Source organism: Helianthus annuus, chromosome 3 (genome assembly GCF_002127325.2).
Source record: "Helianthus annuus cultivar XRQ/B chromosome 3, HanXRQr2.0-SUNRISE, whole genome shotgun sequence".
NCBI lineage: Eukaryota > Viridiplantae > Streptophyta > Magnoliopsida > Asterales > Asteraceae > Helianthus > Helianthus annuus.
The window spans coordinates 138,446,435-138,518,523 of NC_035435.2; the positions used below are offsets into that span (position 1 = coordinate 138,446,435).

A 72,089-nucleotide genomic window follows, 5' to 3' on the forward strand; every position below is an offset into this window, starting at 1 on the left:
TTAGGGTGTTTGCTTCCAAAAATATTTGTACATGTACATATATTTTTGAACTTTGAATATCAAAAGCAGCAAACATTCACAAAGATAAATAACTGAATGAGACGACAGTTCATTCTTTAATAAACGTGTGTGTGACCTACCAACAATAGACACGGACAATACAATGTCGTATTGTCTATTCAAATTCATTGTAAGGTAGTGTTAAAACAAAAACAAGTGCCAAACGGAATTTATTTCGAAACAACTATTATTTTTTTTTTGAACGTCCAACATAAGAATCGCCGGGTACTCCGTACGCGGCACCCATTGGCCGAAAGGTAGCCCGCGGCAGCCCAACCTGCACGCACGGAGCCCCTAGCCCACCATGCCACCAGTTCCGGGGAAAACCCGACCCTACACCCGCCCGAAGACACGACAATGCAAAGCCGGTAAAACCCGGGTGGATCGGGAATCGAACTCAAGACCTTTCGGTCAAGAGTCTTCCTTCATTTCCATAACCACTGAGCCAAAGCCCAGGGTTGAAACAACTATTATTAGTTATTACGAGTAGCTATTTGTGTGACTTTGACCAACTCTTTTACTAAATTACAAGACATTCCATTATATTCAAATGAGGTAATATTAACTATAAGACTTAAGGCTGCTGCTACCAAACAATTACCATCCATAACCATAACAAATTCGGTTAACAATTCTGAAAGTAAAACCAAAGCAGCAATGGGTAACAACTACACATAACCTTTGCTTTTGAGTTTTGATTCATAACATACAAATCACACACAGGAACTCCAAAATCTGTAATATAGACACATTTCATAATCTTCCTTTTCCCATACCCCCATAAACAAGACTCACTCTATAACACACAGAATCAATGTGACGGTCGGGCCGGTACTAGAACACCTGTCCGCTAAACCATGTCAGGATTCCGCAGAAGGTGCTTGCATGCAGCAAAACCATTTCTTCTGCATTTCACAAGGGTGAATAATAAACTTGGTCAAAACTGTGATAATCATTGCTATCATATTTACGTTGTGAATTTAACTCACTTTTGACATACAAAAATTGTAATTTGTTGATAGTTACAAAAGAATTGTGAATCATAAAGTCGTGTACACAATCAAGAACACGAGATTGTTAACCAAAAGCACCGAAATTTGTTCAAAACTATTTCAAAGCAATAGAAAGACATAGCCCTTGTAATTGGAAACGTGTTAGAAAGAGCAAACAAAAAGGATTTGTTTTTCAAAACTATTTCAAAGCAATTCATAGAATTTCTGTCTACTTGAGACGGGTCACACTAAATTTGCAGTAAACCTTGAACCGTCAAATCAAAAACAAGGTTTAGGTCTACATTCAAAAAAGCCCTATTAATACTTAATCCACAGTAGAGAAAAGTTGATGAATAAACCAGTAATGAGTAATGACAGCATAAAAAGTTCAAACGGGAAAAACTTAGGAAAGGCATATGATTATACAACTCCATCTATCAGGACAAAGAACTCTTGGCATGCAATCATAATGTCTGATCATGATTATAATCAAAAAACAAAATCCAGCTATAACAAGTAAAACTAAGGGGCCACTTACAGCTGGAGGTTTCTTTACAGGGGCAGCAGCATGCTTATTACCAGGATCTACATTTGACGGCGAGTCTGCCTTGCCACCTGTCTTCTTCTCATCCCGAGCTTTATTAAAAATCACAGTAAAACCCTCAGCTGAAGCAGGATCATTTACATCCCAATCCCCAAATTTCGGCAACGGCCTACCCTTCTCCTCCTGCCAAAACACAGATAGCATTATAAACCAAACTCAAAACAACAATCAGCAAATTAAATTCGGTATTTTGTCATAAAACAATCTCCCATGCATATTGCACAAACACTTAACAGTACATGTTAATCACTAAAACATATATAATATATATACATCCATGACATCCACAAATATATACTTACTGATACAAAACAAACACATGGTGATCAAAGAGGGCACTTGTCCCCATTGTACCAAACCCTCTCAAGTACCTCGTGTGTGCGTGTCGGTGGGGCGTAGGGGTGACCTGTGTGTTCGAAAGGAATTCCAATCAATAAAATCATTAAAATTTTACATCAAGCATCACACAATTTCCTCAAAATCCACCAATAACCCTACCATACATCCATAATCATTTCAATTCTAATCATGAATGTAAACAAATGAATAAATACAAAAAATTAGCAATCAATTTAAGCATGATAATTCCAAATAAGGTATTAATTTAAATAATCGATACCTAATGCCGATAAAACCCTAAATTACTTAATTGCCTATTTAACTAGTTTTAACAGTACAAACTCATGATCAACAAGCGAAAACGCACAATCCAATCGCAGAATTTACCGTAACAACAACAACAACAGAAACATACAATCGATCGATCTATTTATAGCAATCAGTAACGAATAAATTGAAAAAAAAAATGTGAAAATGAAATCATAAGACTTCGATTACGGAAAAATAGGAAGCAGATTGAATTGATACATACCGACATGAATTTGCAGGTTGTTTTAGAGAGAGAAAGTTGCGATTATGGTGTGTGAGATTGTGAAGTTTGGAGCCCTAATATTAATCGATGATTTTGAGAGATAAAGAAGATATAACAAAAGTTATCTAAATTGTGGTGGACCCTCTTACAAAATAATAAGTGATTTTAAAGTGATAATAAAGAACAATCATTTCATATATTTTTGTATAAAGGTATGTTTGGCAAAACGAGCTGGTGTCTTGGAAAGTTGTAGTTGTAGCTGGTAGTTAGTAGTTGTAGCCTTTTAGATATATTTAGTATTTGGCAGAGTAGCGGAAGCTTTTTATTAAAATATATAAAATTACCAAAATGGACATAACTAAAAATTTAAAAAATTTGTGCATTAAAAAGTATATCATCTTTAGAGGTTAAAATAGTCATTTTTTCCCTAAAAGCTTGTAGCTCCTTCTAAACGCGCTACTAGTAGGAGCGTTCAACCAAAAGCTTCAAGCTTCTAACATAAAAGCTTCAAGCTCCTTCAACCAAACAAGGTTTTTTTTTATTGAGTATGAGTTTTTTTTTAAAGCTTAAAACTATAAGCTCCTAAAAGCCCCTAAAAGCTCCATGTTAAACATACCCTAAATATGATCTTGGCAAATTTATAAAACATATATATCTCAATAATGTAGGCACGAGGTTAAGATGATAAAGATGTTAACTGATTTGATTAAACATATTTATTTGACTGGACATACATCATTTTTGTATATAACTTAGGTACTTTTGCATCTAAGATCATGTGTAGGGATGTGATGTTCTAACTTTAGATTGGTAAATTTTTTACTTCATAAATGTTTAAACATTACACAAATCTTAAAATTAAAAGATTACATCTAATATGTTTTATAACTAGGTTATTCCTCATAAATACTCACGGGTTGGACCATTTAATTTAGATATACAACAAATGTAAAATAAAAAGACTAGAAAAAATTACACCGTTTGTCCTTGTGGTTTCAGCCAAATTTCAATGTCGGGTATTAATAGTTTTTTGTTGCAAATTCAGGTATTAATGCTCTAATTTGTTACAATGTTGAGTATTAAGGCTAAATCTTGTCACAATGTTGAGTACTAAGACCAAAACCTTGTTAACTTTTTTTGTTAAGTCTTACTAAAATGCCCTTTAATATCTAGAGAGTCTATTTTTTAATTACAATTATATTTGACTAAAATAATTTAAAGTTTTATTTAAATTTAAATTTTTATATTTTTCTGTTTTTATTATATTTTTTATAAAATTAAATGGATTTAAAGTTTATTAATTATAAACTTTGAGTTTATATATAATAATATGCTAGTAAAATAAACTTTTTAACTTGATCTAAATAATATTATATATAAATTCAAAGTTTATAAATAATAAACTTCAAATCCATGTAATTTTATAACAAAAATATAAATAAAACAGAAAAATATAAATATATAAATATAAATAAAACTTTAAATTATTTTAGTCAAATATAATTAATTAAAAATAGACTCTCTATTTATTAAAGGGCATTTTAGTCATTTTATTAAGACTTAACAAAAAAAAAAAAGTTAACAATGTTTGGCCTTAGTACTCAACGTTGTGACAAATTAGAAAGTTAATACCTGATTTTGCAACAAAAAACTATTAGTACCCTACATTGAAATTTGACAGAAACCACAAGTACCAACGGTGTAATTTTTTTAAAAGACTACCTATAGCCACCCAAACATAATACAAAAACAACAATTTCCTCTAACCAGCTTTGACTTGTCTGGACCGATTTTCAGACAAATCTGGTTTAGGAAAAAAAGGGTTTTTAGACGTCTGGTTCAGCCTAATAAAAGGTCTTCTACCTCTCTAAAAGGCCTAATGTGCTATTATTTATATAAATATAACATTTAATCTAATCTAATCTAACTTATAATAAAATACTCAAAATAATGTCATATGACATTCTCTCCTTCAAGCTCATAAATTTTATTTATATTTGTTTAATATATTTTCTTTTAATATTAATAATTAATATATAGATATCACTTATATTTATCTAAGATTAATAAATAACTTCAATTAATGTCACATGGTATTTTCTCCTTCAATCTTTTAATAACTAGGGGGAATACCCGTGCGATGCACGACATGCATAATAGTTATTGTTTTTTCCTGGAACGACGACTGATATAGATAGTGCGTGACACGGTACGAAAGTGCGAATATAGTATAGATTTTTAAAACAAAAACCGGGTTTTTTTAAAGTTAGCCGTTTGACCATGGTTATTTTGACCAAAGTCCACTCCTCATTCGGCGCTTTGTGGTAGCATCACCAGTCAAAAAAGGCCCAAAACACCCGAGGGTACAGTGTTCCCCCACGTTTTTAAGACGCTTTGAGAGAGGTTTGCGCCCCACCACATGTGGTCTCACAAAAACTTCAAATCTATGGACGTGTGGTTTCTCAATCCTCTTCAAAAGACGTCACAGTTTTCAAATTTTTTTATTTTTTCTTTTTCATTGTGTTTTAAATGGTGTAAAATAGATGGTATATATATATATATACATATTATACTACATACACATATACATATAAATTTAGTTTTAACATCTAAAAGTCAAATTGCAGGTTTTGTTCCCTTTTGTAGATCAGAAAGCAGTTTATAAACCAACAAAATTAACAAATCCTAACAGTTCTTCAAGTGTTTAGTTATATAATCTATATATTTATTTACTAAAATTTATTACAATTAACCCAATACTTAATAAATAGGGTATGCAGGACTTAAAAAGTGTTATCTGGACACGTATGTCACTCCAGCTTGCCAATCTTGTGTACCGACTCCAGGGTAACATTTTCAGATGCCTGCAACACATCTGGTTATAAAAGTAAAAAATAAACAAAAATGATGTTTTAGATTTTTACCCTGGTCTCAAACTTAATGTAGTTGTTTAGTCCATTTAATTAAATTTTATTTTTAGTTGACGCATAGGTACAATGTAGTCCTCTATTTGTGACAATTGTCATTGTGCTTATAGTCATGTGATGTTGTTTTAATACCCATTAACCAACTCGTTTCGCCTCTATTTCTCAGTTATTTAAAGAAGCAACATATACATCAGAAGTAAATTTCTAAAGATAATGGTGAACCGTCAATGGTACAATAAACTTACCTCAAGACTACCATTTGCTAAACTGGTAGTGTATCTCAGAGTCTAGAAATCCCGTGCTAGAGCTATTTCAATTAATATATGGAGAAAAGGAAGAGCCGCATTGATTAAGCATGGTCATAAAGGCTCGTACTATTTCATTAAAGTTAATTGTAATATTAAGTATTAGTTATCTAATAACCAATCAATCCTTTAAGGTGAATTGTTATGAAAAGTCTATAATCCCTAACTTAAACATTAATATATGGAGAAAAGGAAGAGGCTCATTGATTAAACATGGTCATAAAGGCTGGTACTATTTCATTAAAGTTAATTGTAATGCATTTAAAGCAACCATAAATTTTGATTTTAAATATAAGATATAGCTAAACTTAGAAATTGTTTACTGAAAGTTGAAGTTGAAATAAATCATATTCAGATAATTATTTTTTATATGCAAATTCAAACAGACCTATCAAAATATGTAGGAAAACTCCATGCAAGTCTAACTCCGTCACGCTTAAATTCATGTAACCTGAATGTGGTTCATTACTTATTTAACCCATTTATTTAAATAGACAGGCGAGTAGTAATCGGGTTGGTGGGTTGTAAAACTGTGTTAATTTTACCAGCATGGTGGAAGTCAATATTCTACCAGTATCATTACATCCAACTTTTTAAAAGTAAACAAATGGTTTGATAATATGAAAACTATTTCAAATGAATATTAGTAATGTATAAATTTAAACGAACATTCAAATGAAAATAAAGAATAGTTACAAACGAACGCAAATAAGAGAGAGGACAGACATAAACGAAAGTCAATCATCGAACATAAATGAACGAAAATAAACGAACATAACATTGAACCTCCAATTCGTTTACGGGTTGCACCTACTTCTGTTTAAAGCAAGATGTATAGATTATGCAACGTACCTTAACCACGCGTGTGTGTGTATGTGAATATATGTTTTTAACTTGATCCGCATAAATAGTTTTGAGCCAATAGAAAGCGAACCGGGGACTAAATAAAAAATGGAACCTAACTAAAAGCGAAAACCAAGGAAACTGAAACCAAACCTAAACCAACCAAAAAACAAAACCAGACCGAAATGAACCTATACAAACTGAATAATTTTACCGAAACAAATAAGCTGAGACAAATAATGTTGCTGAAATGAAAACCGAACCTAAACCAAAAATAAATAAAGCGAATCTAACCGGAAAGGAAACTAAATTTACACAAAACTAAAAAAAACTGAAAACGGAACAAAAAACGTAAAAGATCTTACCGAAATGAACTCAAAAAACTTAGATCGAAACAAAACAATTGCTGGGAAAAATCAAAACCAAAACGATGCAAAAAAATAAAACAACCTAAAACCAAACCGAAACCAAAAACTGATAAAAGTAAACAAAATTGATTCAAAATTGACCCGATAATAAAAACGGTCACATTAATAAAGTATTCACCTTCACACCTGGCAGGGGTGATTAGTATGTGGTAGCAAAACAATCAAATAGTTAACGAACAACAAAAATGCAGGTACCTTAACAACGGTAGTGACTCGGTTAGTGACTATCAATTGTTCGGAGATTACTTTGAATCAAGAGTTAGTATGCTAATGGGCTATTAAGCAGTTAGTAATAAATAACCAAGTCACTAACAGCTCTATTAACCAAAAATGTTGCACCAGTTCTACTAAAATTGTTAAATAACAATTGATAGTCCTTATTATTAACTCTAACAACATTAGCATACTAAAATTATTATTGACTATCAGCTAATTATTTATTACTAAAATGTTGTATTAACTTTTTCTGCAACATATTCTTTATAAACTATGCTTACCTTGACATAACCTAATAGCTATATTTCCTTATTAGAAGTCAATGATAATTGAAAATTAGTACATATTATTACCTTGTTGGTGAACACATTTACTCTATGTTTAGGGCACAATTTGATTAGGTTGCTGATACTGAATTGAATATCACACCAAATTACAATAGCAGTTTATATTGCTACTATTCACCCAAATCAAGCACCTTAAATAAGTCAGTGTTTCTCTATATTCAAAAAACGAACTATAACTGACGATCATTAAATTGCAACAGTCAATTCAATCCAAATACTGCAATAGAAACATAAAATCTACCACAATTCGTTGGTTAATCACGTATAGTTCTTAATCGATTAGAATCAGAAAAAGGAAATTGACTCACTGTAACTTAAAATCAGGAAGAAGGCGAACAAAGAGGCGGAGTTTTTCGAAATCAATGACCCCTGTCTTTCATTGTTATTCCTTGAATGAGGTAAGCAAGACCCCATACTACACACTGCATACACATACATAAAAATTGGGTTCAATATTATTTGTATAAACACCGATTGGAAACCCTCACATTGCATTTGATGAAACCATAATCAATATAAACACACACACTAACACTCACGAATCGAATTTATAAAAGGAAAAATTCAGGCTGTTTTTACCTCTTGTTGCTCCAAATCTTCATTACCATACATTATCTTCATCTTAGAAATATATATATTGCACTTAAAGGTTGCTGGAGAGTCGGAGGATGATGTGTAATTAAAGGAGCAAGTAAATGACCCATTTTGATTCCAACTGAAGTTGCCGACTGATGGAGAACCTGATGGAGAGCCTGTGCAGGAGATCAATCGAAGATATATGTCTGAGAATTGTGTCCCAAATCTATGAAGATCTTCAATTGGGGAGAAGTTAATTACGATTCCAATTGAGTTGCCGACTGATGGAGAGCCTGATGGCGAGCCTGTGCAGGAGATCAATCGAAGATATATGTCTGAGAGTTGTGTGCCTAATCGATGAAGATCTTCAATTAGGGTGAAGTTAATTATGGATTGGAGAGCATATATTGAGAGGCGAAGGATGAGTATCACGGACTCCAAAGTCCCCACAAACGCTAGTTAAACAACCCTTTCACTTCCGGAGTCCTCTTCTCGCCGTTGCATCCGTCTCCGGCGACTCCTCCACTACCTCATGTTCTTCCTTTGCACATTCTTCAACTAATGAGATGTCGTACGGAGGCGAAACCGAAACCTCTGGCGGAGGATTTAAAGCTTTTCCGACGAACCTCCGATGACTCGCCTTCTCTTTCTTCTGGTTAGGTTTACGGCCGCGACAGTTAACCTGTTCACTACTGGTAAAGTTTTCTTCAATAGCTTCAATTACTTGATGAATTAGCTCTCGGTTAACAGACGTGTCCCATCGGAACCAGTAGTGCGTGTAATAAACCAAGCAATCGCAGTCGAATACCGGAGATTTGTGTGCGGCCGAAGCTTTCTTCTTATTGTTATTATCAGATGATCTAGGGTTTGTGGAATTATTTTTGTGGAATTATTTTTGACACAAATGATTAAAGTAATGTAATTTGTGATTATTAAACTGGAATTGTTTTTGACCCAAATGATTAAAGTAATGTAACTTGTGATTATTAAGTAAATTAAATGAAATTAATAGGATTCTTATAGGTTGGTGCATTTAAAAGGAATTTTTACATATATCCCCTTATTAAAAGCCCTTATTACATATTTGTCCAATCTTTAAAATCAATTACATATTTCCCCCTTTCTTTATGAAATTACCCTTTTACCCTTTTTCTTAATTTCTTATCTCTTAACTTCAAAATCAATCTAGTCAATACTCTATATGTTGTGATAAAATCTTTAAAATATTTCTTTGAAAAAAAAACGGTCATACCCATTTTATAAAACAAGTGACCTTTTTACATATCTAGTTACTGGTTAAGTTTAAGTTTACATATTTTTTACAACCGACCCATTTTACATTTAAATTTTAGTTAACTACACTAACAATTTACGTTAAAATATTGATTATCTAAAATATCTTATATAGAAAACATATTGTTATACAATATACGTTTGTTTTTTTCAAGTCGTAATCAATTTTTCTTTAGCCTAAATCTTAGTTCGATCATCAACATTTTAATTGTTTTGAAGCAGGAGCTAAATTTCCATTTTTTTTGTGTAATGCTATTTCAGAAATCTAATTGTCATGTTTTAAACATTCAAAATAATATTGAAAAAACTGTTTTACAGCAAAAGTAATTTTTAAACCATGGTCGCATGACTGTTTTCTTTAAAAAAAATAATGCTTAAGAGCTATGACGTATTATATATAAGCAAAATTTTCAATTTTCACATAACAGAGGCAGAAGCTTATAGAAAAATAGACAGGGCTTATAAAAAAATGAATTCATATCATTAGGTTAATATCTTATTTGTAAACAAATATATTACACATTAAATCATAAAATATGTAAGTAATGGTATTAGAAAGGGGAAAAATGTAATAATCATTTAATAAGTTCATTAAGGGTAAAATAGTAATTCAATAGGAGTGATTTTAATAAAATGGGTAAATATGTAATATGTATGGTTTAAAAGGGGGAAATATGTAATTGATTTTATGGGTTGGGTATATATGTAATAAATGATCTTAGAAGGGGGATATATGTAAATGACCTCATTTAAAACAACCATAAATTTTGGTTTTAAAATAGAACATATAACTAAACTTTAGAATATATATAGATATTATTAATATTTAAATCTAATATCTAATGAATTTTTTTTTGAACAGCAAATTTGGATCACTGAAGGACCACTGGAGTATCATCGTGCCACCAGCAGAACCACCCGATCATATCCATCTCCACTAGGCATAATGCCTACACACCAATTCAGGGGGAAACCCAATAAATATGGAAAAACCCCCCTTGTGGGAATCGAACTCAGGACCTATTGGTTCCAAAGTTTTATCTCACCCCCAAGATGCTACTAGGCTATAAAGCCATGGGCTAATATCTAATGAATTATTAATATCTCTTGAACTAATATGAAAAGAATTAATTCATTTCTAACCCAAAACTTTTCTTCTTTTGCAATTTAGACCCTTTTTTTTACTTTTAACACAAGCTTTTCATCTTTTGCAATTTAACCCCTACTATTTTTTATTTTCAATTTTGGTCCACCATACTTTTTATCTTTCCCAAGTTTTTCGTTTCGTTCTAAATTTTGTGAGTTAACGCACCGCAACGCAATGTGCGTGTGCGGTTCAACATTTTTACGTATATTTTTTTCCGTTTGACTGGCCCATCGCAACACATCTATTTTCTCCGTTTGATAAACTTGTCGCAACGCGCGGGTCTTGGATTGACTTAGTTATTTTTTTCTATGTTTTACGTTTCAGTTTAATTTCTCTGCAACGAGCGTGCATGATTCAAAGATTTTACGTCTGTTTTTCACTTGATGTTATTTTTTCCTGTTTTTATTTATTTTGTTTTTACGAGTTTTTCCGGTGTTGGTGTTCGCTAACAATGGAATAGCATTGGTACTACTTGACACAGTTTTACGACAACATGTGCAACGTAACGGCTTAATAATAGTATAATAACTATATTTATGATTAACTAAATAATATAAAATACATTATGTTTAAAAAGCTATATTCATAAAAATAACGATATATGTAAAATAAAATAACTAATAAATAACTAACATGGTGGAAGCCTTTGGCAGTTAGAAAATGAACCAAACATGGTTTCACAATGCTTCAAATACTTGGTAACATGAATCACAAAAGCAAATTGACCAAGAGCTACCAGCCAAAAGAGGGCTAGGATTTACATGAAGCCTTTTTATGTTCTCATATTATTCCGGTTGCATGAAGCGAAATCAACCCGAAAAAAGATCGCATATCCATGCTACAAAATAGAGCCACCCGAAAACCACTGCTCGACTTCATTAGTGACTCTTTTCACGTTTTTCAAATTGCATCGCGATGCATAATCAATGTTCCTTCTTTATCTGAGAAAGCACCAAACTGTCAATATATTTATAGAACTACATTTTTATGTTGGAGAAAAACTGGTATAAAAATAGAGTGAAGGAGTGAAACTAACATCTATACATAACATAGTGATGGCGGATGCTAGGGGTCCCTACTCCCTATCCCTACTCCCTACACCATAGCATCGCTAGCCAAACCCGAAACCTTCACTAGCTTCATGGATAGCAAGTAGTAACCGCTCCTGAAGCTGTTCTTTTGACATGTATTCAGGAAGATCTAATTGGTTGAAGCTGATAAAAGAAATTACAAGTGAGTTAAAGAAGCATAAAATTGCATCAAAAAGAAAAAAACAAAAAAAAAAAAAAGAAAAAAACAAACCAAGTATGTGCTGATGGCAGCCTCTCTGGAGCTCCATAAGCTTTGTGAATTTGAAATCTTTGTGGGCCCGATATGCCTTGCAATGCCTTAAAACCTTCCAATGGCACCTGGGACAAACATACATGTATTAGCCGTCAGGTGATTATATTTAACTTCTAGCAAAATTATGATAATCACAGCAATCTTTACAATACCTTTGATGTACCAGTGACGAATTGAAGCAATCTAGCCATGTCTTCTTTGTTAAACGCTTTGACAACCTCCCAAAACCACATAACTACACTAGAACCTATGGTGTATCCTGTATATTCAGTGTTGGCCTTAAGATCATCAACTGCAACAACAAGAGGTTGGTTGGTTACCTTAACGATCTTCAGATACAAATTATGAAAAGTTTTATTAAACAAGTAGGTCGGATAACAGATAACTCACAATCGATTTCTGGAAGCCCACTTATTAGCAGCTCAAGCTCTTTATCGTTGAAAATAGAAATGAGGTCACGTGGTATTAACTCGTTAAAACCCTCCAAAAAGGAATTAATTTGAGGACGTATTGCATTTGTAAGTATATGTTCGGCAACAAGATCCACATATTCATGCTTTGTTTCTTCTGTTACTCTTATGTTCCGTCCACCCGGTTTTAGCTCATAATCAGTAACCTTTACCATATCAGAAAAAGAACAAACAAACAAACGTTAACATTTAATTTAATGCTAATTTTCTTGGTGGAATCAGATTTCTAGACATTTTTAGATACGCACCTCTGTCTTCTCGTAAAGAATGTGTTTTTCTTCATCAGCATCCATGCTAAATGTCAGGTCCAGTATGTCACTTACATCATTCTGATACGAAAAAACAGTAGTGTTAAAAATATAAAAATGCAAGTATAAAGGAAAAAAAGTAGAAGACGTATTTTAAAGGCACTTACCTCGAGCAACCACTTTAAGTTCTTGTAATAATCAGGATCAACAGCTTCTATATCATGATATGTTACCTTCACACCAAGAATATGCTTATAGAAAGACCGAGTGAAGTAAACATCCAAGAGTTGTCCATCAAACAAGGCTTTAGCAACCTACGACACAAAACATCATTATACAACAATTAGAAAAATAAATTCTATCAGAAGAAGATAAGTTTTGTTTTTTCGAGAAAGTACCACTCGGCCCACAAACTTGAAGTAGGAAAGATGCTCGGTCTGATAGACGGAATTAGGGTTTGGCTGGAAGGTTGCGTTGTTTCCTCCGGTTGTGAAAAGTAAAGCTCCCTTATCGAATATGACTCTAGATAACAATTGATACCATTCTCTAGTCAAACCGCCAGCATCGATACCTTCTTCACCTTGAAAATGGACATTTAACCGGCCTTTTAAGTCTTGAGTGGGCCGCATGCGCAGCTGATTGTAGGAATCTTCTAGAACATAAGCTCGGCGAACACTTATTCGTAATGGGCCTGTTAAGTGTTGATCATGTTGCTGCCTGATTCTAGAACGGAAATACGACTTTTTGTTGTCGAAGTCAATTAACCTTGGTGCTTTCAACATCATAGAAAGTGACTTCTCTAACAACCCGGGATTTTGTCTGACAAAAGCATTTAATAGCCGCCGATGTTTCTCAGCAAACCTAGAAAACGTTACAGCACCATCGATTCCGGTCCCACTTGGTGATGAATTTCCAGAAAACTCCTTCACTTCCCGTGCTGTTGATGTTGCATACGCATCATCTTGTTGTAGGCTGGAATTATTTGCTTGGAGTTTTTCACATAGGACTAAAAAGGACTCGATAAAAGGCAAAAGCCTCTGAGTGCCAGGTGGCAGAGATATCGATGAAGCCTCGGGCACATTCACACGCTCGACTGTATTAGAATTCGAAATAACTGAAGAAACGAGCTGTGTTTCTGTTGCACTTATACACTCACTCAATTCTTGCCATAAAGGTTCAAGTGAAGTATTTAATTTCCACATGGTAACGTGCTCCTGATTGTCATCATTTTTATCGATATCAGGTACATTGAGTGTGCTAAGGGTTTGCATGATTCGTAAAACGGCAGCCCCAGCCATGGACCCCGCACTAAGACCCAACATGTGTGTGTTTCTTAGCGTAACGAGTTCCTGAATGGCGGACCCACTAAGACCGTGAGCTAACTCAGAAAGCTCTACAATAAAGAACTTTCTATGTGATGGAGCAACTGAGGCTAGTTTCTTCAGAACTTCACCAGTAAGCATGTATACTTTATCCGATAGCCTAGCAAAAAAAAGAAGATTAATTTGTGCAACACCAAAATAAAAATAAATGAAAAACAAAATATTCATTGGAAACTAATAATACCCCTCGTGGCCAAGAAGACTGCATAGATTATGAAGATCCGATTGTGGAAGCTTCATGAAGATGTTATGAATGTTGACACTTTTCTGGTCATCTGATGTAGATAATTCATCACCCGCAGGTTTATCATCATGACGAGGTTCTGCTGAAGAAGAATCTCCATGTGGATTATTAGCAGATTCATTGTCGGGCAGCGGTTGGGAAGTGGGTTCGGGTTCGGGTTCAACTTGTTCAGTATGAGATTGGCTTTCTAACTTTGAAGCAGCAGTGTATACAACCACTTTAAGTAGACCCATAACCTGCACAACAAAATATAAGAAATGTCAAACCTAACAACAATAAAGCCCAAATAATAACAAAAGTACAGTCTAAACTCTAAACTACCTGTTCCAGATGGGCAATACTGCGAAGGAACAACGGTTGATTCAAGAGTTTTACGAATAATAATATAGGAATATCACCATCGGATCCGACAGGAAGAGAAATTTCTCCACCTTCAACAACCTTTTCTTTCCCCTTAGCATCCTTTTTATCGAGATTCAAAGACTCGGGAACAAGCGAAGAATCAAAGTAGAACAACAAATTAGCAACAGAAGAATGATTTGTAGCCAGATATGTCAAAATCTCTAACACCCGGCGCAGTACTAGCGGTGGGAGACCTGTAACAAACCCTCTCTAGCATCAACAAATATTAAATTCGGAAAATTAAATGGGTTTCGGACTAAAAGAAAACTGTACCATCTAAGAGCTGTGATCGGCCATAAACAACATTAGACTGACACCCGTAAAGCCTCTGAGAGTTAGCCGCTGTCATTGTCAATCCACCTGTCGGGCCTTGGGTCTCCATCTTCATCATGCCCAGTAGCAAGAAAACAAGAACCGCACGTGTATCACTATGAGCACATAAGTTCAAGAAGAGTCTCTGTAGAAGGCCTTTCCCAAGAGGCTGAAAACAAATGCTCAACGGTCATAACAATTAAGAAAAAACATTTACTTCATCATGTGTTTGGGTGATCAACTGATCATTACCTGTGCTAATCGTAGAAGCCTGATCAAAGCTTTCAAAGCATCAGCATCCAAAAGCGGGTCCCCTTCAACCTCCTTCACTTTCAAGCTTTCTAAAAACGCAGAAGATGCCCTTCGTCCTATTGTAACACCAACACCCCTATCGATTACCGTCTGCCTATCGAATCCCAACCCATTCCTCCTGTTGATAACCCTATGATGGTTTCCAAACAAACTACGAGCCTGATAGTGACTCATAGCTCTATCCCGAAGCATTTGCGCTTCCGCAAGTAACGGAGATGGCAATGCTGAAAGAACCGCCTCCGATGATGTCAATAAGACCTAAAAACACACAAAAATAATATAGTAACAGTATGCAAACAGTAAAGTTTCTAAATTTCAAGATGCAAGTATGCAAACCTCTTCACGCAGATCAGCTGGAAAAGTAGCTATAATTGAAGCATTATCCATATCCACAGGTTGGCCTTCGGCTTGATGTGCAACCCTTTGTGCACGCTGTTGAGCTAAAACTTCGGCTTGGATATCTGGAGGAAGTGCAGCTAAAAACTCGGGATCTATTTCTTCAGCTGTAGCAGGAATAGGTGCAGGAGCAGAAACCGGAGGTGGAGCTGATTGAGATTGTTGTGAAGCTAAGACTTCTGCCCTGAGTTCTGCGGGTAGTGCCTCTAAGAATGTTGGATCTATGCCATTTGTACTTGCAACAGTTTCATCTGGTTGACCAGTTTGACCGTCATCAATGTTGGCGTTCTGTTCAGATAATGACTCCTCAATGACACCAACTGAAGGTAACAAGTCCCCTCCAGCAACGTTCATATCCACATCAGCATTTTGGTCACCAGAATTCGGAACATTATTGCTTGTCTCGTCAACAGTTGCTGACAACTCCTGAAATTACCCGTCATATATAATCACATTAAAAAGGAATCATAGAAAAAGTTATACAATTGAACAAAGTAATAATCGAACTCTACCTGCTGCTCATTTCCTTCACCAACTTCCATGTTGTCGTGATTATCTGTGGACCCACTTGTCTGTCCTTGTGTTTCTTCAACATTTCCGACTATCTGATTAACATTTTGGTCATTATTATTATCTGGACATTCAGACTGCTGAGCAACGTTATCGGCAGCCTCTGCTACCTGCTGATTATCATTGGCTAAAGGAGTGGTTGTGCTTAACTGAGACATGAAATGCTCTTCTACAGCCTGTGCAATAGCAGCAGCTTGACCACCAGCTTGTGGTTGACCATCATCGGTCCACCGGCCATCACCTGGTCCTCTTCTTGCAGGTGCTCGTAACGACTCCAAACCGACAGAAAAGTCAGCCAGTGGCGGTGGAGCTCCACCGCCAACTCTGTCACCAAACACGGTAGATTGTACATGATCGAACGGAAGAACAGGAGTATCAAACATGTAGAAATGAGAAACATCAAAGCTCCCTCCGGATAAGGATTCCAAATCCCGAGATGAACTGCCACTGCCACCACTTGATGACCGCATTGAACCTAATTCACCAGACTGTGATGATGGTCTCAATAGAAGAGGATGCTGCAGACCGTTATTCCCGTCTGTACCCGAGGTTCTACTCTGATGGCGACGGCCATGGTCAAAACCGCCGGTTACCGGTCTACGAAGACCAAAAAGGTCATCAACATTGACGCCTTCAAATGGCTCTGCAGCAATGTCGATAAGTGCACTATCGGGTCCCGCTTGACCAAGTACACCATCAAGAGCCTCCCGCCATCTCACCTCAATAACACGGTTTTCATGGTAATCATCGTCCTCCTCCTCATCAACCATGTCATCATTATATTCATCACCTAATCCAGTTTCATCATGATCTTCGACATCTGTGTCAGCCAATGACATCAAAGCAGCACCATCCTCCGCTGTATCTTCATCCTCGTCATCATCCTCGTCATCCTCAGCCATGTCATCATCCTCATCACCAGTGTTATCGCCACCACCCCTACTCTCAACATGAAAAGTCATCTCGATTTGATCAGAATCTCTTAACACACCATCTTCCATCTCATCCATTTCAATCCTCAACTCCTGATCTGCAGGCTGGTCTAAATTCGATTCGTGATCACCTTCATCTTGAGTTGTTTCTTCATGATGTTGCTCAGCATCATCGGTATCAGTGATTTCATGTTGACCAACAACTGGTATCCGATTGACTGGAGTATCAACCGTCTGATTATCATACGTTGTACCCAAACTAACAGACTTTTTCTTCGATTCAGATAAAGCAAGTTGCTCCACTGCATTGGCGGCACGCGTTAAGCCCTCTAACGATTTAAGAATAATATTTACAACTTTTGGGGCATCGGGATGGTCTAAATCCAGCACCTGAAGGATGCTTGATAAACAAGGAATCAATCCTCCGTCAATCATTCCTTTAGCAATATCCGGAGAGCAACCAGATCCCAGTACATTACTAGCTGACGGATTTTTCGATAAAATCGAATAGACCAAATCAACAAAAGCAAGCACCCTTTTGTCAGGTAATAAAACGTTCTTAGATGAACTGCTTGCTGACATGGCAAATGAAGATAAAGCTTTCACAAGTACATTTATGACACGCCTACGGCCTTCGCTTGATCTACCACACAAAACCACCAAAAACCATGAGGCATTTTCGGATAACTTCCCTCTCCATTCATCAGATCCGGATATCTTATCTACAGAAGGATATAGAAGGTGATGCATAATATGATGTACAATCCCACCGTGCATTTCCAGATCACGTTTTAGAAGTATCCCAGCTGCATGTACATACATCAGAAGAATATCACTTAGCAATTTGAGGACAAAAGTCACTTTAGCTTCTGACAAGCTGTCGAATTCTTTCGTTGTATCATTGACCTTCATTTTACCCTTAATTACAGCAGAATCATCTACCTCCATCGCATCATCGAATTTATCGCAGTCTTTCTCGGGATTCAATGAAGGGTATTTCGTTACAGTTTCAAGCAAGTGATCAACAACCTGTGTGAGATTAGCAGGAATTTTTTTCTGGGCTTTGACGCACTTTATTGGCCCATCTTGAGATTTATTTTCAGGTACAGACGATGCTCCAATTTCAACACCTGAAGTTTTTGATTTATCTTTATCTTTTTCTTTCTCTCTTTCTTTGGGTAATACAACAACGGTTCTGCCACCCGTCGTGTCTAACTGGCATACAGATGTTGCTGCTTTCATGAAGATCTCACAATCTCGAGAAATAAGAGGTGCCATCGATGTCAAAAATACACGCGGAGGAACACGACCGCCATGGCGGCTGCCGCTTAAAGCCTGCCGTACCTCCAACTCCATTGCTGTTTGTAGTGTCTGAGGATCTTCAATGAGATGTCGAATGATAGCAGATGCTACTGTGTCATAACCAGGAAAGAAACACGTCTTTGGTATGCCGAAAAGATCAATCATGCCTCCGTTTTCAAGAAACTGTAAAGCAAGAGTGTGTGTTTTTGTCAAACGAGCACATAGTAATAAAACTGCTTGCATAACCGTAGCAGGGACGTGTTTTTTAATCAGATCACATGCAACGTTAACCACCCTGCTACCCTCTTCAACAGTCAGATAGCCAGTAGATTTACCAAATATCTTTTCAAACTTATTGCACTTTTCATCATCAACGTCTTCTGTTCCTTCTTTTCTATCAGATGATAGTTTGGGTTTGGATTGCAACAAATTGTCCAAAATAAGAAGCAAAGCGCTGATGCATTTTGGAACTAGAAGTAGCTCGTTTTGTGACTCGGTTCCGGTTAAAAACCTCATTAAAATGTCTATGGCTATTGAAACAACACTGTTATTCACAGCAATTTCTCTAGCAGTAATATCTTCAGCAACGATCAATGCTAATGTGTGCGATACTATACAGAGTGTACTCGTTTCCTTTGAAGTTTCCAGTGGGCAAAGTTTTAGCTGTTGGATAAGATACGATATCACTTTCGGGCGATCTTCTCCTTTATTTCTACTACAGAAAGTAACAAGCAGATCGGTTAAGGGAAAAGCCATTGAATCACTACTTTGAAACAACTTCATAGTAGCTGCAAGAATGTCATCAATAGGAGGCGTTGGTGCTTTGGCCTCCACTGTCTCTGTTTGACCATCGGTTGACTTTTCGGTGTTATTATCTGATTTAGGAGTCTCTGATGAGTTTCCTAAAGATAAAGCAAGTGCTCTTGCCAGTTCATCATCATCCTGTACAGGATCATCAGCATGAGTAAACAACCATTCCATCGCCATCTCAACATTATTTGTTTCAACCCTTCTTAACGCTTCCTCTGCTCTAGCCCTAGTAAACCCCATCTCTACAATGGTGGCAATAGTGGATTCATCAGGCGGTGGCGGCATGAGCCGCTGGTTAGCACCGCCAGCACCACTGCCATGAGGTCGTTTCGCATCACCAACACCACAGAATATATGAGTGACAAGTGTCACAATCGTAGTAATGAACCCAGGGTTACAACTTGGAAACATATGATGATTCCAGATAGGAAGTATTACATCAAGAACTTGAGATTGCAGCATTCGAACAAACGCTTCTGGATCTCGAGGAACCGGAAACAACCCGATTGATAACCCGACAGCCACCGGTTGTACAAGTAACTGAGCTTGAGATGTGGAGGTTGTCGGCAAAACAAAAGTAGAGTTAACGAAAAACTCCAAAAGCCGACAGTAACTCTGTAATGTGTCAAGTAGCCATTTACTGTGAGACAGTTTGTTTCCGTCGTTATTTTCATTTCCGGCTGTCGAACCAGTATACGGCAATGTCCATAGTAACTGACTTGTAGCTTCAAAAGTGTTTAGCAACTCCTTAAAGGTCCCCTGAACATAGAAGTTGTTTATCATGACCGTATAACAGATTCGCCGCCTATTATCAAACGTTAACGCTGACATGTGTTCCACCACTTTTCCAAGATAATGACACTTAACCGACAATACACTATCAAGACCCGAACCCATGGTGTACCCCGGGAAATTAAATGCTTCAAGATAGATCTTTGCTAATGCAGTTCCAATGTTCTTGGAAGCAGTACTTAGTGATCCACTTTCAGCCCTTCGACGATTTGATGAAGGAAATCCTTTTACTAAAGTGGTAAAAAAAGAACGTATGGTTGAAGCCAGTTTGTTAAGTGTTTCCATAACAAGAGCCTCGGGGCTTTTTTTCTTTATATCTTGTGAACAGCTTGTCTCGGTGTTGCTTATGGAAGCTTCCGGATCAATGTGTAATGCTTCTAGATGTCTGCTGGTTCTTCCTCTTATACGAGCTAGCCCGTGTCGGCTACGCCGACTGAACCCTTCACCAGACCGAACCACCGAAACAAAGTCACGTTCTAGACCCCAGTGAGGGTGTGAACTGTTCCGAATCGAAACTGGGTTCATGTACCTCACCATCGGCATGCTTGCATCATCGTCACTTGCAGCAATGGTAGCTTCAGTGTTATTAACATTAACACCAACATTTTCAGTCTCTGTTTTGTTACTCTGTTTTTCATCTGCTTTAGAATCACAATCTATAGAAACTTGCCAGAGTATTTCCCGATAAGCAACTCCAAGATCTCGCAACACGTCAGCATCAGAAGTCCCAAGCTCAGACACGAGATTTGTAGTCCCTTTCGATAAAGAATTAGAAAGAGACAAAATACCTTCAAGACTAGAGAGGCATCTTGACACCTTTGTTCTTCTAGAATCTTCTATCTGTGCAAGTTGCATGCCTCCAAGAGATGCAAGTAGCTCGTTCGTCACTTTCAAATGATCTTTCAAGAACGAACATAATGTTCTAGCGAGAGATGCAGAATGATGCGGAGAGAAGTTCTTAAATGCAATCGATATGCTCTGACCAATAGAAACAGACGAAGGCATCAAAGGTAAGGTAAATAACTGCAGAACAGCTTCGATTCCCTTTTTCTCCACAAATATACGACATGTGTCAGAATTTTGAAGAATAGTTTCAAGCAAACGAGCTAAATTGTTAACACAATCAGGTAGAAAAGACTCGACATTCAACAAAGACGTATCAGCAGAAGGTTCTGCAAGCGATTCCCCATCAGTTTCCATTGGAACAGAAGAAGAACTACAAGCTTCAGCAACTTCAGGTCCCGAACCGAGCTTCTCGATAGATTTTAAGATCTCAATCAGCATATCAACACCATACACACGTAGCGAAGAAGCATGTCTCATTAACTCATCAAGGCCACTAGACAATGAACTAGGAGTATCACCCATAAGGGCACGAAGATAACTTCGCGAAGTAAATATCTTCACGAAACACCTCAACGCATTGCGATCTTTGACAGCCTGGAGACCGTTATTGTTAAGACACAAAGCATCCAAACATTGGGGTATGCATGTTATAGCTTCAGCAGAACAAAGCACACCATCCATTATAGCATCTAGAAACGCAGACGGAAGTCCAGCTTGTTCTAAGATAGAATAACAAGTTGGGTCTTTATGAATCAGATCACTCATTACAACTGCCGACAATGAAAACATCCCACCCCCAAAATCTTTAGCCTTTTTAAAAATCACATGTAAACATTGCGGTAGCAAACTTTCTTCAGAGCCGTAAATACGAGCAGTGGTTCCAGGTGCGTATGTTCCAAGCGATATAGCGCGCAGTAACGCTTTCATTAACGACCTCCTGTGGTATGATACCAAAGCTTCAGAATAAACAGGCTGCATACCGTCCGATTCAGATTCAGTTGAAGTACTAGCAAATGTACCATTTTCAACATAAGAAACTTCTATTTTCAATCGGGAAATTGCGTCATCTAATCCACCGAGGTCTCGAAACAAAGCAGCAGCAGGATTACTGTAATCCATAAAAGCTTCTAGAACATGTACAGCTGTGCTGACTAGATGCAAATGCTGGGGATCTGTGTTTTTAAGAAGAGGCAAAAGGGTAGGTATAAACCCTGCTTCACGCATTGCAGAACATCCAGAAGAAGACGAAACTAAAACCGTAACCAATGAGAGTAGAGCCTCAGCAAACAGAACAGACGATTTAGTTTTACTAACCGCAGAGTCAATAGCCTTCTGCATGAGACTTGATAATATCCCACGATGTCCACCAGATGTGACAGCGGTCAACACGGTTGACTGGCGTGAACGATCTTGACTAAGAGCAACCAATGAAAACAGGCTTAAAATTCGAATTTTTTCGGGGACTGCATCTTCATAGCTCAAAAGTGTCACCAATTCGTTGATGAATTCAGGCTCGGTGTTAAAAAAAGAAACCAGATCATCAGTATCACCACATGCTTGAACAAGAACTATAAATGCATGTAAACGAATACACGTGTACTGTTGGCGAGCAGTGAAGGAACTAAAAGCCCTTGAGAAACGCAATCTTGTCAAAAGTGAGAACCTTAAATTACTCGGTACTTTATAATCTTGGACTAACCCGTGCATAAGTTCAAGATCGGATTTTTCACAAGTATTGATTTTCGGTAAATGGATTATTTGCAACCCTTGAGTTGACTTTTCAGCAGCAGAGTTTTCATAGAACTCAAAATGGAGAGTGCTACCCAACTCGTGAGCAACTGGGTCAGATACATTCTCTAGAGCACATGCAACCAATCCTAGCCCTTCATCTTTCCCACCCCAACCTTGTGCAAAAGCAAATAGCTTCAAATTTAGAGATGCATCTCTTATAATGTGTTTTCCAGTTGATTTCCTTAAGAACGATGATAGAGTTTGCAAACAGGCTTCAACCACATCTGCATCAGTGGAAGCCAGTAGAGAAGAAAGATGATGCTGCATGATAATAACCCAGGATTAATAAATACACAATATAATATAGACAGAGAAAAATATTAGACGCACAAAAAGAAAAGGAGGTAAAGCATTGAAGTGGCAATGGTTAAGTTTAAAGAACTTCAAATTTCTATAAATAGAATAAAAGGAGGTAAACCATTGTAAGATTATAACCTAACCACCTATAACCTACCATGCAATATTGTTCATACCGTTTATGATATTTGAGAACTTTTGGAATTTGAGGATTTGGCTTTTTTCGGTTCATAACTTTGTTTTTTTAATGTTTTTATTTGATTGCGCTTTTTTTTCTCGGGCCCTCGCTTTTTTTGCGCTTCTCGCCTAGGCGAGAGGCGAGCCCTATGCGCCTAGCGCATTTGATAACTATGGTTCATAGGATTGATTTCTAAAAATATACATATCAACTTGTAATATTAGTGGTTGTTAATCGCAATTTGACGGTGTACAATTTACTAGGCAAATTTAATGCTAAGTAAAAAAAAAACATAAGTAGTTGATTTTGTTACTGACAAAATAATATAAGAGTAAAGTACACGGATGGTCCCTGTGGTTTACCAAATTTTTGGATTTGGTCCCTAAATGCAAACTACAGGGACCATCCGTGTACTTTTGGAAAACTAGAGACCAAATCCAAAATTTAGGTTAACCACAGGGACCAATTGTGTACTTTACTCGTTATATAATAAGTCTTGGATTATGTAAAATTGTAAACATTTAAGTATGTAACAAAACCTTTTATGTAAATTACCTCTCTAACGAATGTGTAGATACACTCCAGATTGAGAATAACTGATTGATGAAGACAAGTTTCGAAATGTATATTTATCTCTTCTAATTAATGTAAAATGCTTAATTCAATTACTAGTTGCTTATCAAAGTGTTAAAGAGGATGATTAACTCTTCAGAGGCCAATAAAGAGACCTCAACTGATCAGCTCCTAAGAAGGGTTTCTAGAGCACTGTAAATAACATAAGTCAAGAACTTATAAAAAAAATTACCTCATATGAGCTATAGAAATGCTTATTTGTGCTGTTGTCCAAAATTATCCTTACAACACGCAAAATCTGCAGGACGGACTCCCTAGGGAAAGGAGGGTCGGACTCCAAGAAATCATCTTCAAGTTGCAAATCTTTCCTAGATTTTATGTATTTTTCGAAAAAGCTATCAAAGTGATTAAACAGATCAACCCAGTGATGGAAATCCCCCTGTATTTACGACAATAATCGCAATCGGTTCAGATATAGTCAATATTATGATTAAAATAAGATGGGATTGTAGAGGCACCTTGTCAAAGTCCCAGAAGAAGCTTCTTAAGGGCTCTTCAATATTTTCAAGTGGAGCAGCGATTACACCATCGATGAACGACTTAATTTTAGGAGGCTGATGCAAAATAAAGAGAGATTCAGATATATTACATGCGTCAACAAATTTTGAAGATATCAAACTATATAAAAAAAAGTAAACATGATCTGAAATCCAAGAACATTCGTAAAATAGAAATGGCATGAATGTTACACTCAGGAGATTAACGAGATCAAAGAAAGAAAAAACCGGTAAGTCAAATAGTAGCAGCAACTCAAGCAGGATTAATCCTAACAACTAGAACGACCTTAACTATTCACGCCAAACTTCCAGTCATTAGAAGTTGAATGTTCCACCGCCAAGATAACCATACAAGCAAAATTCATTAATCGTATAGAGATTTGAAGAAAAAGACCCCCAAGTTGTAACATGCAGCCACAAGGTGTTCAACCAGCAAGAAGATTTGCCCTATATTTCTTGCATGGTTTGCTTCAGAAACTGAACTGAATTGAAATGTTGTACACTTATTTTCACAAGCATTTCCTTCAAGTGTGAACACCATTGAAATGTATCACATGTTCATTTTAAAGGATCAGACTTTCCAATAAGGTTTATTCCTTCTCTCCCATAAGGGCCAAACCTATGCATAAAGTTTAAAGTTTCTAACTTCTAAGGAAATACCAACTCTTTTTCATATAATTTCTTATACAGGAAGCAAAACAGTCGCAAATGAAATGATTTAACACACTCAAATCAAAAAGATAAACAACGTGTCGTCAAGAAAGGTATATTATTTTTCCATCAGCATCTTACATTCTAGTTCAATTCAATTGCCTGTATGATATAATGGTATATAACACATTATTACACATTCATCATCCATCATCAAACACCGATGTACCGAATTATCATGTCAAGATCATACCTTCCATTAAAAGGATGCAGGAAGGGTTTGTGAACACAACCAAACATGCATTCCATGAAAAGCAATACATAATCATACAAATCAATCAAAAAAGTTACAGCCTGAATATAAGCACACATATACAAACAGACAATATTCCATTGATTCAAAATATCATACAACTGGATCATACATTAAATTAGTTAAAACATCATAACCGATCCAAATAAACAACAATTAACAATTAAAAAACCCTAAAACAATAAATAAAGTAATAAACCCTAATCCAATCAACAACTAACAATAAAAAACAGTAGAATTAACGGAATAACTGCACTAACCACTTCTGATTGCCTCCTTCTTCGCAACTTCATATTGAAATCAACAGAACAAATAGCATTGCACGCACAAAACACAAGCGATCCGTTCGTTTGATCGTATGGATAGTATTAGGTACAATCAATAAGTGACAGACAGAATCGAATCAAGGTTACGGAAATCAAGCGATTGTGGATTTGAGGGTTTCAGGTGAGGGTTTTTTAGGTGTTTGATCAGAGTGAAATTGAAAAGTGTTGGTGTGCGATTAATATTATAGATGTGGGGATGAAAGATAAGGGGAGAATTGGGAGAGAAGAAACAGGGAATTACTCAGTATGAAGCTAGTGTTGTTCTGGGAAAGAAGTTAATTGTTTATATAGTGCGACTCGGTTACGTGATCCGTTAACCATATGAAAATAACATGTTTTAATGTATCTGATCTAAAGTATTGCGGTTACAAAAGAAACAGAATCGAACCTGGGTTGGTTCGTTTAGTAGGTGTTCCACGTTACCACTACACCACCCTTACGTTTACATCAAGACTTAGCGGCGTCAAAACATACAATAACTCGAATTTATACCGTCGAATGTAAACGTATTATATTTGACCAGACTCGTTTAAAAAAGAATATGTTGAAACATAAATTTATATCGTTTACCTTGAAATGTGAATTTATACTAGCACGTACATTAAAATGTCAAAACGTAGATCAATTGAAAACATACGTAAAAACACGCATGAAAAGCGTATTATTTTTTAGCCTACTTGTTTTTGAAAAATATTACGTTGAAACATGAATTTACAACGTGGGTAAATTTGAAAAGGTAGAACTCAAAGGGTGAAATTGAAATTTTATAAAGTTTTTAGAAAGTGTACGGGGTGCAAATGTCAATTCTTAAAGTTTAGGAACTTTTTTTTGTCAAGTTATAAACTTTAGGGGTTGTTTTGTTATTTTATCAAGGACTGTCTTAATCAACTTGGAAACTTGAGGGTTGTTTTGTATTTTGGTCCACCGACCTTTTGTTTTAAGGGTTATATAAATTTATGGAAATAATAACCGAATCGGGTTGTAACGTAGCGGTACCAAGGTATGATGTAAGCTTGAAAGTGTAAGTTTTGTGATTGATAAAAAATGTATATTATAATTAGGATTACATGGTGTGTGAATTAGCTGATAAAAATATAATAATAAGATGAATAGTTTTAATATGTAAAATCATTTCTCAATAGTCGACAGAGACAAGTATGATCATATCTTTTGAATGTATCATCAAAAGAACATGCAAAGATTAGACATAAGATATGATTGTTTTATTTATTGTCAAGGTGGAGTACTGAACCAAAAGTTCTAGGTGGAGTACTGAACCAAAAGTTCTATATATGTTTATCCTGTGAGATTAATGGGGTTGTAATTATCAATGTGTCACCTAATATGCACTATCCATTTTATGTCGTTAGGGTAGAAAACCAAGAGTTCTTTTTTTTATTGTGAATTGATTCATGTTTCAATCACGTGAGATTAGTTGTAGCCTCTGCCTCTTTGTTTTATTTTGGTTTTTAAGGCAAAACTAACATTTCTATTAAACAAATCAGCGAGAGGTTAGGAACATACATAACCAAAATAAAAGGCAGATCTACAGCTGCGAGATTGCCATATAACACAAGCACTTAAAACACCATATCCTTGTTACATATTGTTTTAATCGAAAGGTAAGAACTATACAGCAACAACAACAATCATGCCAAAATCTCATCAGTAATAAGAGTTATTGTTGGGTCTAAAACGTGTAGTCTAATGTTATCAACGAATCAAGTGAACAAAGTCAACGCCATCAAGTCAAAGTCAACGCACAAGTCGACACGGGAAGATCGAAGAAAGATATGGCGTGTGGAAGTTCGAGATTCGATAGTTATAATGCTTTTGATAATTAAATATATTTTGAGTAGTCAAAATATATTTATTATCTTGTTTAATGAGTTTTCATGCTTAGTGCTATTTTTAGTAAGTTATTATCTCTAGGGACTTAATTGTAATTAGCCTAAAATGGTAAAGGCTATAAATAGAATGAGATGATTAGGGTTTTAGTTGACACACATTCTAGAGAGATTTGGGGGCTAATTGTATCATCATCATTGCAAATCATTCTAGTGAGTTTTATTGATATATTTTGGTGTGTTCATCTTGATTCTTATTCAAAACCAGATTTTTGGCTCGATTTGATCATTGCAAAACATACTGGCAGTTTTTCTTGTGCCCTGGTTAGTAAACAATAATAATAATATATAAAGAATTTGGCAAGTGTTGGCAATATGATCTTCTGCAGGAAAGTTCGGTGAGCGTCAGATTTTTCAAGGAAATCTGCATTAAATGGAACCTCCCAGAGCAAGAAATTTGAAGTTCGGAGTCAAAATGGCCCAAATTTTAGCAAAATTGTGAATATTACGAGATAAATAGTATTTTAAACAAAAATGGGTACGTTTTACGAGAAAGTTTGAAATCAACAAGCGAAATTAAAATTGTTTGAAATCACACTTTTGGCGGCGGAATTAAGATACCAGCGAAATTATAATTTCGCTGGTTATCAAATTTCACATATATATATATCCTTTTTTTAACCGTCATTTACTTTTAAACTTTTCAAAACAAGTCAAAAACGGTTTTCATCTTCGTTCTTGCTTATCACCGGACACTCTAATAAAAACGACACAAGATTCAAATCCACTCAAGATTATCAGGTAAGCTCCTTCACTCAATCACTGCTTTCACTTCTTGATCGGTTCGGATTAATGGTTCATGTTTCAAACATGGTGTGGGTTTCGGGTATGATTAACTCTATATTGTTCTTGATATGTTACAAGTCTGTTGATTGTGTTAGATGTTACAAGTATAAAACCGAGTAAAATCTGACATTACAATGTCTGCACACGATCTGATTCCTTTATAAACTCATGCCTAATCATTCGGATGTTAACCGTCAAGGGTTTAAAGAGGGTTTAATAAAAAATTTATGATGTCAGCGATTTTATGATGAATGTAGCGATGATAGCGAAATTAACCCTGATCGCGGAAGTTCAAAAGTCTCGAACGCGAGTTCGAGCAACCAGCAAAACAATCTATTTCGCTCATGTAGCGATCTAGTGCGATCTAGTGCGTTGCCTTCGCTGGTAAACCATTCTCGGAAACGAAACCATGTCGTCGCTAGGTTCGCTAGCGAATTTAACCCGGTACAGTTGCACAAAATCCGGAATTGATGCCGACATAGTTGACAAGGCCACTAGCGAACTCAGCGATGACACGAATATGATCAGTCAGCGAAGACAGCGATGATGACCTATCTTCGTTGTTGATCTAGACTCCGGATCTCGATAACCGGCACCAGTCTGTCAGCGAAGACAGCGAAGATGACCTATCATTGTTGTTGATCTAGACTCCGGATCTCGATGACTGGCACTAGCGAAGGCAAACCATGACCTGGCAGCGAAATTAAGCATATTTTTTTAATTTTTCAAATTATTTTAATTCTTTTAATCAAACATTTAATATAATCTCTTTAATTTTTTGTAAATACTGTTTTGTGCATAGTTTCTCGTGTAAATACCTATATTAAATTGCCTCGTTTTTCGTGACATATGCAGTATGGTGAAGAACCTCGAGTGGGATAAAACGTTGAAACATAATCAAAACATCAATCTTGATGAGGTGCCTCAAGATTTTGAAGATGTAGCTAGATGGGTGGGTTCCAGCAGAATCCGTTATGCTGTGGAAACAAACGCTAAGGTTTACAAGATTCACATACAAGAATTCTGGGAGAACGCAAAATCTGAGACTATCAACAACAAAAGAGGGATAGCGTCAACGGTTCGCAACAAAAGAGTAGAGGTAACTGAAGACAGGATCCGCCAGGTTCTGAAGCTACTAGACAATGATCAAGATCCGTTAAGCCTGAGCAAAGATGATATTCTGGATGGTTTTCGAGGAATGGGTTATGCTGGAGATTTCCGTCAAAAGAAAGAAATTAAGAGAGGAGGACTCACCAGAGACTGGAGATTCATCGTTCATGTCATTTCTATGAGTCTGGCTCACCGAAAGGGTGGTTATGATGGTTTGAACTTGGAATGGTCGGCAGCTATGCTAAATCTGTGTTTAAATCAGAAGTTTAATCTCTCTGGCTTAATATTCAACTATATGCTTGAAAATGTAAGTGGACCAACGTGGGCGATGTATCCAAGATTCGTTCAGATACTGATCAATGACCAATACAAGGATCTTCCAAACGATGGAGATCTTTACAAGTTTCACGTCCCCACAAGCCATCAGTTCACTGAAATAAAGACTAATGAATGGGTGCTGTTGCATGATTGGATGTACTGAGCTGAGAGATTGCCAATAGTAAAGGAAGCTTATAGAAAGTACAGGGAAGTTGTTCGAGAAAAACAACAACGAGCTGCTCAAGCTCAAACTGAGGCAGCTGCAAAAGAAGAGCGCTCTAAAGGAAAAAGGAAAGGAAAGCAAGCGGCTGAAGAGGAACCACCCAAAAAGAAAAGTGCACCGGAAAGAACTGAAAGATTTATAGGTGCAAGTATAAGGGCGGCCGAGTCAGAAGAACACCGCCAGCATATCAGGGATTTGAAAGACATTCACGCCTTGCAAGAAAAGGAGAAGAGAGAAAAGAGGTTAAAGCAAAAATAGATATCAGCCTCAGAAAGACCAGAGACTGTGACTGAGGAAGTTCAATCGTTGAATGATTTCGTAGATGCAATGATTGTTGACCCCGATGAAGCCTCAGCAAGCAAGGGCACCTCCAAAGTGTCTCCTGTGAAGCCAACGAGGGTTTCAAAGCCTCCAGTACCTCCACAAAGGGTTCGTCCCTTTCAAGAACTCTACGACAAACTGATCAAAGATACCGGTCCTCAGTTGCCAAAGAAATCTGTCTGCTGAAAAATCAAGTAAACGACACGAACTTTCTGAGTGAAAAGATCAAGGATCAAAAGGAAAAAATCACACATCTTTGAAAGATCGGATGAAAAACTTTCAATCCAAATCTCCCCATGTGAAGCCGGTTTCACATGAATCAAAGATGAAAAGGACCAACGCATCAAAACCTCAATCTTTTCCTCCGGGTCTTAAACATAAGATTGTTTCAAACTTTAAATCTTTTACAAACAAAATTTTTAAACCAACACAAGTTTGGCGAGTCAAACAAGTGGTTGTAAAAGAAATCAATGAGGGAAAAGATTTGGCATATCGGGAGGTTTATTATTTTGATGAAAGGGGACAACCCAAGACTACGATGGCTTGGGTTCCACTCTCTAACTGAATTGCTTATGAGTGTAGGAACATCCAAGGAGGACTGTTAGTAACACCGGTTATTATCAGTGGTTGTTCTAGATACAAGTTGGGGAAAATCACATGTTTGGTTATGGTATCTAACCTGGTTGCACACTTAACTGCACTGTAACACACTCATTTTCTTGTTGACATATGCTTTTGTGTGCCTGATGTGGAAGACTTTATTTTGTAAATACATGTTTTATAATTTTTACTTTTCAGTAATTGATTGTACATAAATAAAATTTTAGGGGGAGTATTAAAATACTTCCTAGACCATGAGATGTGATTATTGCAAAAAAATCATGATCTTATATGAGAAATAATAGGAACTAACTTGATTATGTCTTCGCATGAATAGGATCTGATGGAGGATATGGCTCCAAGTTAACGATATGTCGGTAGGTTCAGCATTTCAGACAAGTAAACTACATCTTGGTGATAAAGATAAAGTCTACACAAAAATTCTGGATTTCCACAGCATTATGCATTCTTGTGGGTAACACGTTGCGGCATATGGCTTAATGGTCTTGAATCTTGTGTTGACAGATTGCCAAAGTCTGATATTTCGGGTCTTTATATTGGTATTTCATTCGGGGATATCATAAGTTGTTCTTCTGCTGCATCCAGATACATGCTGACCTAGACGCTATGATATCCTTTTAATAATAAGTGCCTTTAAAAAAAAAGGAGGCCAAACCCTTTTCATAATAAGTGCCAAATTTGGCCAAAACCTTAGATAGATTAGTTTGGTCACTCTGCTGTACGGAAGTACTGACCTGTTCACCAAACTATCTGTCTTAGCCCTCGATAGTTCTTGGGATCTCTTTTATACGAAAGTACAGACCTGATCTCCGCTCTATCGTTGAAGAGAATTAAACCAATATACTCACCCGTTATGAGGAATCTTTGTGCATACCTTGATCGCGGGGGTATGTCCTGACGTGGGACTCACGGGCGTAATGTTTTCTATTCTAAATAGCCTGTGTGGGGGCCATCGAATTTTTGTCAATATTTACCAAAACATGATAACAAGTTCACCGGATGTATGTCGAAAGAATGGTGCATGGATTTAAGCAGACAAACATACCAGCAATCGTTCTTGAGTCGTAGTTATCCTAAAGAAATTTGAAGTGTGACTAGGCTTTTCAAGTTGGTATGATCTTGTATTTGATCAGCTCTATATCTCAAAGGTTGAAAGATAAAAAAAAGTTAGAAAAAACCTAAAATCCAAAAATATTTTGATTTGTGTACAGTTGTTTTTCTAAGTCTTCCATATCACATCAATCGTGTCTCAAACGCTTGAGATACACTTTCCATTGCACAATACAGATGGATACGGTTTTGTCTGTACTTTGAATCAGTCTAAAAGAAAATGTGGAGTTGTGTTTATGTCTGTGAACAGGTTACTTCGACTATTTGCTGCAATGATGGCCGATCATCAATTGAGCAAGATACCAGACCAAAGCACTTGTTTCCTGAAGATTGCAGAAGATACCGAGCTACGAATCCTCCTCCTACATCTTCTGATTCACTCAAGCAAAAGAGAGTTGGAAAAAGTTGTTCCTGATTGTCAAAGATGATGCATGCAAAAGGGGGAGCTTGTTAGTTTAAAGTTTTTACAGAGCAAAGTGTCAAAAGAAGATCTTCAGTGAAGAATATTTGGAAAGCATCAGTCTAGGGGGAGATTGTTGGGTCTAAAATTGAGACTGAAGCTTGCCAAATTGAAGATTACAACACGCATGAAGTTGACGGTTCTAAAGATGACGCAAGAGTTTGATAACATTAGCCTAAGGGGGAGATTGTTGGGTCTAAAACGTGTAGTCTAATGTTATCAACGAATCAAGTGAACAAAGTCAACGCCATCAAGTCAAAGTCAACGCACAAGTCGACACGGGAAGATCGAAGAAAGATATGGCGTGTGGAAGTTCGAGATTCGATAGTTATAATGCTTTGGATAATTAAATATATTTTGAGTAGTCAAAATATATTTATTATCTTGTTTAATGAGTTTTCATGTTTAGTGCTATTTTTAGTAAGTTATTATCTCTAGGGACTTAATTGTAATTAGCCTAAAATGGTAAAGGCTATAAATAGAATGAGATGATTAGGGTTTTAGTTGACACACATTCTAGAGAGATTTGGGGGCTAATTGTATCATCATCATTGCAAATCATTCTAGTGAGTTTTATTGATATATTTTGGTGTGTTCATCTTGATTCTTATTCAAAATCAGATTTTTGGCTCGATTTGATCCTACAATTATTGATAGGGTTTATGAGGATGAGCTGTAACAAATCATACATTTATCCCAAAGGTTAGAGATGTTGCTTCTAGAGAGACACATTATGATAGGGTTAAACCAGAGTAAGAGAGAAACTAGGGGTGAAGAAGATTGATAATATCTCTGAATGATTTATTAATACGTAGAAACAATTATAAATACTGTAATGAGTTACAAGGAGCCCCCTTAACTAATGACAAAAGACATAATAATACCAAATGTTTAATTATTAATAAATACCATAACAATACCCCATTCTTAACCACTTTTTGACCTCAATAAGTGAAATCTGGGAACCGAATCTTCATTTCATCCAAATACTCCCAAGTTGCCTCTTGAACTGTTTGATCTTTCCAACGAATTAATACCTTCATTGCCGCCTTACTTCCACGCTTTACTAACTTCCTCTCGAGCACTTCTTCAGGCCGTAAGCGAAACCGTGAATCCACCGGAATGGGCAGAATCTTGTCGGGTGGACCCAGAGCTGGTTTTAGGAGTGACACATGAAACACCGGATGAATTTGCGCCTCGTCAGGAAGGTCCAACCGATAGGCTACCTGACCAATCTTTTCCACCACCAAGAACGGTCCAAAATACTTCGGGGTGAGTTTGGAGTGCTTATGAACACGCATAGAATTTTGCATATATGGGCGCAGTTTAAGATACACCCAAGTGCCCACCTCAAGTTCACGTTCTGAACGTTTTTTATCCGCTTGTTGTTTCATTCTGTTTTGAGCTTTGGTCAAGGATTGTTTTAGTAACCTTATTGTTGCTTCTTTATCCATTAAAAACTCATCAAGCTCCCCATTACCTGCATCTTTTTTAATATAAGGAATATAGAGTGGGGGCGGATACCCGTATAAAGCTTCAAACGGAGTCATGTTGATCGATGAATGGAAAGTAGTATTGTACCACCACTCGGCTAACGGAACCCACTTAGCCCATGTGTACGGTCGCTCCATCACCATGCAACGTAAATAACCCTCCAAGCACCTGTTAACCACCTCGGTCTGGCCATCAGATTGAGGATGGTAGGCTGTTGATAGGTTAGCTGCAATACCTTGTAATGATAAGAATTCCTTCCAAAAAGTACTCATGAATATCGGGTCTCGGTCAGACACAATAGAACTAGGACACCCGTGGAGCTTATACACATTATCAATGAACACTTGAGCCACATCAGCCGCTGAAAATGGATGTCGAAGCAATATAAAGTGACTATACTTGGTAAGTCGGTCGACTACCACCAATATTGTATCCTTACTGTTAGACTTGGGAAGCCCTCCGATAAAGTCCATAGAGATGTCGGTAAAAACCGTGTTAGGTATGGGAAGCGGTTGTAGTAATCCTGGTGACGCCACATTCTCGTGCTTGGCTCTCATGCACACGTCACAACCGCGTATAAACTGTCGAACCATCTTTGTGATTCCCTTCCAAAAGAACATGCCCTTTACCCGTTGCGTTGTTGCATGAATTCCCGAATGGCCCCCAATTGGCGAGCTATGGCACAAGTTCAAAATATCTTCACGAAGTTGTCTGTCCACTCCTACTACCAGTTTGCCCCGTTTTGTCAACCATTCCCCATTCCATTTAAAGTTGGCTACCACCTCACCATTTTTTAATTTGGTCACTATTTCCTGGAGTTGGTCATCTTTTTGTTGACTAGTGATGATTCGTTGCATGAGAACAGGTTCAAAGGAGTTTATAGATGTGGTGAAAAGTGATACCCCGTGCACCCGAGATAATGCGTCAGCCGCTACGTTCTCTTTTCCTTTTTTATAATCTATAGAGTAATTGTAACCCATCAGTTTAGCGAGCCACTTGTGTTGGAGAGGCGTCGTCACCTTCTGAGTTAGCAAATGCTTTAAACTTTGCTGATCAGTACGAATGAGGAATTGCCCGGTTACAAGATAATAATGCCACTGTTTAACCGCCATCAGAATCGCCAATAACTCCTTTTCGTAGACCGATAAGACTTGTTGTTTAGGAGATAATGCTTTGCTAATAAAGGATATTGGGTGTTTGTCTTGCATCAATACCGCCCCTAGTCCATAAGCTGATGCATCAGTTTCGATAACAAACTGCTTAGAGAAGTCTGGTAGGGCGAGCACCGGGGCAGATGACAGGGCCGATTTAAGCTGATTGAACGCGAGCTGGGCTTCTTCATTCCACCCAAAAGCATCCTTTTTTAATAAGTCGGTCAATGGTTTTGCAATGATACCAAAGGATCGGATGAACCGTCGGTAGTAGCCGGCCAATCCTAAAAACCCCCGAAGTTGCTTAAGCGTTTTGGGTGGTGGCCAATTGGCGATTGCCTCGACTTTAGAAGGATCAGTACTAACCCCTTCACTCGAAATAATATGTCCCAAATACTCGATTGCCTTTCCTCCAAAAACACATTTCGATTGCTTAGCGAATAACTTATGCTCTCGCATTAACCGAAGGACTTGCTTGAGATGGAATAAGTGTTCTTTGTTATCTCTACTATAAACTAGAATATCATCGAAAAATACTAGCACCCCTTTTCTCAAAAGTGGCTGAAAGATGTGATTCATAAGTGCTTGAAAGGTCGCCGGAGCATTCGTGAGGCCAAAAGGCATTACAAGAAATTCATAGTGACCTTCGTGTGTACGAAACGCTGTTTTGTGGACGTCCTCCGAACACATGCGTACCTGATGATAACCCGAGCGCAAGTCGAGTTTAGAGAACACCGCTGCACCCCCGAGCTCATCCAATAACTCTTCAATCAGGGGAATCGGAAATTTATTTTTTACCGTTGCTTCATTTAACCTCCGGTAATCCATACACATCCTCCACTGGCCATCCTTCTTTTTAACCAAGACAACCGGTGCAGCAAAGTCACTTTGGCTATTGCGTATGATACCCGCTTCCAAAAGTTCGCGGGTTGTTTTCTCGATAACATCCTTTTGTACCGTTGGGTACCGGTACGGACGTTGACTGATCGGCGTTGTACCTTCCTTCAAAACTATACGGTGGTCAAACTTGCGCTCTGGCGGTAAACTAATGGGGGTTTGGAACACATCACTAAACTCAGTTAAAAGGGACTGCCATATGTACTCATCCTTCCCTGGTACTATCTTAGATTCAAAACAAGGTACATGAGGTTGTGTAAGTTGTAAACTAAACAACTGTGAAGAATTTGCCTTAGATTGTTTATGTATTATGGACCCCATTTTTTCCCCAGAACACACCAAGAACTTGTTATTCTCAATCCCCTTAAGCTCACAAGACACCCCATCTATCTTGAATTTCATGGTCATCTTTTGAAAATTCCACAAAATATCCTCTAGGGGAAATAACCACTGAACTCCCAGAATCATGTCATAATTTTCTAAATTGATAAGGAGTACCTCGGTCGTGTACCATCTTCCTTCCATCGTCCACTGAAACTCGGGACAAACCTGAGTACAGTGAAGTTGTTTGCCATCGGCCACACCTACCTTAATCGGTGGGATGTCCTTTACTGGACATTGAAGTCTTTTAGCCAACCTGCTGTCAATAAAATTATGTGTCGAACCCGAATCTATGAGGATATGGAGTTGTCGTGTCCCCATTGATCCCATAACCCTCATTGTCGAGTAAGAAGGTAACCCGGTTAACGCGTGTATTGAAATCTGAGGATCTGATTCTTGTTCTTCAGTAGTCGGCGTGACATCCTCTCTGTCCTCATCATCGTCCACCTCAATAATAAAAAGTTGATTTCTGGTACACTTATGGCCCGGTACAAACTTTTCGGTGCACCAAAAACACTCACCTTTTGATCTTTTTCGTTCCAGTTCCTTACTGGTTAGGCGGCGTGGATTGTTGGTAATAGGTTTAGTAGGTTTCGAATATGGAGCTGGTAGTAGAGGTAATTTATTTGCATTCATAGGTGGTGTAATACGCGTTGTCTCTTGGGTTTTTAGCGGTGCCCCTTTACTGGTAAGGATGGAGTTCATCAGGTTTTTGTTGTTAATGTTTTGAATTCTCGCCAACCCGTATGCCTCGTGTAGGGTTCGAGGCTTGAACATCTTCACCGGGCCCTTAATCTCTTGTTTCAGCCCCTTCAAGTAGAGGCTTACCGCCTGTTCTTCACTAATCGTAACCTTGTTGAGTAGCCTGTCAAAATTCGAGTTATATTCCTGCAAGTCATCTTCCTGGTTGAGAGATGCTAACTCTTCCATAGCATCCTCGAACATTGCATTAGAGAAACGGGCTGTGATGGCTCGTACATAGTCCTCCCAAGGTAACTCGGTTATGGGCGTCCCCCTGATTTTCATGTAGGCTTGGTGCCATTGAATCGCGTCCCCCTCGAAGTGGACGACGGCACACTTGACTTTCAAGTTCGCTGGTGTCTCGTCAATCGAGAAAAAGTGCTCACACCGGTATACCCAACCCTCGACATCTTCGCCCTTGAATTTGGGAAATTCGATTTTACCCACTCTCATCGGCCGATTGTTGTTGTTTTGGTCATGGTCGCTAAACGCACCCGAGTAGCGGTCCGAACCAGAGTTCTCGTTCGCCTTCTTCAAGAGTTGTTCCTGTTGGTTCATCATAGCCGCAAGAGAAGCCTGAAGTTCAACGATTGCCTTCTCATGCTCCTTGATCGATTTGTCTATGTCTTGGTTCCTTGTGTTGGTCATGGTTGAAATTGAATCCGAAAGGGATCGATAGAGAGCTCTGATACCCTTGATAGGGTTAAACCAGAGTAAGAGAGAAACTAGGGGTGAAGAAGATTGATAATATCTCTGAATGATTTATTAATACGTAGAAACAATTATAAATACTGTAATGAGTTACAAGGAGCCCCCTTAACTAATGACAAAAGACATAATAATACCAAATGTTTAATTATTAATAAATACCATAACACATTATTAAAGCTCTGTCTGAACACGAAAAGTATACAAGCAACGTGGATGTTCTTCACATGGAACCTAGACCGCGACAAACAAAAAGAACTAAAATGGCTAAATATATTATTATTATTATTATTATTATTATTATTATTATTATTATTATTATTATTATTATTATGATAACAAGAACAAAAACTAATAAAAAAGTATGATCGTTTAGAAAAACATTATATAGACACGAAGACAAAATAAAAGTAACATAAATGATAAGAACATGATTAACTATTTTTCTCATATAGTTTATACTTCTCCAATGCATGAATTTGGCATCCATGCTTAATTGGATGAAGTTCCTTTCAAACAAGACTTAGATTATTAAAGGTGGTTTCATTGGATGTACGAGGATGAGTCCTGACGGTTTTTAGAAGCATCAATAACAAAGCTAACCAAAATTGATCATGTTATTATGTAGTTTAAAAACAAACATTTTAGGTAACAAGCAAAAAAAAATGTAAGTTAGGATAGTTTATGTCGTCACTGGGATGATAATCTTAGTTCCCTTGACCCTCATTTTTCTCGTGCATTCTCATTTTGCCTATTTTCTATCCCGTGCTATATGAGTTCTTTTTTTTTTTTTTTTGAAAATTAAAGTATATTGAAGATATTTAAGATTAAAGTTTTAATATAAAGTTAGATTGAGTAACCTATTAGTGTAAAAATAAAAAAATGTAAAGTTTGTTATTGTAAATTAAGATTAAGCATACTTTGATATATACTAAATAAGGGTTAGTGCTAAAAAATATCAATATACCCTATATCATAAAGATGGTTAACACGTCCATAAACAATCAAATACACTTTAAATGACTTTTCTTTAAATATGCACTCAAAGAGATAAATCATAAGTGCAAGGTAACTATAGTTTTATTATTATTATTATTATTATTATTATTATTATTATTATTATTATTATTATTATTATTATTATTATTATTATTATTATTATTATTATCATTTGTGTTTGCTATAAGAATTCTAAAGGTACATGATGAATACCCAAATTGGAATAAAAATTAAGAGTCAAGTTGGTTGTGTAATTTTTTTTTTAAATTCAAGTAAAATGAAATGATAACATATTTTATATAACTTTTCAATATTTAAACTTTCTTTTATTCAGTTGGAAGGAAAGTCAAAAAAGCAAACAAGATTCTTTTCTTAACCAACAAATTCATTGAAAAGAACTATAGATAAAACTATACATTATACAAGCAAGAGATGATGATATCAACCTCCAACTCACCTTATTTAAAGGCCTATGAACTTCTGAAGGATATGAAGGGATCAATTACCTCTATAGGATTTTACATTTATACCTACAAAACTAAAATTTAAATATATATTAGAGGTGGGATAACGCTTAGTGACCATGAGGTCCTGGGTTCGATTCTCACAAAAGGGTTTTTCTCAGATTTATGGGTTTTCTTCAGAATTGGTGTAGATGGATATGATCAGGTGGTTCCATTGATGGCACGATGATATTCCAATGGTACGTCAGTGAACCAAATTTATAAAAGTAACTATTTATTTGGAAAACTACAAATAAAATAATAATAATGGGGTGAACATGACGTGTCTTTTACATACATAACATTCATGAGCATATTTTCGCTAGGAACATATTATTTTAAAATAATAATAATTCAAAATTATGCTCAGTTTTGAAAATATAACGTCCGTTATGTATCGTAAAAATATATAAAAACAAAACATATCTATATGAACATGTGAAGACAAACTTGTATTTATAAACCTGATGTCTAAATAAACTCGTATTCATAAACCGCATGTCTTAATAAAAATCTCAATCGTAAACCTGCTTTACCTTTTCCCCCATAATTTTCCTAATATATGTTATGTGGTACACACGGTAAGCAAACTCAAAACTTTGTATTCAGGACAAGTAATATGATTAGTCGAATATTTTACGTTTCACCTTAGATTTGATATGAGTTTAAGACAAAAATTCGGGTAATGAGCATTCTAACATGAAATTTATAACCACAAAATGATCTACGGGTATCTTAGGGGTTGCCCGGGATATCCCTCAACTTTCAAGGCGAATGGTAAAGTGCAAATCTTGTTTCTGATACCCTTAAACAAATATTAGGATGCCCTTAGCTAGGGTCGGTGGCAAGCTGTGTAAGTTGCGGTGGAAATCAAAGTGAAGAGGACTAGAGAAAAATGTTTTTTTTTTTTTTTTTTTTTTTTTTTTTTTTTTCAGGTGAAGAAGTTTGTTAACTCGTAAAAAAGAAGATGACTTGAACGATATATATAAACAAATAATATTTTATATATACTTTACAAAGGAAATAGCTGGATCTGAAATTAGAGTGAAAGTCTTTTGTTATACTATTGCTTTATTATTGTTAATTATTGTCATTATTTATTCACTCTTAATACTTAACTAGGAAAATTCTATCATGCGTTGCAGCGGAAATTTGGTCGGTATTGATTCAGTTCAGTACAATCCAATGACTTAATATAGCAACCGAAAGAAAAACCCGAAAAGTAAAGTCATAATATGACCAAATATTAACAACCGAAAGATTAGACCCAACAAACCAAGTCATAATAGATTGGGAGTTGGCAACAAAGTTCATTTTTCCTGCAAAGAGTAGGAAGTGTTCTAAGGGTGACATGTGTCATTTAGAGATTTCATATTAAAGGGTATAAAGATAATTGAATAATTAACTTATTTATGGAAGATTTATTTTTTAAACAAAATAAGGAGATTTTTAAGGAAACAACATATCTTTTAAGAATTCAAAATTGTTAGTTACTTATAATACAAAGAACGTATACAGAACAAATTAACATGACAATGAACAAATTCTTGATGCTATGTTTTAGCAGTTATTAGTTAGTGACGTTGTGTTTTATCAGTTACAAGTGTAAACAACTTACTTTAGATTCTGTATAATACACCAATATAAATAACTTACATTCCGTATAACACACCAGTATAAACAACTTGCATTCCATATAACACACTAGTATAAACAACTTAGATCCCGTATAACACACCAGTATAAACAGCTTACATTCAATATAACACACTAGTATAAACAACTTAGATTCCGTATAACACACCAGTATAAACAACTTTGATCGCTAGTATAACACACTAGTATAAACAATTTATATTCCGTATAACACCAGTATAAACAGCTTCGATCTCCAGTATAACACATCAATATAAACAACTTAGATTATGTATAACACACCATTATAAAAGCTTGCATTCCGTATAATACACTAGTATAAACAGATAGATCGCAAAAAAATAAAAATAAAAACGTATGAACATTTTTTGGAATAGATTATAGTGTTGTTGTTCTCCATTGTTTGAATGTTCTTGAATCATGTTGGAATGAACCTTCTTTAGTTTGGATGTCTAGATCCATAATTTTAGAGATTGGTGGTTAATTAATGATGAAATGGCTAAAATAAAGGAACTGATGGTACTTTCTTTATTTAAAACACGATTAATGACACCAATGCCCATCGCCCATTAAATGAATTAATAATTAAAACACAAATATTACAAAAATGCCACTCAACTAATCTCAACCATTGATCAAACACATCCAATGGCACAAAATACTTTCTACACTTTGTAGAAAAAACACACTTTGTAGAGGAACCTCACCCGTCATAATATGACCGTAAAGTCATAATATGACCAAATATAACAACCGAAAGATTAGACCCAACAAATTAAGTCATATATGACCAAAATGTGATCGACACATATTGATCAGTCAAAAACTATAAAAAGACAAATATTAGTAACAATTCCTATATTGTTGGATTTGACATGGTGTTGATACTGTTTGGACGGTACTAGTTCCACGCACCACAATACTGATATGTTACCCACACTAGTGATATCCTAAGAAAGACTATAACAAAGTTGTTCTACCTTGGTTTCCAAGCCTTTTAATGACAGATGATGTTAGCACATAAAAAGACAAATAATTTAAACAATTTTTTTTTCAAGTTTTCATAAAAGAGAAAATCATAACTTTTCTTCAACTAACTTGTAACATTTCTTATTTTATAATAGTTTTTAAGCTAACTGTAGGATCGGTTTTCACTCCGTAACGATTGCGAACCGAACGTATGACGTGCAGAATCCGTACACGAACGTGACCGAACACAAGATCGTACAATTAACGTGATTCTATTGATCAATAAGACGATTACAAAGCACCGTGAATCACCTTTCTCTCTCTAGACTTTCTCTCTCTAGATCTAGATCTCCAAAGCTCCAAAATGACAAAAGTCTCTAAAGAAAACCCTAAGTCTTCTATTTATAGGCATAAGGTATAAGGATTTCTCCTTATTTACAATATTGCCGCCTTGCCCATTTTATCTAAATATTACTATAAAAGCTCTAGATTTCTTCAGTGTCTTGCTACGATTCTGATTGACGGAGACGATAGACATATTGCACTAACAGACTCCCCCTTGGATATTGTCGCAGTCAATCTCGTAACGTCTTGTCTTTTCTATCTCTCTCTGAGTCTTCTTGAAGGTGTGATATCATCAGCAACCACAAACTCCCTCTTTCTTGAACAGAATCCTCATGGATCTGTCTTTGGCTTCAGCTCCTCCTTTCGTTAGACTCTTTCTTCAGGCTCCCCCTTTCGTCAAGCTTCCGTGCTTTTGGGATCGACACCTGGCTTTCCGGATACAAGCTCCCCCTTGCGTCGAGCTCATCTTCAAACTCCCCCTTAGACTCGGCTATCGGGATCGTAGTTTGGTAAAACATCTGCAAGTCTCAAACATTGACAAGTAAAACATTTTGAATGTCCTGGCTTTCTCAACATATGCTAAAATATTTTTACAGTGAAAGCATTTTCAGCTGTCAAGGAATTGTAACCAGGCTCTTTTAAAACTTTTTAAATCAAGATCTGGCTCTAAATATAAAAATATGAATATATCCAGGATTATTTGATTCTCTCCCCCTATCAAAATACTATAAAGATTTGACGATATTAAGAATCCAACAACGAAACCTAGCTCTTTACAACTGATTTTAACACATTAAGAATCCAAATCCCTCACCGTAAATCATCCAAGTCCAAATTAATGACCTTGGAGATATCACAAACTGTTTTTGATTTTTGATTTAAAAAAACTTCAAGATTCAAATTAATGAACTTGTTTATTCTCAGAAACACGATCAACATGCTCAGATTTTGAAACTCAGCATTCAGACATCGGTTGTCGAAAATAAATCAGAAATCAAAATCTTCTTGGAATTTTCTGAAATATAAAGCAGTAAAGAAATATTTACAGACAATATTTTTTGTCTGAGTTTGCATCAGAGGATCATATCAGTTTATGACAAATCACTAGCACCGTTGAGCTTCAAACACTTTAAGTTCTAAACGATTCACTTAGATTGTCAGTATACTGGTCCACTTAAATTTTCACACAAAGTTCAACTGTTTCGAGATATGAATTTAGTGTTTTAAGGACTTAAACTTATTCGCGTGTCCCACCTCAGAATATACTCCCGTATCAAAATTCCCTAGATTCAGTCTTACAGGTGAGTATACCAATTTGATATCTGTACTCTGGGTTAGTGCGAGACCTTGAGAGCTCAGGTATGAACTTCCGTTCAGTCAAAGAGATGAAGGCTCGACTTTAGGTGTGTTCCCTTTAGGGAATCTTTTCTTCAACTGCAATTGATTCGTATCTTTTGATATTTTATCAATTTTTATGCAGAGGATGAGCTTTAAAAGCGCGTAAAGTATTATACGAGGTCTAGGCCATTGCTTCCGCAATATCAGAAGACCAGGTATAATACCCCAGATATCAAACAGTATAAAGACCTAGTATCTTAGAATCAGGCAATCTCTCAAACAAGATTTCGGGGGTTACCCATATATCCGAGAGATGTTCCCCACGAGATAAGCAAGTATATGATATTTAAGTTTATATCTCGAAAACAATCTACTAAGCGTGTAAAACCTACTGGCATATCATCAGTGAGACCGTTTATCACATTTTATGTCACACGCCAACCGATGGCGGAATCATCGGGGCGCGGCACTGAGCGAAACAGATTGTCCAGAAGTTTCCATAACAACTATATTTACCAAATATTTAAAACAACACGCCCCATACCATGTCATAAATGATAATACAATTATTACAGAAAAGATCTAGTCAAATTGTTCTGTTCTGACAACTCAGATTCTTATTACAGACAATTGTTTATTGTTGACCTAGGTCTTTCCTAGCCTCGATTTCACAGCAAAGTAAGCAAATAAGCATCCTAAGCACATGTCACATACGTTAAAGTAAAAGTCAATACATATAGTGTAAAGGTGAGCATACAAGTTTAATAGATATAATAGAGTTAGAAATCGATTACGCATAACCAGCACGTACACAGTGTGAAATGAGGCATGTTAGTTATCGACATGAACCTATCGATACCAATGACTGCGGGTTGACTACCCAAGGCAGTTCACGATACACACTCACCACTGTGAGCTATGTAACTAATTGTCCTTAACAACCCCTGAGTAAACAGGTGCTGAGTCCAAACTATAGTACTATCGTTGCTAAGGTAGGTAGACAGCATTCCATGTGTAAACATAACAAACAAGCATTCATTAAGTCATGTATAACATGCGATAACGGTTAGCGTTAAAAGTATTGCGTAGTGTGATTGATGTGATTTAGAATAAGTAAAGTATGTAACACCCAAAAGTGCGTAAAGCGAAAAGGGATCAAGTATACTCACATCGATTGATGGATTGAAGGGAGCGCTAAAGAGTAGGGTTAGCCTGATCAAAACGATAGCATAACGATAAGCGACGCGTAAAACGTTACAAGTGTTAGTGGGTCGGACGGCAGTTTGATCGGATGGTAGTCCGATCAGACAACCGGTCGTTCGAGTGACAGTCCGCTCGGATGGTCATCCGATTGGGCGACCTTTCGAGTGGATTGTTTCTTCCTTTGGGAAGGATGTGTTTGTGTACGATGGTTTGACTTTTGAAGTTTTTGTTGTAGCATTTTGAAAACATAGAAGTATCTTTGCCTTTCAGGTCGGTCGATTGGACGGTCGGACGGTCGTTCGATCAGACGACAACCCGATTGCTTGGACACCTTAGTGAGAACAAGTTCACCGCAGTATGTCATTTGATCGGATAGTAGTCCGATTGGGTGGCAATCCACTGGTATTGAACATGTTGAAAATTGTTTAAGTGTTGAAGTTTAAATGTCACATGCTCAATCGGTAATCCGATCGGATGGTAGTCCGATCGGACAACAGTTTGTTCAACGTTCAGACTTCAAATGCTGGTAAACAGTCTAAGTGTGGGACCGAAGGTGTAGATCAATCGAGTGACAACCCGTTCGGATGACAGTCTGATCGGGCGGTAGTCCGATCGAACGGCATTCCGTCCTGGTCGTTCCGTTCGTCTTACACTTGGTGGTTTTGACAGTTTGTCGTTTTATCGAGACGTCTTGAGATCATGTTAAGCAACAGAAATCACGTCAATACTTGGTACTCCTGATCGGACAGGAATCACCCAAATCCAACCAGTAAACTGTTCGAGACGGATGTAACAACTCTCACCAAAATTATTAATTTATTATTTTATTTGTCTAATAGAAAACCCTAATTGAGAAACCCAAGTAATTTTGCATAAACCCTAAAATTTTCAGAACATTCAGAATCAGGATCAGGGCCCCTAAAACTCAAGGGCGGTAAACCCTAGCCAACGATTATCCTTATAATTTGCTGTAGGAATTGAATTTCGTCGAATTATGACTCACCAAGGCTATGTTGGACACGAACTTACCCTACCCTACTTTGACACCCCAGGCGACACGCGGCACGTACCGCGGATTCTTCCGCGACTAGCGGGAGGCGCCAATTTTGGGTATAAATAGAGGGGCCTGGCACTTGCATTCCGTTGTTCGTTCGACGATCAAATTACAAATATACGCTGAGATATAGTCTAATTACTACAAACACACACGAATCACTAAACGTTGCCGCGATAAACAGGGTAATAACTCGATCGCTATTACGATTCAACGTTCGATCGATTGAAACTATCCAACGAATGTTTAATTGCTGCTCAATTCGGGTTTATACTTTGTCATTCGTCATAATTTCGACAGGATGTTTGAGTGCTGCCCGAAATCGGGCTATACTCTGTCATTCGTTGTGAATCCGCTGGATGTTTAAGTATCGCACTTTGTCGTTTGTTGTGAGGGTTTTAATCTCGTGAATTGTCATAAAGGCTGTATTAGTTACTAACCCAGTTTGTGTGCATTGTTATGTAAATTAGGTTAAACAAGGCTAATCAGAAGGCTTATACCCTGCTCGTTAAAGCTGCAATGTGAGTCATTCTCTTTTTATCAACTGTTTTACAATACCTCAAATTATTTCCAAATGTTATAATTACAGGGATTAAGTCGTGGTTATCTTAATCACTGGCTAGTGGCGTATTGTGCACATTACTAATTTCTCACAGTTAGGCTGATAAACCCTAACATAGGTTAGGCTAATAAGTCCTAACAGTGACAAAACGTCACTACTTGGGCGACTGGACCCAATAGTGGTATGACCATCGTCACACGGGTGGCAAGGCCAGATAAAAATAAGATACTGCCATTGTAATCGCTCTTATGCTGTATTTTATAACTATGTGTCATTTTATCAAAATGAATGATTCACTCAGTATTTCCCCGCTGATAAAATATTTTCCAAATATGTTTCAGATGACCTACTGTGAATCAAGGAAAGTGCTACGGAGCACTCCCAAGCTTGAAATAGTGGCTCAAATAATAAATAAATATGTTTTGTAAAATAAAGGGAATTCCTATGAAATTCCTCTATTGTAAATAAAGGGGTTTATCTTGAATTATGAAATAAATAATACTCGGGCATTTTTCAAGTTTAAACGATCCTGCTAGACTTCCGCTGTGCCACAGGTTTCTGTCCCGCGGCTCCTGGACCGGGTCAAACCGGGCGCGGGGGCCGTGACAGAAAAATGTGGTATCAGAGCCACTGGTTTAAGCCAATTAAGTATTTAGAAATACTTAATTTATCTGATTGCCATTCTGTGATTTTGTGAAAATTTTAGTTTACAAAATTTTAACTTAGGATTGTGTGTGTCTTCGCGTATGCTAACAGCATGGACGAACTATCAAAAGCTCTTCAAAATTTTAATCTCTACCCTGTGAGAATAGAAGTTTCCAGAGACTTTAAGGGTTACCTGCTAATATAGATGAACCTACAGAATTTCAAGCTCCACCTCCAGAAAAGCACAAGCCAAAGAAAAGAAAAGAAATTGGGAGCTGGAGAAGCGTGCGAAAAAGGAAACCCACCACTAGACAAAATTCTAAGATAGAAAATCCCAGTGATAAAGGACAAAGGATAGAAATTGGAGAAAGCTCTAGGCAAGTTGAGAAATTACCATCTCAGGAGGAATTAGATTACATACTAGCAAGTTGCGATATCATTAGACCTATTAACACTAACCTTTATCCTTATTTTTCCAACACCCAACTTCCAATAAATTTGAAACCAGCTATTCCAGACCCTCTAATCCCCACCCAACCTTTAGGAAAAATGAACGAGTGGTGGACTAACGACTGGCAGTTTCAAAACCTCCTTAATAACCCTTATACCTTTCTCCCTCTATTCGACCCGGAACCTATACCAAACCCACCAATGAGTAACGAAAACCTAGCTGAACTCCGCCACTGCGGCGAGGAGTTGGTGGATGCAGGAAATAGGATTCGGGAGGTAGGAGAACAGATCTCCTGGAAGTACGACGAGAGGGAACGTCGTTTCTGAAAAGCCAGTTAACAGGAATTGTAGGGGATGGTGTGGTTATAGTGTATAATAATAATAATAATAATAATAATAATAATAATAATAATAATAATAATAATAATAGTAAAATATAAATCCTGTAAAATAGTCTAAAAATAAAATGTTGTAAAATAATCAGTGTGTACGGACGTATACTATTAAAACTATATAAAATCAAATAGTCGCAAAGACGACTGTTTTGGCTGTACATGTTTGTGTGAATTATTTGTTTCTTTATTTGTCTTTTCGTGTTATTTAACTACTTGTTAATGTACAAGAATGGGTAAGCAAAAGCTTTCGGATATTTATCATCAACTAGATAAGGCCCAAAAGACTAAGAGAACCTCGTCCCAATCGAACTCCTCAAGATATTCAGTGAATACTAATAAAGGAATATTTATTCATAAGGCACTGATGAAACAATGGTTAACCTGGCAGGGTTAACACACTGGTCTCGTCAAGAAGGGTTAATCCCTTCCTCTCGAGGATCGCTGGCTGGATCACCGGTGGTTGATCTCCTGCACAAGGAAACAAGCCGTGACTCGTAACAAGGAGGATGGGGTGGGGGGTGCTCCTTGTTACCACTCTCCGGCGTGAGAATCAGTAGTTTGCTTGGGAAGCAAAGTAAGATAGTAGTAGTAGTGAGAGAGTTGTGAAGAGATACCTCAAACCTGGTTTGGGGTTGGTATTTATAGCCGAGGAGTGAAGGAGGATGATGATGGATGGACTGACGACGTGCTGCACCTTTGCAGGTGTGTCAGGCTTGTCGGTTGTGGAGGTTACGCCACGTCAGTCCATTGCTTACGTAGCTCTGACAGGTAACTGCCATTGGTGCCACTTGCACTGTGGTGTCAGTCCCACTTGTTTGAGTGCATAGGATGCGGTGCAAGCCGCATCGCTACGTGCGGTAATATCTGAAGTTACCGCGTCTCCTACTTGTGATCAAGGAATACGCGAGATGCGGTGCTAGCCGCATCGTCGTCCGCGGAGACTACTCGCCTGCATCCCTTGTCGTGACGAAAATGCCCATATGGTGCGGTGCCAGCCGCACCGTTATGTTCATCTTCTTCTATGCCTAAGGTAAGGCTTTCTTGTATTGATAGAAGTGTTCACTGGATGCGGTGCGAGGCCGCATCGCTGTGACTACTTCCGTTTTCATACACCAGATGTGATGCTATGTCGCATCACTCTACCGTTCTCATGTTCCATGTGAGTCCTCCTTCGTTACTAGATAGATTGGATTCAACCCTTGTGCCGACGCGTTCTCGAATGGGCACAAGTAGGTTGTTAGCTAGTGGGGGTTTTGATAAGGGTAATGGTCACTCGCGGTCGATGCTGACGCGAGATCTGGGACCATACCCCTTCAAGTCCCCCAGTCTAGTGTTGCTGCCACATACAAGTTGTATGTGGGAGGAGTACTGGACTATGGTGTTTGGAAGGTAGTTTGGAGTCTAGAGAAGATCCTAGACCATGTGTGGTCTTTTCTGTATGTAAATCAAGCTGGAGGGCTGGAAGGGTCATCTGACGCCTCTTCCGTATCGGTGAAGGAATCTCGTCGGACGCGAAATTCTCAGCCGATTTCTGTCACCAGGTGGCTTGCCACCTGTTGTTGTGCCGAAGGTCTCTTGGAGACTTTGTTAGTAATGCTGCACAAACTTCGAACCAACCTCTGAGATGGTGGTTTGAAGGTATGCAGAGGTTTCCCACCCTTTAAAGGTGGTCTTTTCTTCAAACCAATTGTTAAATTGGTGCATGAAGAAGAAAAGAAACTTTTGGACCAATCTTTGAGACTGGGACCAAAAGTAGTTGATGCTTGTAAGTGCTTTGCTCAAGCTCTATGTTCAGCATCTAGTCATGAGATGACGATCCCTTTTTTGTTGGGTTTTCGTGTTCGTCGTCATAGCTCTCTAGTAACCGCATGTTCTTTGCGGTTACCTCGTTGCGTCATTGTTGGCCATGTTTGGTCGAACAATGTATATTCGTACTATGGGTAAATAAACATGGTCATAGGCAAGGGTATGCCCACCATTGTTTATTCTATCCTGCCCATAGGCGGGCAAACAAAGTCATAAGCAGACTTGTTACCGCTGTTCGGACGCTTGCTGTTCGACAAAGGCTCGTTTAGAGCGCCTTTCTGCGTTCGTTTTGTAGCCACTTACCTTCCCGCACCAATACCGAGTTTGCCTTGAAGTAGCATTGCTCGGTGATGTGGAGTGAGCTTGGCTCTTCCGTAGCAACCACTCTGCGGAAGCTATGGTTATGTCCGTAGCTCCTCGTGAGTGTCTGTGGTTTTGCATTACCACATTCGCTCAAAGCGGGTGTGTTGCTCGGATGTGGCTCTTGAAGGTTCAGGAGACAGGGTTGCTGATGTGCGTTCGCGTGCATTCCCTTCCGTCCTTTTGTTAAAGGAGGTGTTCATGTACCCTCTGCGGTTGTGAACCGGACAGGAGGGATTTGAAGCTTGAAGAGAATGAAGGTAATGCGGTTTACCTGTGTCTGAGATGCGGTTCAGTCCAACGAGCAACGCTGGTTCTGAGCATCTGACACACCTGAACGGGCTCGTGTGTGTCATGTCCGCATATTCCACGTGTGCTCGTGGGTAGTGCGGATATGTATTATACCCCCTTAGTGTAGAGATATATATTTTTACCTATTTTTAGGGGTATGTTAAAAAACGACATGCGGTATGGGTTATGGTGCGGTATACCAGAGAAACCGCATGCCGCTTATAATTGGATAATGTAGTCGCTTTTTGTTGCATACGTGGCTGATCTCACGTGTGAGTTGGTGGAAGTTGGTGAGATCTTCCTGGCATGTGCTGAAATGAAAGGACGTTTGCACTGCCCGAGGCATTAAATGCACTGTAGCGAAGAGTGTAAACGTCTCTTGTGTCAGGCGCGTGGGCGGCCACGCGCGCGTGATAACCGTCAGCGGAAACCGCGCTCGACACGTGGTGTCATACGATTCGCTCTTTTTGAACGTGATGATTTGTTTTCTCCCTCCGCATTAATTGCGATGGGTATATAAGGGGAAACCGTTCGTGGTTTCCCCTCACTTGTTTGAAATTTCAAAAATTTTTCCGGTGAGAGAAACCTTGTTCTTTGTCTTCTCCGACGAAATTCCTTGAAGTTCCAGTGAGGGTTTTGGTTTTTCTACTCACGTTCTTTCATATCTCTGATATTTTCTGATGGCTGAACCATCAAATCCACACAATGTGGAGGGTGAAAACCCTGAACAGCCGGTAGTATCGGCTGATGAAGACGAAGATGATGACGTTGACGTTCCCGGTGGTGGGTTACCGGTGTTGAAGTGGTCAAAGGGTGGTTTTAAACTCCTGATGGCCACTGTGCAGATGGCCAAAGATTGGGATGCTACCTACCCACAAGTGGGGGACACCGGTGCCGATGCTCCGGCCGGTTATATAACCTTGTGGGCTGATTTTTTCACCGACGGCAACCTTAGGTTGCCGGTGACGGTGTTTGTTGCGGAGGTATTGGAGTATTATCATCTCCATATCTCCCAACTTAGTCCTTTTGGAATGTTCCGAATTAGGAACTTTGAATACACATTCCGTGCCCATGGCTTGCCCATTACAGTGGAAAATTTCCGGCGGTTCTACCAGTTGACGGTGAACACCGGTTTTTTCTCGTTTACTCAACGGCATGGGAGCTTGAAGTTGATGACGCCCCCTAAGGGTGTGACAGGCTGGAAGAAGAGGTTCTTCTATGTGAAAGCCTGTGCGGTCTATGCTACTATGTCTTTCAGGAATGTCAACGTTGGAGTTTCTGATGAAGATATTCCTGTTGCTACCGCAAAGACCGTGGACTGTTTCTCTAGGCTGCGGCCTATTGAACTCAAGAAGTTGGATAACGATCAACTGTGGATATTGCGGTTGATGCTCTCGAGACCAGATAGGAAAGAAAGGCCCGTTTTGCGGGAAAAGGGTGGTGGTAAGCTCTTTACACTTTGTTATTTTGCTTACTTCCTAAGCCTTGTAGTAACCTGCATGCATGTATCAGCGGATGCGGTTGGCTTGTGGAGAATGTTTGAGCCCGATTTCGAGGGCCAGGTTGAACTGATTGCGGTTGAGCTGAAGAAAGGCTTCAACCTTGAAATTCTTAGCAACTTCCGCGTATCGTCGCGTGCGGTACTGGATGCCCCGGTGCTGGGAGACGCAAGAGGTATGTCGTACGTGGCATTAGTTTTTTCAGTTTATCTTTTTGACTGGTTTTGTTGATTGTGTCAATCCAGGTATTTTTGCGGATTTGGGGAAGTTTGAGAAACGCGTCCCCAAAAAGACTGTGGAGAAGAAAACGGTGAAGAAGACCGTGCGGGGTCGTGGCAAGGGGAGTGCTGAAGGCTCAGCTGCCCCTTCTTCAGTTTCTGAAGCCGCAGGTACCTATCGATCTTGTTCTCGGGGATATACCGATTACGTGGTAGTATCTGACACCCTTGAGGGTTTGGGTGTTATAGGTAGTGGTGCGGCTGCGGGTGGAACTGCTGTGGTTCCCCCCGTTGTTGGTGAGAAAAGAGGACCAGAGCAGAAGGCTGCTGGTGGTGGTGAACCGAAACGTCGGAGACTGCAGACCAAGAGAGTTGCTCCGACGCAAAAGAAACCTGCAGTTGCTGCTGGTAAGTATATCCCTTTTCTTTGTTTTGTATGTACAATAGGTGGGAATAATCATTGATGCTCTTTGTGTTGCAGAATCCCGAGATGCAGGGTATTCCTTCTTTGACTTCCCTTCGTCTCCTCTGCATACCGCTGCTGCGGGTGCGGGGGTATCGAAGGAGACTGTCGTGCCCAAGGAGCCTACGGCGCCTTTTGTTGGGCCGGTTCGCGATCCCCCCTTGGAGAAAACGTTGGAAACGACTGCTGACCGGATATTCGACACCGTGGATTCCTCGGACAATCTGATCTCTCCTAATGAGGGTGATGGATTGGACTTGAGGTTTTCAGATACTGGTAAGCAGAAATCTGATGCGGAGGCGCATAAGACTGCTAATGAGCCGCAGAGCTTCTCTGCTGGTGTGAAGGTTACCGGTGCTGATGCTGGTGGTGCGGGTGATGATGGGCCTCCAATTCAGCCTGGGGAGACTGAGTTGGAGTATTATTACCGCACATACTCCCAGGGTCGCAGTATGATGTATCACCGACCCCCCTGGACTGTTATGCAGGGGGACGATATTTCTAATGACCCTGCGGCATGCAAGGAGATTCTGGGTGGTCTGGGCACCCCTTTTGAAGTCGAGCGTGCCCGTGCCGCACCCCTAGAGCTGCGTATAAACCAGCTCTCAACAATGCTGGTAGGGACTTCCATTGTGGCAAATGCCATTTTGGAAGATTATAAAGTGCTGGGTCGCCGTGAGGAGGAGGCTGCTCGTATGCGGGCGGAAGCGGAAAAGTTGGTCCAGGCTGCGCGCGCGGGTGCGGAGCAGCTCGAGAAGGACAAGGCTGCTTTTGAGAAGCAGAAGCAGACTTCTGAATGGGCTGCCACTGCCCAGCTGAAACAGGTGCGTACCCTTGCTAAACTTCTTGCTGATGAGCGCAAGAGTTGGAATGAAAAAATGTCCAATGAGCGCAAGAAGTGGAATGCATCTTGGGCTAAGCAGAATGACATTCTGTTTCATGCTCGGCAGGAGTTGACAAATGCCAAGGCAGCGAACGCTACCTTGAGCCAGGAGAAAGCTGCGGCTGAGGCCATTTCTGTTAAAGCGTTGCAGGCGAAGACCGACGTCCTGAAGGCGCTTGAAGAGGCCAAAGAAACCGGGGCTCGTGCCGCGAAAGCCCTTGAGGAGGCTGAAGAGAGGGAGAGCCGTGCTTCTAAGGCTCTTGAAGAGGCGAATGCGGAGCGCATTCGTTTGGACAAAGTTGTTGCCAGCCTGCAGGTATGTTTCTTTAACTGTGTTACTTTCTTCCTTGTTTCGTAAATGTTTATCGTGTAAACTGTTTACTATTTTTTGACAGGCTGAGGTTCAGGCCCGGGAGGTCGCGGTTACAGACCTTACTGCCCGCGTGTCTGTTGTGGAGAAACGGGCTGACGCCGCTGCTGAGGCCAAGGATGCCTTGGTGTCCTCTTTTAACCAGCTGGAGGCTGACCGTGAGTGGTTGCGGGCTCACGGTATCGCGCGTGTAAGTATCCCTTTTCTTTAGATTTGCTTGGACTAATATCCGAGACTTATGATCCTTTTATTGCAGATTGTTGAGGCTATCATGAATGCCCCTGAGACCGCATCTGGTTTGGACCTGGTTAAGGAACGTGCGCGCGATGCTGGCTTTAAAGCTGGTTATAACCGCTGCATTGGGCATATCAATGTATTATCCGCAGGCGGTTATACTGATAAGCGATCCGGGTTCCGTGATGTGGATACCGAAGGTCGCCTGAACGCGGCCGTAGCCTCCTTTTATGATACGCCTCTCTCCTGTGTGGAGAAATTGGACGACTGTTTAGAGGCTGCGGATTATGTAGATCGGCTGCGGATGCTCTATGCCGATGCGGAAGAGGAGGATCCCGCTGGTGGTGCTGGAGACGACGCTGGTACCAGCGGTACGAAATAGGGTTTAGGTTGGCAAGTGTGCCCCCTTTTTGTTTTCCTCTTGTATATATTAGGAACTTTATGTAAATCCATTAAGCACCGTGTGGGTGTTTGAATTTTTTGAATATAAAGTTTTTTGTTCAATTTGTACAAGTGTTTTTAATTCTTGCATGTCTGAACGTATGTATGTGTAACTTTACCCATTTATGAACGGGGTCAAGTATACTCCATACTTTTGTTGTATGAGTACGCGTCAATTCTGTTATTTACCGCGTTAGGGTTTTAGAATTGTGTAAACTTTGTAAAAGCTTATATGTCCGGAAGTCTACCCATTTGTGAATTGGGTCGAGTGTACTCCATACCTTTGTCGTATGAGTCCGCGTCAATTCCATTGTTTGCCTTTTTGGGCTCAGGAATTGTGTTAAGTGTTGACAAAAACTTATTTATCCGGCCGGATAAATATGCAAGTCTTTTTGCCTTCTGCTGGCCTATTACAATATTTGTGTGTGGATACCACTTTGTATGGGTATCGCGAATGAAGACTTTACCAATCTGTTTTTGGGATACCGCAAAGTGGAACACGCATTTGTAATAGTAATAACAAACAATAATGTATAACTTGCTTATTTATTTATTTTGCAAATGGCCTGCGGCCCGATAGGTTACATAGAGAAATGTAAGGACATGGCTTACATATAACAGCGTCGAAGCTGTTGTGCATTCCATGTGCGTGCGATAGGTTCGCCTTCTAGTGTTTGTAATTTGTACGCGCCTTTCCCTAAGACCTCTTTGATGAGGTAGGGTCCTTCCCACTTGGGGGCGAGTTTGCCTGGGCGCTCGGCATTAGATGCCTCATTGTCGCGTAGGACGTAGTCTCCTAAGTTGAAAGTACAAACGCGGACGCGTGCGTTATAGTATTTTTCAAGTTTGGATTTATATTTGGCCTCGTTGATGGCAGCGTTTTCGCGCCTTTCTTCCAAGAGGTCCAAATCGATCCTGCGTTCCATGTTGTTGTCTAGTTTTTCAATAGCCAACATTCTAGGAGAGGGGAGACCTACTTCTGCGGGGATCACCGCTTCTGAACCGTAGACTAGGCTGAAGGGTGTTTCCCCATTGCTTGTTTTTGGGCTTGTACGGTGAGCCCATAAGATACTTGGGAGTTCATCGACCCAGCCACGCCTGGCCGTTCCCAACCGTGCCTTGATCCCTTCGACTAGGCTTTTATTGATACTCTCGACTTGGCCGTTCCCTTGCGGGTGTGCGACTGATGAGAATATGTGCTCAATATGTAGTTCTTTTAGCCATTTTTGGAATTCGTCGGCAGCGAAGTTGGTGCCGTTATCGGTGACAATGCACATTGGTAAACCGAAACGGCAGATGATGTGTTCCCAAATGAACTTCCTTGTTATCATAGCAGTGGTTGAGGCGAGCGGTTTTGCTTCCACCCATTTTGTGAAGTAATCAACCGCTACTATGATAAATTTAACCGCACCTGGAGCGTCAGGGAATGGTCCCACCACGTCAATTGCCCATTTCTGAAAGGGCCATGCAGTTGTGACGGGGACTAAGTTGTTCTTTGGCCGCAAGGTTTTTGGAGCATGACGTTGGCAGTCCATGCACTTGCGCAACTCTTTGACGGCGTCCAGGTGCATGCCGGGCCAGTAATACCCGGCATTCTTGATTTTGGCCACTACCATGCGTGGTCCAGCATGTATGCCACATATGCCCTCGTGTATCTCTCGGATGAGGTATGTGGCATCCTGGGGGTTGACGCATCGTAGTAGTGGCCCTAGGTATGATTTGCGGTACAAGATACCGTCTCCCATTTGATAATGGTACGCTTTGTATTGGAGCTTGCGTGCCTCTGATTTGCTTTCGGGAGTCACACCGGATTGTAGATATGCGATAATAGGTGTCATCCATGATGTTGAACCGTATTGAATGACGTTGACTTGGCGCAGGGGTACCGAAGGATTTTGCAGGATTTCGATGCGTATCTCCTTTGCCAAGTGTTGGAAGCTAGTAGATGCAAGTTTTGATAGTGCATCTGCGGACTTGTTTTCGCTTCGATTAATATGGCGAATATTGAACGAAGCGAATTTGGATTTTAGTTGCAGGACTTGCTCGAGGTAGAGGATCATGATATCCCCTTTTGCGGCATAGTCGCCGCGTACTTGGCCTGCAACTAACAAAGAGTCGACGTGTGCTTCCAGATGTTGCACGCCGATTTTGACTGCTAAACGTAGCCCCGCTAACAGGGCCTCATATTCTGCCTCGTTGTTTGTGCTTTTGAATTCGAGGCGGATTGCATATGTAAGCTCTTGGCCGTCGGGGCTGACGAGTCGTAGACCTGCACCCGCACCTTCGTCGTTGGAGGCACCATATGTGAATAGTGCCCATGTCTCGGAGGAGGATGGCGTTGGTGCAGGAGTTTGTGCTTCTTCGCATTCTTGGATGCGATTTACCGGTACTTCGGCGGCGAAATCAGCTAAGATCTGGCCTTTAATCGCGGGGCGCGGTTTATAGTGTATCGTGTGCGCGCCCAGCTCGATTGCCCATTTTGCTAATCTCCCAGAGATGTCGGGTTTGGATAGGATCGGGCCGATCCTGTAATTGGTTAGCACTGTGATGACGTGGTTTACGAAGTAGCGTCGCAACCGTCTTGAAGCGTGCACTAATGCTAGCACTAATTTCTCCATTATTGAGTACCTCGTCTCTGGGTCGTTGAGCATCTTGCTGATGTAATAGATGGGTGTTTGAACCCCCTTTCGCTCCACTATTAATACCGCACCCACCGCGTTATCCGCGGCGGATAGGTATAATATGAGTGGCTCATCTTTGCGTGGTGCGGTTAGAGTTGGGAGTTGTATCAAACACTCCTTCATTTCCCGAAAAGCCTGTTCAGCCTCTGCGGTCCACTGGAATTGTTCCTTCTTTGAACAGCTTCGCAGGGTCTTGATGAACGGATAAGACTTAGCTGCGTGGTTGGCTAAGAATCTGTTAAGCGCCGCTAGCCTGCCGGCTAGCCGTTGCATATCCTTCATCGATGAAGGCGATGGCATGCGCTCGATCGCCTGGACTTTCTCCGAGTTTACCTTGAATCCATCTTTAGTGACGATGAACCCAAGGAATTTGCCTTCTTCCATTCCAAACGAGCATTTTCCTGGATTGAGCTTGATGTTAACGCTGCGCAGAGTTTGGAATGTTCTTTCAATATCTGTGAGCATGGTATCCTCTTCCATGCTCATGACGACCAGGTCGTCCATGTAGATTTCGACACTTTTGCTTATTTGGCCGCGGAAAGTGTCGTTCATCAACTTTTGGTAGGTTGAGCCCGCGTTGCGCAACCCAAACGACATTTTTGTGTAGCAGTAATTTCCGGTGGGAGTCCGGAATGCCGTTTTGTCTTCATCCTCGATTGCCATTTGTACTTGATGGTACCCTTTGTAGCAATCGAGGAAACACTTCCACCTGAATGGTGCGAGATTATCGACTTTTTCGTCGATTTCTGGAAGCGCGTAACAATCCTTGGGGCAGGCTTTGTTAAGGTCTTTGTAATCGACGCACATGCGCCAGCCCTCGGACGGTTTTTCTACCATGACTGGGTTGGACAACCAAGTCTGGTATTTGACTTCCCGCAGGATGCCTGCGGAGAGCAGTTCTTCTATCTGCTCTTGCATCGCCTGATTTTTAGCTGACCCAAGGTGGCGTTGGCCTTGGATCACTGGCTTAATACCTGGCAAGGTATTCAAGTGATGTTGCGCAATGTCACGTGGGACCCCGGTCATGTCTGCGGGTGTCCACGCGAAGATGTCTTGGTTACTGAAGAGAAGCTGCTTCAGTTGTGCTTTGGTGGTCGGGGATAAGGCGTGACCCAATGTGACCTTTTGTTCTGGGTATCTCGCGTTGAGAACCCATTTTTCTGGTTGGTCGTTGGGAGTGGGCCTTGCGACCTTGGTCGGACGTACTTCGTCCGACATCATGACGTCCTTGCGGGCATAGATTATCGCGACCCCCGATTCGGTTGGGAAACCAACCACAGAGTGGGGGACGGACGTGATCATATTGAAATCTCCTTGGGATTCTCTCCCGAGGAGTACGTCATACCTGGAGGTGTGAGGTAAAACCATGAAGTTTACCTCTTCTGTCCTTGTGCGGTTTCCGCTGGAAAGACGCACAGGAAAAGTAATCTGGCCCAGGGGAAAGACAGTTTCCCCGGCGAACCCGGTTAACGGGTAATCTACTGCTTGCAACCGATCCTTGTCCTCCTAGTCGAACTGGTTGAAGCATTGTTCGTAGATTATATCAGATGTACTGCCCGGGTCGATGAATAGGCGCTCGGTGCAGTAGTGTGCCAGTTGGCCTGAAATGACGACGGCGCGCCTATCGCGTGGTCCGCCTCGGACTTTTGGAAAGACGACTTACTCGTCTTTCCAGTCACATTCCGGCCTTCTTGCCGCTTTGCGCGGCCTGCCCTTGCCTCCGTGGATCATGTGGGTGGAAGCCACGTGCATGGTTCTCTTCCCGGAGGAGGTACCTTCGCCATGAGGGGTAATGCGCTTGGTGGGTTTTTGCCCACCTGGCAAAAGGTGTTGCAGTTTCCCCTCCTTTAAGGCGCGCTCAATCTCCAGTCGGAGACTGATGCAGTTGTTGGTGGTGTGGCCCGAGTCCTTGTGGTACTCACAGTAGAGTGTGAGGTCCTGATTTTTCTTGGACTTCATTGGTTGGGCCGGTCGCAAGAACTGTGGGTCCGCAAGGAGGACCTCACTTGGACATGGTGATCTCGGTCCAGTTGCGGTCCCGAGAATCTTTTTTTGACGCCCGACTGTCTCGGGCGGGGTTGTAGTTCTTTGGGTCGAACGTGTTGGGTCGCGGGAAATACGGTTTGGAAATATCGCGATTTCCAACGTCCCGGTTGCGTTTATTGTTACGCTTGGACCCTTGGTGGGATGTTTCGGCTTGGGGCTTTGCCTTCGTCACATGCGGTTCAAGTGACCGCTGTGTCTGGGCGTATGTCTTGACCGCGGTCATGACATCTTCCCATTTTTTGGGCAAGCCCTCCTTGCCAGAGATGGTCATGATCATCTCTCTGTCTTTGACGGCCCGGATGAAGTGGTTTCGTGCCATCTGGTCTGCCACGTCACCTATCTCCAGGCATTCTTTATTGTATCGGACGACGAATGCTTCAAGCGATTCGTCGTCTCTGCGCCAGATGTTCATGACGTCCAACGAATCACGTTCGTGGCGTCGCTGCTGGCTAAAATGGGCGAGGAACTTGGTACGCAAGTCCTCGAATGAATCCAGTGATCCCACTGGCAAAGAATCGAACCATGCCCTGGCCAGGCCCGTAAGGGTCTGGGGGAAAAATTACACCAAGTGGGTTCATCCCACTGACCGTTGATGCCCGCGCCCATGAAGATGTTCATGTGGTCGTCCGGGTCGGTCGACCCACTGTATTTCCCAACGTTGAATGGGAACTTTGTCGTGGTGACATGGGCGTTGGCAATCCGCGTGCCGAACTTGGAATTTTCGGCCGCTGCCTTTGGTCTGTATGGCTCGTTCGCAGGGCGCTTTGCCGCCCTAAGGTATGTGTTGCGGGGGTGACTGGGAGGAACATAGTTGCGTCCTCCCGGTCTGCTGCTGGTGTCATGCGAATCACCGCGGTAGCTATGGTCGTCAGGGTCGGTATGACCGTACCCTTCGGTGTATGGTTGTGGGCCCAATCGGCTCTGAATGCCTGGGCCGCGTCGGGAGGTTGATCGCCTCCTGTCCTCGCCATGGGGTCAAGGCGGGTATGTACCGGTCCTCTGGTGTGGGATCCGTATGAGGAATCATCCTCGTTGAGGGTGTGGACCGAACAGTAAGACGATCCCCGTTCTTCATGTCGGCTTCTCGAAGCCGGGCGTGAATGTATCCTGCCGTCGTATTGTAAAATACGCTCAACAGGGGTGTGCGGTGCTGGGGGAAGCCCAGCTCGTATATTCGCTTCAGTACAAGCGCGGTTGTATGCGGCGGTCAGCGTGGCTGCCTGCTGCTCGTACCAGGTATGAACGGTCATGCCTGGTGGGATCACAGATGGGAACTGTGATAAGTCATGTCCAAACATAAAGGAGGGGCTCCTTTGTGTGGACGTGCCGATGTGTCCGGGTTGAGAGGTCGAGGCATTGACCCCTTCCGGGTTTGGGATTGGAGGATTTTGGTTATCCGCAGTGTTGTTTTGGTGATCAGTCATGATCGTGAGATAGGAAAAAGGATGGTTTAGAAAATGCTAAGAGTAGCGGTGGGCGCCAATGATGAAACAATGGTTAACCTGGCAGGGTTAACACACTGGTCTCGTCAAGAAGGGTTAATCCCTTCCTCTCGAGGATCGCTGGCTGGATCACCGGTGGTTGATCTCCTGCACAAGGAAACAAGCCGTGACTCGTAACAAGGAGGATGGGGTGGGGGGTGCTCCTTGTTACCACTCTCCGGCGTGAGAATCAGTAGTTTGCTTGGGAAGCAAAGTAAGATAGTAGTAGTAGTGAGAGAGTTGTGAAGAGATACCTCAAACCTGGTTTGGGGTTGGTATTTATAGCCGAGGAGTGAAGGAGGATGATGATGGATGGACTGACGACGTGCTGCACCTTTGCAGGTGTGTCAGGCTTGTCGGTTGTGGAGGTTACGCCACGTCAGTCCATTGCTTACGTAGCTCTGACAGGTAACTGCCATTGGTGCCACTTGCACTGTGGTGTCAGTCCCACTTGTTTGAGTGCATAGGATGCGGTGCAAGCCGCATCGCTACGTGCGGTAATATCTGAAGTTACCGCGTCTCCTACTTGTGATCAAGGAATACGCGAGATGCGGTGCTAGCCGCATCGTCGTCCGCGGAGACTACTCGCCTGCATCCCTTGTCGTGACGAAAATGCCCATATGGTGCGGTGCCAGCCGCACCGTTATGTTCATCTTCTTCTATGCCTAAGGTAAGGCTTTCTTGTATTGATAGAAGTGTTCACTGGATGCGGTGCGAGGCCGCATCGCTGTGACTACTTCCGTTTTCATACACCAGATGTGATGCTATGTCGCATCACTCTACCGTTCTCATGTTCCATGTGAGTCCTCCTTCGTTACTAGATAGATTGGATTCAACCCTTGTGCCGACGCGTTCTCGTATGGGCACAAGTAGGTTGTTAGCTAGTGGGGGTTTTGATAAGGGTAATGGTCACTCGCGGTCGATGCTGACGCGAGATCTGGGACCATACCCCTTCAGGCACATTATGAAAACCCACTCTCTCCTGAGAAGAGAGATTGGATTATTAGAAAAAGCCAAGAGAAAATAGGGACGTCCAATTCAAAAGAAGTGGTAGTTAATAAGAAGATAGGTAAAAACCCGCCATGGGAAGACGAATTAGAAAAAAATGGTCAGACCTTTACTGCAGTTAATATTGATCCTTAATTAAGATAAGTAGCCAAACCAAGATTAACCATGGTAAATAAATAAGTACGAGGGAATAAGATAAATGCAGGGCGTAATTGTCATATTTAAAATAATAGTATGTTTTTGAATTTCAGTTGTAACAGATCTATACGGTTGTGTGTTTGTTATTTTAAATAAAGTTTGGTTGTACAGTGTACCGAAGTATTTGTACTAAATAATAGTTCGTGATTGATACACATCCAGATGGAACACGCTGTTAATGAACCAGTTAACAAAGTTAACCAATCGGAACACAATAACGAGGATCACTTCTTAAATCGGCAAGACATAGAAAACATCGTTGCCCAGGGAATAGTTAATGCTATTCTAGCAATTGTCGCCGCAGTAAAAGTCCTGTTGAGCCTTCGCAAGCTAACCCTAGTAAACGTACGCACGACGATACTGCTAGTAATAGTATCAATGGAGGCGGTAATAATAATAACGGAATTCATGCCCTGATATACAAAAGGATGAAAGCTGCAACACCTGGTTGCACTTACAAGGAATTCCTTGCCTGTAAACCTGTGGAGTTCGCAGGTAATGAAGGGGCGACTGCGGCACTGCGTTGGTTAGAGAAAACCGAGGCAGTGATCAAAATAAGTAAATGTGCCGAGGAAGATAAAGTAATGTATGCTTCTCACCTTTTCAAGGAAGAAGCGTTAGAATGGTGGAATACAGTACTACAAGCTAAGGGAAGTGACATGGCCTATGCCATGAGTTGGGAAGAATTTAAACCTCTGATAGAAAGGAAATTCTGCCCTGAATACGAAAAAGAGCAGATGGCGAATAAGTTTCTGAACCACCGAATGGTGGATGTAGACTGTCGAGGGTATACTTCAAAATTCTTTGAGTATGCCAGAATTGTACCTACTTTGGCCTCGCCAGAATCGGTACTTATCTCTCGCTATATTTGGGGGTTGATTAGCGAGATTCGTGACATTGTCAAAGCCACGAGACCCCGCACGATTGACGATGCGGTGGAGTTAGCCAACACCCTAACTGACGGACTGGTGCGCACTCGAGAAGAAAATAGAAGGAAAGAAGTAGCCCAAAAGATTACCCAAGGATTTCGTGTGGGTAATAGTAGCAATTCCAGAAAAAGAGGAACCAGGCGATTTTCCACTGCCCCATTTTGCAGTACCTGCAAAGGAAGGCATTTTGGAAAATGCAAAGGGTGCTGTAACTACTGCAAAATTCCAGGACATCGAGAAGAGGATTGCAGGAAAAAGAAGGCGACAATCTGCTACAATTGTGGAGAAGCCGGGCATTTAAAGCCAGATTGCCCGAAATTGGTCAAACCAGCAGATAACAAGGCTAAACCTGCAGAAGGACATACTAAGAAGAATGCAAGAGCCTTTCAATTGACTACTCAGGAAGCCGAACTAATTCCTGACGTCATAGCCGGTACGTTCTAAGTTCACAATGTGTATGCAAAAGTATTATTTGACTCTGGTGCAAACCAAAGTTTTATAAATACTTCGTTCTGCCAAGCTCTTAATTTACCTTTAACTGTAAGGACCTTCAAAAACATCTCTAGAATATCTGTATGTGAAAACCCGAACCCCTAAAACCCTAACCTACATAAAAAATTTTTTGGGGTTTAGGCGGGCCGCGTAAGATATAACTCAATATCACGCGGGCCGCTTAAACTTATAACTAAACCGGATAAGTATTAAGGGTCCGGGCGGGCCGCGTGCAAGCTAAACGTAAGTTAATGCGGGCTGCGCCAGCTCATAGTTATCCGGTAATGTAAACGGGCCACGTTTTGGGCCACCTGTTAAACCTAGCCCATGACTAATCAGGCCTACGCCTAGATTAGGCGGCAATGCGGGCCGCGTAAGGCCTAAGCGTAATCCCACGCGGGCCGCGTCAGGACCATTTTCAGGCTATAAATAGCCTAGCCCAGGAGCTTTCATTCCGTGTCGTTCAATTTCGTTTTCAAACGAAAGTTTACTGTGAAAAATTATAATTTTCATATAGTAGCGAGGTGCTGCCACATTACCGGGTAATAACTCGATCGCTATTACGATTTGATATCCGATCGATTAAAACTATCCAACGAGTGTTTAAGTGCTGCTCGATCTGGGTTTATACTTTGTTATTCGTCGTGATTCCAACAGGATATTTGAGCTATGCTCTGTTATTCGTTGTGAATCCGCTGGATATTAAGTATCCCACTTTGTCATTTGTTGTGAGGGTTATATCTCGTGAATTATCGTAACTGCTGTATTAGTTACTAACCTGGTTGTGGTTATTATTGTTAAACTAGGTTATTCAGCTTATCAGTAGGCTAAGTACTGCCCGTCTAAACTTGCAATGTGAGTCATTCTCTTTTTATCAACTGTTTTACAATACTCCAAATTATTTTCCAAAGTTATAATTACAGGGATTAAGTTTATGTAATCACCAAATTACAGCCGGTATTTGGGGTATTGTGCACATTACTATTTTTATCACTTTAGTGATAGTCATCACTATTGGGGCGACGGGACCCAATAGTGGTTTGACCACAGTCACAGATACGGTCGAGTGACAAATACCTATTCTTGTAAATTTGTTTGATGAAAACATTGTAATTCCTCTTAATACTGTAATTTATAACAATGTGACTTTTTACTTAAACTGAATGATTCACTCAGTATTTCCCCGCTGACAAAATATTTTACAACCTGTTTCAGGTGACCTACTTTGAATCAAGTACAAGTGCGCAGGAGCACTCAGAAGCTTAAAGTAGTGGCTCGAATAAATAAATAAACATGTTTGTAAAATAAAGAAATTATAAAATTTCTCCACTGTAAATTACGGGGTTTTATCCCGAATTATAAATAAATAATACTCGGGCATTTTCAAGTTTAAAACGATCCTGGATAAGACTTCCGCTGTGAAAATAAATACCACGGGATTTTCTGTCCCGCGGCTCCTGGATCGGGTCAAACCGGGCACGGGGGCCGTGACAGAAAAAGGTGGTATCAGAGCCACTGATTTAAGCCAATTAAGTATTTTAGAAATACTTAATTTATTTAATTGCCATTCTGTGATTTTTTTAACTTTAGTTTATAAAATTTAACTTAGGATTATGTGCGTCTTCATGTGTGTTAACAGCATGAATGAAATATCCGAAGCTCTACAGAATATTTCAATCCATAGCTCAGATATGGATACCACCAATGTCACTACTGGGTACCAGGCAGATGTAGACGAACCAATGGTATTTAGTGCCCAACCTCAGGCAAAACCAAAAGTAGTGAAAAAGAGACATAGGTGGGCAGGTTGGAGGCGTGTGCGTAGGAAGAAGCCAGCAACCCAGAAAACCATGAAAAAGGACGACCCAAAAGACAAAGGAAAAGGCATAGAAATTGGAGAAAGTTCTAGACAAAATCAGGAACCCCTATCTTGGGAGGAAGAGCTAGATCATAAACTGTCGCTAGGAGATATCATTGGGGCAACCGATGAAACCCTCTTTAGTCTCCCAGCAGAAGCCCTACTACCTGTTAACCTAGAACCTGCTATTCCATATCCCATTATGCACCCTAGACCTTTTCCAGGAACACTAGAAGAATGGTGGTCTGCCGACTGGCAATTTCAGAATATTATAAATAGCCCTAACACTTTTCTCCCTCAATTCGACCCGGAACCTATACCCAATCCACCTATGAGTAACGAAAATTTAGCTGAACTCCGCCACTACGGCGAGGAGTTGGTGGATGCAGGAAATAGAATTCGGGAGGTAGGAGAGCAAATCTCCGGGAAATACGACGAGAGGGAACATCGTTATTGAAAAAGCCAGTTAACAGAAAGTGCCGAGGGTGGTGTGGGTGTAATGTATAATAGTAAAATATAAATCATGTAAAATAGTTTTAAATAAAACCTTGTAAGATAAGCAGTGTGTACGGACGCATAGTATTAAAAATATATATAAAAATCGAATAGTCGCAAAGTCGACAATTTTGGCTGTACTTGTTTATGTGATTAATTGTTTTCTTAAATTGTTAATTAGAATTAATTGCCTACTTGTTAATGTACAGAATGGGTAAACAAAAGCTCTCGGATATTTACTATCAACTAGACAGTGCCCAAAAGACTAAGAAAACCTCATTCCGACCAAACTCCTCGAGATATTCAGTAAACACTAGTGAAGGAATATTTGTCCGTAAAGCATCCTATGAAAACCCACTTACTCCCGAGAAAAGAGATTGGATTATTAGAAAAAGTCAAGAGAAAATAGGAACGTCCAAGTCAAAAGAAATAGTGATTAATAAGGAAACCGGTAAAAACCCACCGTGGGAAGACAGGTTAGATGAAAAATGGTCAGACCTTTATATGTTAGCTACTACTGCTGCAACCCTTGATCCGTAATCAAAATAAGTAGCAACAACAAAGACCAACCCTAGTAAATAAATAAGTAGGAGGGAATAAAATAAATGCAGGATGTAATTGTTATAGTATGTTTTGGGAATTTCAGTTGTAATAAGATCTATAGGGTTGTTGTGCTTATTTGTTTTAAATAAAGTTGATTGTATAATGGACTCAAGTATTTGTGCTAAATAATAGTTTATAAACATTCAGATGGAACACGCTGTAAATGAACCAGTTAACGAAGTTAACCAGTCAGAACATAATAACGAGGATCATTTCCTAAATCGGCAAGACATAGAAAACATTGTTGCTCAAGGAATAGTTAATGCTATCCCAGCCATCGTCGCTGCGGTGAAAAGTCCTGTTGAGCCTTCGCAAGCTCACCCTAGTAAACGAACGCACGACGATACTGCAAGTAATAGTATCAATGGAGGTGGTAATAATAATAACAATGGAATTCAGGCCCCGCTACACAAAAGGATGAAAGCTGCAACACCTGGTTGCACTTACAAAGAATTCCTTGCCTGTAAACCTGTGGAATTTGCAGGCAACGAAGGGGCAACTGCGGCATTACATTGGTTAGAGAAAACCGAAGCCGTAATTAAAATAAGCAAATGTGCCGAAGAAGATAGAGTCATGTACGCTTCGCACCTTTTTAAGGAAGAAGCGTTGGAATGGTGGAATACTGTATTACAAGCCAAGGGAAGCGACATGGCTTATGCCATGAGTTGGGAGGAATTTAAGCAGCTGATAGAAAGAAAGTTTTGCCCTGAATACGAGAAAAAGCAGATGGCGAATAAATTTCTAAGCCACCGAATGGTGGATGTAGATTGTCGAGGGTATACCTCAAAATTCTTTGAGTATGCCAGAATCGTACCTACTCTGGCTTCGCCAGAACCGGTACTTATTTCTCGCTATATTTGGGGATTAATTAGCGAGATTCGTGATATTGTCAAAGCTGCGAGACCACGCACAATTGACGATGCAGTGGAGTTAGCCAATACCTTAACTGATGGACTGGTACGCACTCGAGAAGAAAATAGAAAGAAAGATTTGGCTCAGAAAATTACCCAAGGATTTCGTATGGGTAGTGGTGGTAATTTCAAGAAAAGGGGAATGGGACAATCCTCTGTCATGCCATATTGCAAAAATTGTAAGAAGAAGCATTTCGGAAAATGTAGGGAACCCTGTAACTATTGCAAAATGGTAGGCCATCGGGAAGAGACTTGTAGAAAGAAAACCACAGTCTGCTACAACTGTGGAGAAACTGGGCATTATAAGCCAGATTGCCCTAAATTAGTCAAACCAGCAGACAACAAGACTAAACCGGCTGAAGGAACTACCAAGAGGAACGCTAGAGCCTTCCAATTAACTACTCAGGAAGCCGAACTAATTCCTGATGTTATAGCTGGTACGTTTTTAGTGCACAACGTTTTTGCAAAAGTATTATTTGACTCTGGTGCAAACCAAAGTTTTATAAATACTTCGTTCTGCCAAGCCCTTAATTTACCCTTAACCAATCTTAGGCAGATTTTTACAATCGAAACGGCAGATGGAAATTATGTTAAAATAAATAAGGTTTTGCGAGAAGGCAAGATAGAATTATTAGGCCATAAATTTTCTGCAAACCTGTTACCAATGAACTTAGCTGAATTCGATGTCGTATTAGGAATGGATTGGTTAGTAGCCAACCATGCTCGAATTCTCTGTGATAAAAATTCCATAGAAATTCATACACCCACAGGAGAATTAGTAACAATTACCGGAGACAAACCACAAAAGCCACTGAAATTTATTTCAGTAATGAAGTTGGCCAGTTATTCAAGAAAACAAGGAATAGCTTATATGGTTTCAGTAGTTGTTAATACCAAAAGTAAGGAACTGGAGGATATTCCAATAGTATCCGAATACCCAGATGTCTTTCCAGAAGACTTACCAGGATTACCACCTGATAGGGAGGTAGAATTTAGAATTCATCTAATTCCAGGAACGATACCGATAGCCAAGGCACCTTATCGGTTAGCGCCAACTGAAATGTTAGAATTAAAGAAACAATTAGATGAATTACTAAGTAAAGGATTTATACGACCAAGTTCCTCTCCATGGGGAGCCCCGGTGTTGTTTGTAAAGAAGAAAGATGGATCGATGAGAATGTGTATCGACTATAGGGAATTAAACAAGGTTACAATTAAGAATCGATACCCATTACCTAGGATTGATGATCTTTTTGATCAATTGCAAGGAGCCAGATATTTTTCTAAGATAGATTTGCGTTTCGGATATCATTAATTAAAGGTACAGGAAGAAGACATACCTAAAACTGCTTTCAGAACTAGGTATGGACATTACGAGTTTACAGTCATGCCCTTCGGATTAACAAATGCCCCAGCAGCATTTATGGACATGATGAATAGAATCTGTAAACCGTATTTGGATAAATTTGTAATCGTTTTCATTGACGATATACTTATTTACTCCAAAAGTCAGGAGGAACATTGTGAACATCTACATGCACTCTTAACTTTGTTAAGAAAAGAAAAGCTTTATGCCAAATTCTCGAAGTGTGAATTTTGGCTCAAGGAAGTGCAATTCTTAGGACACATGGTGAATCACGAAGGTATTCACGTAGATCCCTCCAAGATTGAAGCCATCACCAAATGGAAAGCCCCGCAATCAGCAACGAAAGTTAGAAGTTTTCTAGGATTAGCTGGTTATTATAGACGTTTTATTAAAGATTTCTCTAAGATAGCCGTGCCATTAACCAAGCTAACCTGTAAAGCTGTAAAATTTGAGTGGGGACCAAAACAGGAAGAAGCTTTTAGGATTTTAAAGCAAAAATTAACAAATGCTCCAATCTTAGCATTACCTGATGGAACAGAAGATTTTAAAGTTTACTGTGATGCTTCTATGCTAGGATTAGGATGTGTGTTAATGCAACGCAAAAAGGTAATTGCGTATGCCTCAAGACAACTGAAGAAGCATGAAGAAAATTACATAACTCATGACTTAGAATTAGGAGCAGTAATTTTTGCCCTTAAGATTTGGAGACACTATCTGTATGGAAGTAAGTTTACTGTCAATACGGATCATAAAAGTTTAAGGTACATATTTGGGCAAAAAGAGTTAAACATGAGACAAAGAAGATGGATGGAAATCCTAAGCGATTACGACTGTGATATTCAATATCATGAAGGAAAAACAAATGTAGCCGCAGATGCTTTAAGTCGTAAATATCACGAAAAACAAAGGCGAATTCGTGCTCTTAGATTAAATCTACAGATAGATTTAATGGAACAATTAAAGAATGCTCAAACTGCAGCAATCAAGGATGATGCTGAAGGAATGAAAGGACGAATGCAAGAATTAGAACAAGGAAATGATGGAATTTGGAGATTCCATAAGAAACGAATTTGGGTACCTAAACAGGGAAATTTAAGGAAAAAGATTTTAAAAGAAGCCCATAAATCTAGGTATACCAAGCACCCTGGAAATAATAAGATGTACCAAGATTTAAGAAATAATTTCTGGTGGATAGGTATGAAAAAGGACATAGCTAGTTATGTATCTAAGTGTCTTACTTGTTCACAAGTTAAGGCTGAACACCAGAAACCTTCAGGATTACTTCAACAGTTAGAGATGCCTGATTGGAAATGGGAACTTATAACCATGGATTTCGTTACTAAGTTACCCAAAACCAGAAAAGGTAATGATGCGATTTGGGTAATCGTGGACCGATTAACCAAGTCAGCTCATTTTCTACCCATGAAAGAAACTTTTACCATGGAAAGATTGGCAAAATTATATGTGGATGAAATAGTATCCCTACATGGAGTTCCACTCTCGATTGTATCGGATAGGGATAGTCGTTTCACTTCACATTTCTGGACAAGTTTCCAAGAGGCCATGGGTACTCGTTTAAACTTAAGTACGGCTTATCATCCCCAAACAGACGGACAAAGTGAACGAACAATTCAAACCCTGGAAGACATGCTCAGAGCATGTGTAATAGATTTTGGTGGAAACAGGGATGATCACTTACCTTTAATTGAATTCTCCTATAACAATAGTTATCATTCAAGTATCGAAGCTGCCCAATTCGAAGCACTGTATGGACGCAAGTGCAGAACTCCAGTTTGTTGGGCAGAAATAGGAGAAAGTCAATTATCAGGACCGGAGATCGTACAAGAAACTACCGACAAGATCACTCAAATCAAAGAAAGACTAAAGACCGCTAGGGATCGCCAGAAAAGCTATGCAGATAACCGTCGTAAACCGTTAGAATTTCAAGTCGGAGATAAGGTACTTTTGAAGGTTTCTCCTTGGAAAGGAGTAGTGCGATTTGGAAAGAAAGGAAAGCTAAGTCCAAGATACGTAGGACCATTCCAAGTAATCGAACGAATAGGACCAGTTTCTTACCATTTACAACTACCAGAAGAATTATCTGGAGTACATGCTGTATTTCATGTATCCAATCTCAAGAAATGTCTGTCTGACGAATCTCTGGTAGTACCTCTCCAAGATGTACAGGTAAATGAAAGATTGAAGTTTGTTGAGAGACCACTCCAAATAGAAGATAGAAAGATTAAGCTTCTCAAACATAAACGACTAGTGCTAGTCAAGGTTAAATGGGATTCAAAGAGAGGACCTGAATATACTTGGGAACTGGAATCGGAGATGAAACGCAAGTATCCACACTTATTTCAATAAATCTCGAGGACGAGATTTTTATTAAGGTGGGGAGAATGTAAGGACCTTCAAAAACATCTCTAGAATATCTAGATGTGAAAACCCGAACCCCTAAAACCCTAACCTACATAAAAATCAAGTAAAATCAAATTTTTGGGGTTTAGGCGGGCCGCGTAAGATATAACTCAATATCACGCGGGCCGCTTAAACTTATAACTAAACCGGATAAGTATTAAGGGTCCGGACGGGCCGCGTACAAGCTAAACGTAAGTTAATGCGGGCCGCGCCAGCTCATAGTTATCCGGTAACGTAAACGGGCGACGTTTTGGGCCACCTGTTAAACCTAGCCCATGACTAATCAGGCCTACGCCTAGATTAGGCGGCAATGCGGGCCGCGTAAGGCCTAAGCGTAATCCCACGCGGGCCGCGTCAGGACCATTTTCAGGCTATAAATAGCCTAGCCCAGGAGCTTTCATTCCGTGTCGTTCAATTGCGTTTTCAAACGAAAGTTTACTGTGAAAATTATAATTTTCATATAGTAGCGAGGTGCTGCCACATTACCGGGTAATAACTCGATCGCTATTACGATTTGATATCCGATCGATTAAAACTATCCAACGAGTGTTTAAGTGCTGCTCGATCTGGGTTTATACTTTGTTATTCGTCGTGATTCCAACAGGATATTTGAGCTATGCTCTGTTATTCGTTGTGAATCCGCTGGATATTAAGTATCGCACTTTGTCATTTGTTGTGAGGGTTATATCTCGTGAATTATCGTAACTGCTGTATTAGTTACTAACCTGGTTGTGGTTATTATTGTTAAACTTGGTTATTCAGCTTATAAGTAGGCTAAGTACTGCCCGTCTAAACTTGCAATGTGAGTCATTCTCTTTTTATCAACTGTTTTACAATACTCCAAATTATTTTCCAAAGTTATAATTACAAGGATTAAGTTTATGTAATCACCAAATTACAGCCAGTATGTGGGGTATTGTGCACATTACTATTTTTATCACTTTAGTGATAGTCATCACTATTGGGGCGACGGGACCCAATAGTGGTTTGACCACAGTCACAGATACGGTCGAGTGACAAATACCTATTCT

The 72,089-nt window shown here is 39.6% G+C and overlaps 2 protein-coding genes and 1 long non-coding RNA gene across 4 annotated transcripts; all 3 read right to left on the minus strand.

The window, feature by feature from the left end:
• Window positions 1-644: 644 nt before the first annotated feature.
• On the minus strand, window positions 645-2,680 carry LOC118490698 (protein NOI4-like). Of its 2 annotated transcripts, none has more exons than XM_035988512.1 (3): window positions 2,528-2,680; window positions 1,591-1,779; window positions 645-965 (listed from the first exon to the last, which is right to left on the minus strand). In XM_035988512.1, the coding sequence occupies exons 1-3, from the start codon at window positions 2,531-2,533 to the stop codon at window positions 921-923; spliced, it is 240 nt and encodes a 79-aa protein (XP_035844405.1). In that variant the 5' UTR covers window positions 2,534-2,680; the 3' UTR covers window positions 645-920. The 2 variants fall into 2 exon arrangements, with proteins under 2 accessions (XP_035844405.1, XP_035844404.1); XM_035988511.1 differs by lacking the exon at window positions 2,528-2,680 and adding an exon at window positions 2,028-2,114.
• Window positions 2,681-7,784: 5,104 nt separating this feature from the next.
• Window positions 7,785-10,024, minus strand: LOC118490699. The gene is made up of 2 exons (XR_004889904.1): window positions 8,173-10,024; window positions 7,785-8,015 (listed from the first exon to the last, which is right to left on the minus strand). It is a non-coding gene; the product is annotated as an uncharacterized LOC118490699 (long non-coding RNA).
• Window positions 10,025-11,191: 1,167 nt separating this feature from the next.
• Window positions 11,192-25,906, minus strand: LOC110929503 (E3 ubiquitin-protein ligase UPL1). Its single transcript, XM_022172656.2, has 17 exons — window positions 25,592-25,906; window positions 24,329-24,424; window positions 24,043-24,249; window positions 16,232-23,023; window positions 15,660-16,145; window positions 15,264-15,581; window positions 14,973-15,180; window positions 14,619-14,893; window positions 14,238-14,533; window positions 13,070-14,153; window positions 12,839-12,985; window positions 12,672-12,752; window positions 12,344-12,569; window positions 12,106-12,245; window positions 11,912-12,018; window positions 11,646-11,823; window positions 11,192-11,550 (listed from the first exon to the last, which is right to left on the minus strand). The coding sequence occupies exons 1-16, from the start codon at window positions 25,622-25,624 to the stop codon at window positions 11,721-11,723; spliced, it is 10,599 nt and encodes a 3,532-aa protein (XP_022028348.1). The 5' UTR covers window positions 25,625-25,906; the 3' UTR covers window positions 11,192-11,550; window positions 11,646-11,720.
• Window positions 25,907-72,089: the final 46,183 nt, after the last annotated feature.

What these genes read in the sequence shown, in the direction of transcription:
- LOC118490698 (XM_035988511.1), bottom strand. Translation starts at nt 2,099, where the DNA reads ATGATTTTATTGATTGGAATTCCTTTCGAACACACAGGTCACCCCTAC. An exon ending in CACCGACACGCACACACGAG is followed by an intron (nt 1,780 to 2,027) that starts GTACTTGAGAGG and finishes GTGTTTTGGCAG; the next exon opens with GAGGAGAAGGGTAGGCCGTT. An exon ending in CTGTAAAGAAACCTCCAGCT is followed by an intron (nt 966 to 1,590) that starts GTAAGTGGCCCC and finishes TGTGAAATGCAG; the next exon opens with AAGAAATGGTTTTGCTGCAT.
- LOC110929503 (XM_022172656.2), bottom strand. Translation starts at nt 25,624, where the DNA reads ATGAAGTTGCGAAGAAGGAGGCAATCAGAAGTG. An exon ending in TGGGCTTCCAGAAATCGATT is followed by an intron (nt 12,246 to 12,343) that starts GTGAGTTATCTG and finishes TTGTTGTTGCAG; the next exon opens with TTGATGATCTTAAGGCCAAC. An exon ending in TCGTCACTGGTACATCAAAG is followed by an intron (nt 12,019 to 12,105) that starts GTATTGTAAAGA and finishes TGTTTGTCCCAG; the next exon opens with GTGCCATTGGAAGGTTTTAA.